General features: G+C 38.4%; 6 protein-coding genes across 7 annotated transcripts; 3 read left to right on the forward strand and 3 right to left on the reverse strand.

Moving 5' to 3' along the window:
• Positions 1 to 7,081: 7,081 nt before the first annotated feature.
• Positions 7,082 to 12,844, forward strand: LOC115924779 (GLIPR1-like protein 1). 2 transcript variants are annotated; one of them, XR_004064432.1, is made up of 4 exons: positions 7,082 to 7,239; positions 7,525 to 7,631; positions 11,108 to 11,180; positions 12,402 to 12,844. XR_004064432.1 is itself a non-coding variant. In XM_030987592.1 (3 exons), exons 1-3 carry the CDS (start codon positions 7,123 to 7,125, stop codon positions 12,499 to 12,501), a joined length of 324 nt encoding a protein of 107 aa, XP_030843452.1. In that variant the 5' UTR covers positions 7,082 to 7,122; the 3' UTR covers positions 12,502 to 12,844. The 2 variants fall into 2 exon arrangements, 1 of the variants encoding a protein (XP_030843452.1); XM_030987592.1 differs by lacking the exon at positions 11,108 to 11,180.
• A 1,639-nt stretch (positions 12,845 to 14,483) lies between these two features.
• On the forward strand, positions 14,484 to 18,473 carry LOC586940 (tubulin beta chain). The gene is made up of 3 exons (XM_786697.5): positions 14,484 to 14,692; positions 16,213 to 16,548; positions 16,849 to 18,473. Exons 1-3 carry the CDS (start codon positions 14,636 to 14,638, stop codon positions 17,797 to 17,799), a joined length of 1,344 nt encoding a protein of 447 aa, XP_791790.1. The 5' UTR covers positions 14,484 to 14,635; the 3' UTR covers positions 17,800 to 18,473.
• Positions 18,474 to 26,111: 7,638 nt separating this feature from the next.
• On the forward strand, positions 26,112 to 32,144 carry LOC115924524 (tubulin beta-4B chain-like). Its single transcript, XM_030986860.1, has 3 exons — positions 26,112 to 26,318; positions 30,392 to 30,727; positions 31,194 to 32,144. The coding sequence occupies exons 1-3, from the start codon at positions 26,262 to 26,264 to the stop codon at positions 32,136 to 32,138; spliced, it is 1,338 nt and encodes a 445-aa protein (XP_030842720.1). The 5' UTR covers positions 26,112 to 26,261; the 3' UTR covers positions 32,139 to 32,144.
• Positions 32,145 to 37,088: 4,944 nt separating this feature from the next.
• Positions 37,089 to 41,296, reverse strand: LOC115924526 (tubulin beta-4B chain-like). The gene is made up of 3 exons (XM_030986861.1): positions 41,184 to 41,296; positions 39,534 to 39,869; positions 37,089 to 38,806 (listed from the first exon to the last, which is right to left on the reverse strand). The coding sequence occupies exons 1-3, from the start codon at positions 41,238 to 41,240 to the stop codon at positions 37,823 to 37,825; spliced, it is 1,377 nt and encodes a 458-aa protein (XP_030842721.1). The 5' UTR covers positions 41,241 to 41,296; the 3' UTR covers positions 37,089 to 37,822.
• Positions 41,297 to 46,653: 5,357 nt separating this feature from the next.
• LOC594405 (tubulin beta-4B chain) lies at positions 46,654 to 49,489 on the reverse strand. The gene is made up of 3 exons (XM_793847.5): positions 49,419 to 49,489; positions 48,525 to 48,860; positions 46,654 to 48,242 (listed from the first exon to the last, which is right to left on the reverse strand). Exons 1-3 carry the CDS (start codon positions 49,473 to 49,475, stop codon positions 47,283 to 47,285), a joined length of 1,353 nt encoding a protein of 450 aa, XP_798940.3. The 5' UTR covers positions 49,476 to 49,489; the 3' UTR covers positions 46,654 to 47,282.
• A 6,883-nt stretch (positions 49,490 to 56,372) lies between these two features.
• On the reverse strand, positions 56,373 to 66,772 carry LOC115924527 (tubulin beta chain-like). Its single transcript, XM_030986862.1, has 3 exons — positions 66,716 to 66,772; positions 58,061 to 58,396; positions 56,373 to 57,389 (listed from the first exon to the last, which is right to left on the reverse strand). The coding sequence occupies exons 1-3, from the start codon at positions 66,770 to 66,772 to the stop codon at positions 56,448 to 56,450; spliced, it is 1,335 nt and encodes a 444-aa protein (XP_030842722.1). The 3' UTR covers positions 56,373 to 56,447.
• Between the last annotated feature and the right edge of the window lie 5,317 nt (positions 66,773 to 72,089).

Raw genomic sequence — 72,089 nt, forward strand, 5'->3', positions numbered from 1 at the left:
TCCGGGGGCTCTGCCCCCTGGACCCCACCTTGGGCTCTAAGGTGGCCTCTAGATGCTCATTTGACGGTATTTTAATGCCTTAAAACACTGAGCTTGCGGGGGCTCCGCCCCTGGACCCCACGCCAATTAGTGACCTACCATTAATATCAAAATATGCTCATCTGACTGTAATTAAATGTCCACACCCCCCTGAGCTTCCGGTGGCTGCGCCCCTTGATCCCCGCCGGGGCTTTGCCCCCTAAACCCCACACCAATTTATGCTACGATCTACCTGATCGTAAATACTTAAGCCTCCCCCTACCCGCTTTGGAGAAAAAAAAACGTTTAGCGGGGCCTGCATGTAAGAGTGGGGTGATGCGGATTTTTTTTTCTGTACCCCCTCCCCAAACAAATATTTGTTCTCATTACTGGTCACCGCTGGTCACCGCTGGTCATCGCTGGTCACCATTACGTACCAATATTTGGCTTGCATAATTTCAAATTTGGGCCCCACCACCCCCCCCCCCCCTAAGAAATCCTGGATCCGCGCCTGACTAACCTATACACGACTTTTTGTTAGCAATGGAATCCAATGACCGGGGTAATATGTAAGGCGCTTAGACACATAGGAGCTCTATACAAACGTGACTCTTATCATTAAACTTGAAATCCATTTTACATAAACCAAGAAAATGTCAGACAAAATCCATTAAACTATTAATCCAAAGCCTGTGCCTAAATTAAAAAAATTAAAAATCACCCACTAGTAGATATAAACGCACTCTCTTGAATGCTATCATTATTTTGTAATTAGATTATCCAAAAATATGTGGAAACAACATTTCCCATACGATGAGGTAGGCTGGGGGCGGGGGTGCACCTCTCCTGATTATTTTGAACTTAATATCGATATATTGGGCAACCGCCATATCCCGGCAGCAAGATGCTAGAATAACGCCATATTCTATTATGCGGCTATAATTGCTTGAATACTTCGTATGTGGTGTATTTTTCAAGACGAAATAACATTTTTACCAAAACCCGGTATACTTATTTTTAAACGTTAAAAACTTGAAAATCTATGTACATAATATAGGGGAAAAGGGCTCTTGTCAATTATTTTAAATCTTTAAAGGAAATATATATGCCAGTACCCTACCCTTTTTGTGTCTCTCAGAGCCCCTACACTCTGCCCATAAACTCCGAGTGACGCAAATTGAATTTGAAAAGTATTGCTTTCTGCAAACAAAAAAACCAATATACATCATCAGTGAAAATACCAGAGTCCAGTACATTGTCTTTATTAAGAGTTGCGGTTAATCGAGTTTAATCTAAATCCCTCCAATCAATCTCAGACTGACATATTCCCATTAACTTGGTACACAGTGGCATCTCTATGAGTGCAGGAGGCACTTGCATTTGAAGATTTAACAAAAGTGAGAGGGCAAAAAAAAAACGTAAAAGAGAGAAAAGGAAAGGACAGACGCATAAATCAAAGCTCATCAAAGCTCCTTATTTCTTCATGATAATTTTTATGTAGACTTTTAGGAAGTTTTCAAATAAACAGATAAACATGGAACAGCTTTCATAACGATAGATCATACATACATGTACTTTTCAAGCCGCATAAAGACTCCCCAAAGCTCCTCATTACTTCATGATATACTATGTAGACTTTTTAGGATGTTTTCAGAAAAGGGTGGATACTTTCTAGTCAAGTTTTGAATGGGGTATATATTTTATGAATTCTGTAGACATCTAGCTATATGTCAACCTGTGATTGTGTTGTTACAATTGTATGCATACATTTACAAAATGTCTAAACTGACTCAGTGAATCCATCATTTTCAAATGAAATTGAAAAAAAAGGGTTATGGAAAATTTTAAGGGACCATATGGTATTCAATGTCACAAAATGAATTTTCAGATTGGATTCCGAAGGACATATGAAAGTCTATTCTGACTCGGTGAATCAATCATTTTGAAATGAAATTGAGAAAAAAAGGGTTATGGAATATTAAAGGGACCATACGGTATTCAATGTCACAAAATGAATATTCTGATTGGATTCCGAAGGACATATGAAAGTCATTATCAAGCACTATCACGCATATTATCAATTAATCTTCCGAATTTGAAATTGCCTTTCTCCGGGACCGAGAGTAGGTAACCAGACCTAATATAAACGTAAGCATCCCAAGAGCTGTTTCATATTATCTGAGCAGTGTCTACCTATACCTACACACCACACAACACCACACCATCATCATGATCTGTGCATTGCGTCTCGTGCTTGTTTTGGCAGTCTTACAGGGTGGTAATGGACTCACCGACGATGAGAAATCACAAATCGTGGCTCAACATAACCAGTACCGTAGTGATGTACAACCACCTGCTGCAAACATGTTAGCTCTGGTAAGTTTTTATATATACGATACTTGCTGATCTTGCGACACCTGCACTTGCTCTTGCGAAACTGGCTCCATGTCAATTTCCTACACTGACCGAATTCGTAACACTGGACCAACATTATACCAAATAACTAAAACGAAGTGTTTCTAGTCTCTGCCCGCCTCCTTTTCGGCCGCTGCCTCCTTTTTTTCTTTTTTTTCTTCACTATTTACTATTTAAAGCCACACACAAAAAATCCACAAAAAAAGCCATCAAAAATATTTTTTTAAACAGCCTGTGATATACATTTTGTTTAAATAGCTTCTTAAGTGATACAAATCATTGTTTTGTCATACATTGCATCAGCATACTCACATAGCACAATATATGTGAATAAATAGGCTTGGCCAGCTATAATTAGCATGGCAGCCGTCTTGGGAAAAATTTGTTAAAATTGATAATAATGATAATAATAATAATAACAATAATAATAAATACATGTACTATTATTATTATTGTTATTGTTGTTATCATTATTACATGTATTATCATTATTATTATTATCATTATTTGTTATCATTCAGAGAGGCCTTATCAGCAAGAATGCTGTTATTCCCTATATAGGACCCTATACAGTGCGTCCCCGAAAAAACGAAACCGAGAATTATCGACGTTTGATCAGGGGCGGATCTAGCTTTTTGCTAAGGGGGGGGTTTGACCAAAATAATGACGATGCGGAGCATCGTCCACGAGCCGCGAAGCGGCGAGCCGATTTTTTTTGGGGTGTTTATTTGAACCCCGTAAGTGATGTTTTCCTGGAATCTATTAACACAATGGAGACCATAAAAAGCAGTGCATGATAACGTCTTTTTAAATCAAGTAACAGTTTAATACACAGTTATATCCAGAGTTATCATGTGTTTGGTTAAGTTACCAGATGAGTTGAATATCTTCTCAAAATATTTGCACTTGAAAGGGTTTCTCTCCAGCGTGCGTTCTTTTTTCTTCCTTTTTTTTCCCCTTTTTTTGGGGGGGGGGGGGCCGCCCAAGGGGGGGGGGGGGGTTTAAACCCCCCTAAACTCCCCCCCGTAGATCCGCGCCTGTTGATCATAACTTAATCACAATTATAATTGATAAATTACACATATTTGGAAAGCTGAGATCCTCCTCTTTTATCTGATGTAACTCATATAATGCATATTTCACGCATGAGTGATTAAGATGAATTTGAAGAGACGAAACCAAAAAGTCATTTGGCGGACGGTATCTGAATTTCAAAGAGAAAATCACTTTTCCAGAAAGTTGAGTTTCTGCCCTTTCATATAACACCATATCCATAATTTTATCAAACGAATTCATTTTCACTGGCTGCCTGCCTTAGCAACACACGGAATTAAGAAAAGACCTTACTCCGTTTCGTTGACAATCGGCCGTAGACGAAAGACTTCATGCATGGCTCATTGTCAACGAAACGGAGTTAAGTCTTTTGACCATTCTGTTTTTTGCTACGGCAGGCAGCCAGTGAAAACGAATTCGTTTGATAAAATTATGGAAATGCAAGCACTACTTTAAACATACAGAACTTTGTTATTCCTGGCTCATTTTTCGTGATTGAGGTGTCATATGAAAGGGCAGAAACTCAACTTTCTAGAAATATGATTTTCCCTTTGAAATTCAGATATCGTCCGCCAAATGACTTTTTGGTTTCCTCTCTTCAAATTCATTTAAATCACTCATGAAATATACATCAGGTGAGTTGCATCAAATAAAAGAGGAGGATCTAAGCTTTCCAAATATGTGTCATTTATTAATTATAAATGTGACTAAGTTATGATAAAACATCGATAAATCTCGGTTTCGTTTTTTCTGGGACGCACTGTATAGTTATTATAACCCCAGCACTGTTGGATAGCCCTGCTCAGCAACAACGACATGTTATCGCTGGTTTTCAGAGGGGTCCACAGCAACGCAAAGTACACAATATACGAACAGTAAAATATAATTGAACCAATTTAAACAATATCAAAGAAAAACAAAAGGAGACAGGCAATAAAGATAATCGGAGAGGGGTGGATGTCGTTTTACAAAATGACCATATGATATTAATAAGGACAGTGCTTCGTAATCTCCGACTCTATAGGGCAGAAATTTTCGATTTAAATATAGTGACACTGGTAGAAGATTTAAGATCAATAGGAAGAGCATTAAACGCCTTTGCATAAATTTATATTTGAATGACCTTTTCAAAGATTTTGTTGGTGGCTTTGGTAATCGTATATTTATTTCCGAGGCGCGAAGGGTAGGGGTGAGTTACAGGCTCAAATTTATTTTTCTAAATAGGCAGGGATTAAGTCATTCAATATTTGATATGTTATTACAAAAAAGTGATCATGTCTTCTTTTTACTAAGAATTGCCAGTCTATTAAGGCGTTTGTAACTCAAGAACCAAAACATGGGATTCAGGTTTTATTCTTAATATTTTGTGATATTTGTAGTTTATCCGTATATTTCTTGAAAGCTGTAATCAGATTGAGGAAGAATTAGTGATTATTTTGTAAATTAATTTAAAAACAAACTCACTTAACGAACGTCTTAATCTTCCAAGAAAGCTTACCATTTTCCCAATCTTTTTCAAAATAGTTTCAATATGCAACTTCCTATTTCAATTTTCATCATATATCAGACCAAGGTACTTAAAATGCCGAACTTGATTTAAAGGAGTGTTGTGTAGTTTGCTTTGACATCATTATGGCTGCTTCCTAAAAGGATACAATACAATTTTCTGACAATTGCACTTAAAGGTACTATGTCCCATTCGCAGGCCAAAAAAATGAAAAGGTCAAATTCCAACGGCATTTGAAAGATAATACTAATTTAGAACTTCCCTAAAAAAAAAAAAAGGGGGGGGGGGGGGGGCTTGAAAATGTCTTTAAATGGGAAAATAATAATAATAATAATAATAATAAACAAATGTACCATGCACTGAGAGGCTCTAGTTGAAATTATGGATCGAGGTGGCAGGAATAGCACTATTTTCTGAGGGGCGTAGCCCCGAAGAAAATAGTGCCATTTCTGTTGCCGAGGAATCCATAATTTTAACTAGTGGCTTGAAATAGTGCATGATATATTTGTTTAACATTTTTCAAACCAACCTTCATGAAAATAATAATAATAATAATAAATTATGTTAATCGCACTGAAGTAGTGTAGAGTGCAATGAGAGCAGCGCAGACGACAGTACCGCGACCGCGACCGATAGCACATTGATCTTGATCGATCGCATATATATGACGTCATCCGTGGTATAGTGCCATGGTATAGTTTGCACTATACCATGGATGACGTCACGGTTAAATCATAGCAATGTTATGTTTGGTCACATGATGCTATGTTGACCAATCGCTGAACAGGATTACATTGATCAAAAATATAATAATATTTAGCTTTTATATAGCGCTTAATACAAATGTCTATAAGCGCTTTACAAATATACTATTACCCCGGTCATTGGATTCAGTGCTTGCTGGCACACACTGTGTGCACAATCTCCACTCCCTGGGGTGCATTCCAGCCAGGCGTTACTTGACGCTCAAAAACTGTTTGACCAACAATGACGGTCGCATACATTAGTTGTCGAATCGACTTAAGAGCTATAGAGCCAGTAAGTAATAGTCTGATTTTCAGACCATTGTACCGAATGGTCATACGTTTTATGCTGCGCAAAGATTCAATCAGTTATATTTTGGCCATTACAAAAAGTGGGTTATTGATGTAGACAAATGATCATGTACCCTGTTCAGCTCATTTTATGTATGTTATTACCAAAGAAGAAAAAAGCCAGTTTCCTTTCATAATTTGAATATTAGGACACTGCTAACGTTTACATTCCACAGCTAGGACATACATGGCATATTCATGATTCCTGCAAAGTTCTACAGAAACGGCATGTAATTGTACTTGACACATTCAACTAAGTCGTTTATATAAATAATAAAAGAACAGAGGTATTAGACTATGAACCATTTTGGGACTCCACATGTTATAACAGATTCAAATGAAAGCTTGGAATTTACAAATATCTGACATATTATGCCTGTCATATAATTTTTCAAACATGCACAAGGGATACCAGTAATTCCTTTTTTTATAAGCTTCGTAATCCAAATATCGCAAGTTACCATTCAAAAGCTTTTTAAGTCAACGAAAACAGCACTCGCATACTCATTTGTATCGGTTGCCTAAAGCCAGTGCTCTCTTCATGAATGTATATACTATGAGAAAATAAAATGGCACTCTTATGATTTTCCTTTTTTTCAACAGATCCTTTCTTCTCCTTTTTGACGATCTTCCCCAGTTTCTCTCTTTCCGTTTCTCTTTTTCTGTTCTTACTTTATTATGAAATATATTTGTTTATGATTATCATCATTATGCAAGAGTTTCATCAGGATGGCTGTAATAACGATTTTAAAGTTCTTTGAACGCAGCCAAAAGGAAAATTTACCTGTAACAGTTTCGATGTCTATATAGTTTATTATCATTTTGAAGTGCAATATGTTGAACAATTTTTCTTCACTTCTTATCCCATTTTCATTCCTTAATTTGTCAGTTTGTGTGAATTTATTCTTTCATATAATTTTGAGCAATTAAGCGACATAAATGAAACAATACAAAAGTATCCTATAATTGCCTCGTTCTCTGATTACAGCGATGGAATGATGAGCTTGCAAGTGATGCGCAGTAGTGGACTAACCAATGCGACTCGCCGACACAAATTTTACTGTGTTTGTGGATTCGTGGAATAATATGGCAGATTATTATAACTTCGAAAACAACAACTGTACCCGTGATTTTTGTTATCCTTACACTCAGGTAAGTTCCAAAGCCTAAAACCTGTTCTAGCCATTGACAATACATACAATTAACAACTAAAGTTTGATCATTTTAAAGTTTGTATCTTTCCTGAAAATGTGACAAATGCAGCTTCTATCTAAAAGTATTGATCAACAACGACCCAATTTCAACAAGTCCGCCTTTCATTCTTCAGTTACGAAAAAACACACAAAAACATTAAATCAAAGTTAGTAATATTATTATTTTCATTATAATTATTATTATCATTATCTTTATATATATGTTTTATTTTGGTACAAACAGATAGTGTGGGCTGCAACTTCTCTCGTTGGATGTGGCATGACTGAATGTGAAGAAATGGGAGACACTGAATTCGTGGGAAAATTATTCGTCTGTATGTACGGACCCAGGTAATTTTATTGTCATCATGGCATGATCATTGTTCCCATTTTCTCGCGGATATTGACACACACACACACACACACGCACGCACACAAACACATACCCTTTTAAACAAGGTTCTAGTTTATAAATGTATATATATATTATATTTTGATACATGTAAGCAAATATACACTGTTGGTCATAATGGTGGAATAATTATTTTTACCCCAATTTATTGAATGATTTTGACAATGATTTATTCCTAATAGATCTATTCTAGATAATAGTATACATTCTCAGATTTTATTGAATGACAATTGAGGAGTGTTTGATTTGCTTGACTGCTAAAGCATGTGTGTGCTACTATACTAATCAACTAGGGAACCTATGTCCTTAAGTCATAACTGACAGTAATGGGGATTAATACCTCATAAAAGGGCACTAATATAGCACATCGACACGGTTTTGATCCTGGGGGCTCCTAGTAACGAGGCCATTGCTTAGCCAATGAATCATGACTGTACGCAGCAGGCGCTAGGGTACGTCGACGCCCCCACAAAAACCAAAAAACAGAGAAAATGCAATACATTTTGAATAATTCATTGCATTTTGCCCCGACCCCCAACATAAAAAAATCTTCTATGTGGGCATGCCTTGAACCATAATGCATGGCCCTACAGAGGAATTTTTCCTGTTGGGGACTGGGGGGAAATGCAATGAATTATTTAAAATTTATTGCATTTTCATCATTGCGTACTTGTATTCGTAGAAATTATTTAAAATTTATTGCATTTTCATCATTGCGTACTTGTATTCGTATATATACAGAGGCGGCCCTCCCGGGGGGCAGGAGGGGGGGGGGGGGAGGTGCAGAGTACCCCCCACTTTTTCAAGCACCCGAAAAGTGCCCCTTTTTACATAGGAAAAGTGCTCCTTTAACTTTCTAAGAAGTGCCCCATTTTTCATAGGAATAGTGCCCCTTTTACTTTGACAAGTGCTCCTATTAATTTGTAAAAGTGCCCCTTCCCATTTTCAACTCTAATAAGTGCCCCTTTGTTGGACACGTGCCCCTTTTTTCGACAAGTTCCCATTTTCCTTTGCATAAGTGTCCATTTTCCATTCTCATAAGTGCCCTTTTTAATCTGTAGTAGGTGCCCCTAATTAGGTACGAATAGTGCCTCTTTTCACTTTTGATAAGTGCCCCCTTCAGCTCTGATAGTTGTTCTATTTAAATCTGAAGGTGCCTCTTTTACTTTGACAAGTGCCCCTTTTCCTTTGAAAGAAGTGCCCCTTCCCATTTTAACTCGGATAAGCGCACCTTATAGTTGTTCTATTTAAATATGAGAGGTGCCTCTTTTACTTTGACAAGTGCCCTTTTTCCTTTCTAATAAGTGCCCCTTTTCCTAATGAAAAGTGCCCCATTAAAAAAAGAGCACATTCCCCTTCTCATAAGTGCCCCTTCTCTGATAAATGACCCTTTTCAGGTACGAGAAGTTACTCCTTTTCACTTCAGATAAGTGCCCCCTTCACCTCCGAAAAATGCCCCTTTAAAATCTGATCGGTGCCCATTTTCTTTCAACTAATTATCCTTTATTACAAGTGCCCCTTTTTCATTCACATAAGTGCCCCTTTTCATATCTGGTCATTGCCCCTTTTCAAGTGCGATAAGTGACTCTCTTCACCTCTGATAGTTTCCCTTTTAACAATGATAAATGACCCTTTTCAGGTACGAGAAGTTACTCCTTTTCACTTCAGATAAGTGCCCCCTTCACCTCCGAAAAATGCCCCTTTAAAATCTGATCGGTGTCCATTTTCTTTCAACTAATTTTCCTTTATTACAAGTGCCCCTTTTTCATTCACATAAGTGCCCCTTTTCATATCTGGTCATTGCCCCTTTTCAAGTGCGATAACTGACTCTCTTCACCTCTGATAGTTTCCCTTTTAACAATGATATGTGCCCCTTTTTCTCTCTAATAAGGGACCTATCCCTTTTTCATAAATGCCCCTTTTCACCTCTTATAAATGCCGCTATCAAGATCTGATGGAGGCCCCTTTTCCGTCGACAAATGCCCATTTCCTATGCTCATGACTGACTTTTTTCATCCCTGGTGAGTGCCACCTTTTGGGGGTTTAAGAAGTGCCCCATTTTCACCTATGATATTTACTCTTTGTACTTTGGCACATGCTCCTTTTCTTTCCTAATAAGTGTCCTCTTTTCCTCTCATCATTAAACGCGCCCTAGCTAATTTCAAGCGACTAAGAGCAATTTCCCCCAAAGCTAACTCGCTACGCTCGCTACGCTCGCACGCATCTATACTTATGTTACTTATCAAAGGTCTTTTCAGTCTTCCGTTATAAGAATGTGCTTATTAACCCATTAGGATTGGGTTTTTCCTCTTTATGTAATTTATCGCACCGTGACCTCACACATCTTAAAAATTTTCCTCGCTCACTTCGCTTGCTCGCAGACAATTTTTTTAGACAATCAAACCCAACTGTAAAGCATGATGCTTAAGCAATATCTTGTATGGTGTAGAAAGTGAAACAAATATTGAAATCATCCCTAATAATTGTAATCAAAATGTAGGGGTATATACCAATGCCAAAAAAATGGTATATTTTCGCTTTGAGATTTCCCTTCTAGGTGCCCTTTTTTCTCGGTGCCCCCCCCCCACTTTCGAAGTCGCTCCGCCGCCCCTGTATATATATGTATATGTGTGTGTGCGCGCGTGTGTGCGTGTGTGTGTGTGTGTGTTTTTCTTTTTTCTTTCTTTCTCTTTTTCTTTTTCTTAAATGTCTTTTTATGTTCATGCCTTCTTTATGCGTGCATGTTTCATGCTTTATTTGATTTAAATAGTAAAAATTCATTTGTATTATTTAGATGTGAATGTAAAATCATGTTCTATATAATAATATTAACATGCAGATTATTTTATGTATTGACTTTGTTATTGTTATTTTTGTTATTGTTTGTGAAAAGCAATGGAGAAAATAAAATATCATTGAAAAAAAAAAAAAGTAGGTCGGCTGAAATGATCCAGTGAAATATGAAAGTTTAATGATATTACTAAATAATGCTATTGTAAACGTATAGAGCCACACACCGTCCAAGGACACTCATGGTGCTAGCTCTAGTCTGCAAGCACAAACCCTGGTCAGTCGTAAAAGTGAGTCTGCACTATAAGACTACCATAGGCCATGTACTGTAGCTGCTCCTATATTGAAACAACCAGTAGGTAGCTGGGCTAGACTTCTCTCAAGGCACAATGATTTCTTGATAAAGTGTCAAATTAGGGTCTGTGCCTGCAGACTACGCTAGCTCAGCAACAGTTCTCTCAAATACAAGTACGGTAAATCTTTATTTGAGAATAGAGTTATACATTGTACCATCATAAACCCCAAAACAATTTTGCAATATTTATATCACCCATTTCAATCCTCAGAGATGCTATTATTTACAGGTGTTCTATAACCCTTCACATTCACATTATGCTTCTTTTAGCTGGCTATAATGTCACGAGAGGGTTCTGGTGGAAACTTCTGGGGTGACAGGGGGCTTAGCAGGATGCAGAAAAGTAAGGGGAAATAATTTTAAAATATGCAACATTAGGGGAATAGGGAATTAAAAAACTAGGTTAAAGTGACTCGGTAACATTGTTGAAGGTTGATGAAAAAATTGCGTAGTTTTTTAATGAAATGTTACCTATTATATTCCTTTTACTGTACTAACCCTATAACATGCAAAAAAATCCCGAAAAAATTCTCAAACCACAAAGATATTTACGGTTTTCTTTGAAGGTGTCACTGTGCGACACCCTCTAACAGTGATTAACAGTAAATTCCCCCAACCATTCTTGAATTTTCCCAACCGTTTTTCCATGAAAATAAGACATAAGACAGGCTTTTAAAAATCTGTCAACACTTAAATATCTGGAATGGAATTTAGAGCCAATTCATTGCTTTGTAAAGATTTTAATTCACTTACAATGTAATTAAATTGTAATAATATAGTTGGGAGAATTAAGGAATCGATCAGATCAGTTTTTCCCAATTTTAAATGGTCTGTTTTCACTCAAACTTTCAGAATATTTTTACTTGTATATCTAGCATTGAAGTCACTACCTTAGTACCATTTCTCCTCCTCTGAACAATGTTACAAAGTCTCTTTAACCCTGAACAAACGTAACTAATGACAACATTCTGCTGTTGTTGTTGTTGAGTACTTAACACACATGCACCTGTCACAAATAACACCTCCACAAACACTCACAGCGGGACTTCCATTAAATCAACTATAAACAAAAGTTCGACCCCCTCGACTTTTTTGATTAATTGGTTGGATGACCATAGCTCCTTGGCTGACCAACCAACCGTCTAGACATGTAAAGTTTTCATGGCAATAAACACAACAAACATTCCTTTTCCTGACAATCATTTCATGTAATGACCCATGACCAAATAATCAGAGCCAAAGGTCTCTGTCCATTGTTATTTTGGAATATTAAGGCTTACACTTTTCACAAGTTTCGTTAGAACCTGTCCTACCAAATTATTTCGTCCTACTGTATTCAAGGTATAGAACGACATGTTATATACATGTTCTTGTCTTTTGAAAAAGTGTCTTTTTATTTCTTGTTAGCAGGTTCGTAAACAAGTCAAGTGCTGTTATATTAAATATTTACTTTTATAAGTCGTTCCTTAGAAACATATTGTTTAGTATTTCGTTGAGGCACAATATCGTCATTTTTTTGTTCTCCTTTCACACATGGAAATGATACTTTCTTCATACTTTGCAGATCAAACCACTATGTGTATACTCATATGGGCCTGAACAAAGCACTAGGACAAGATCTCCCAACGGTCCTTATTTGCGGTGCGGAGGGTCACAATAAATGACCCTGTGATTAAGGCCTCGTTGGCCATTCAGTAAGGTCACTGTAGCGAGAGCCTTTGTCATTGGTCGAAGTTCATCCTGATCTAGACCAATGATATCCATGGAGATAAACCAAATAAATCTGAAAACGGTTACTTCATAAAAAAAAGGGGACAGTCTCATCAGTTTACATACTGATAGGGAACATTTATATCTCATCAGAACTTTATTGATCAATCTCTATGAATCTTTTGATCAATAAAATTCCACGGTGAAGATATTAACTTTATTCATCAAGAATTATTCATAATACTCACAATCACTTTAAGAAAAGAGGGACAAAAATTAATTCAAATTCATGTAATTTGTCCTATATACTGAAGTCCCTCGTTAGATCGTTGTATTCCTAGAGCTTTAGCATGCTACTATTGTCTAGAAAGCATGCCCAAGATTGCAGAGGAATAAAGTGTAAAAATATCAGCATACCGTCAAACCAATAATAACATTCAGGGGCAGCTAGCGCCGGGGGGGGGGGGGGGGGAAGCTACATCGCTTACTTTTGAACTTTGAATAATTGTTTTGGGAAAATGTATAATAACTAGAAGATTACAATCATTGTGCATGTGAGGAGGTATAAAACGAGGACTATGAAAGATTGCCTGATGTAAAAATTGGAGTAGATTTAAATTTCCTAATGTCACTCTTCTACCTTTATTCATGGGTAGTACTCAATTAATATTTATTAAATTTTGTTTTGAAATAGGCTAGATCAATATGTAACCAAAGTGTTTTACCAAACTGCTATGCGATTCATCGTTCCAATACAATCGGGCAAATAAATATACCTAAATAGCTCTTTCCGCATGCACAAGCTCAATTATTATAACGAATCGGAACAATTACACCTGCGATTCCGCCGTATATTATTCTACCAAAAAGCATGATGAAGAATAATTTATAAGACAGGTTAAATGGTAGCTATTTTGTGTTCCTAATAAATTACTAAAATACACAACTTCGTGATTTTGGGGCTTTGGAGCCGAACCGATTAAATGTTATCAAGATGCTTGTTATGGTTCACTTTTGAAGTAAACAGGCAATGAATTGTCTCCCGGTTGCCAGGAGATGAATAGATTCATCAAAAATTCAATGAAGAGGTTTTTCCAGTAAAAATCCGTGGTATACAAATCTAATGAATTAGGATACGCAAAATTGCTCGAGGACGAGGTCGATCGGATATAAGAGTATATCTAAAGTATAGGTCATAATACGTTCATACCACGATGTAAGAAGCTACACATTTGGTTTTCATGTCACAACTGACCTTATTCAGTTTTACTCGTCTAATATATTTCATATGGTATATTATAAGTCTGAGTCCATTTCTGGTTTATCTATAATTTCAATTAGTTTTGACGTAGTCATTATTTTGTGTAATGTCATATTCTTCTTTGCCGTTTACTGTCTTGTAATTCAATCATTTCAACATAGTTTCTTTGGTATCTCTCACTTTTCCTTCCTTTTCCTTAAGAAACATTAGGAGCGCTTTATACATCTTTTAATGTATTATTATTGTTATATTAAAATGTAAAATATACATACATGTACGTTAATGCTTTGAGATTAGTTGTTATGTGAATGAATTGCAGATAGCAACTAATCTCGAAGCATTATTTTATTCTGTGTATGATCTGCATAATTATAATGTGAAGTGAAATGTTCAGAATAAACTAAGAGCTCAGGTCAGAAACTCTAATAATAATAATAATTGAAGCAGAAACACAAAACAATGAAATAGAAAAAAGAATAGAAAATGAATAAGCAGTTTTTTTAAAACAGCACTTTTTAGTCTATCCCTGAACCATCTGCCTGATTTGAATAATGACCGTGTTTATGCATGCGGAAATGAGAAAAAAGGAGGATGGAAAAAATGCGGGCGTGTTTCGAAATCTCCATATAACGGCGGCATGGTTGCTCCGCACTGAGAAAAGACTTTCCGCGCCGCGCCATATTCCAGCATAGCATGCATCCACTATATAATTTACCGCACTCCCGGTAACGTGTCATTTCCTGCTCAAAATTCACGGTGTACAGACGAGAGCACCTCTCTTGTGCATTATTTCATATTTGTGATAATTCGACTCTACTTATATCAACATGCGTGAGATTGTACATCTACAAGCTGGCCAGTGCGGCAACCAGATCGGCGCTAAGGTTAGTATAATACTTTAGAATTATCTCCATTTTCTCTCTGTGAATATATTCTTCACTTGCGCTGCATGCTGCAACGGGGACCTATACACACAACTGCTTAGAGGCTACGGATATGTGGTTCATGTACTTAGTACATGTACACACAAATGTGCACACGTACAAGGCATGCGGTCTCAAATCAGGGCGTAGTCCATCGACCGTCCGATTCCAGTATCGCCAGCCATGCAAGCTGGAATAAGCGGGAAAAGGGAAATGGAACCTTTGTTCACAAGACTCACTCAAAGATTGTTGCATTTGTTTACTTGTTGGTTGTAAATGCTTATTTAATCTTCTGATTAGATCAAATAGATTACGCATTTCTCATGTAGAATCTTTTTTTCGCGGGTAGGGGGGTATAGAATGTAATCAAGTCGAGATACATGATTTTGACTGTTCAGTAAATGTAACCTTCTGGGATTATTTCCCGGGGTTATTTTTTAAATATTTTTTTTAGAGACATGAATTATGAAAGAAGATTGAAACCCAAGAAATATTATCTGATAATCTTTTTCAAAATCGTCAGCCAGTTAAAGTCATCATGAAGTATATGATTATTTACCAAGGAAAACGATATCCTCAAATTTGGCAGTTTCCTTGCATGCTAGCCCAATTCTCCAATGCCATGGGAATCTCCATTTTGATTAAAGTTCAATGTTCAAGATGACGACTTTGAATAAGCTCAGTGATCAGCTGTGTGTGTTGGGTTTATTTTTGTGTGCCACACAAATCTCCCTGTAATAATGTATACCACATGATGTGGAATAACTGGTGCAAGATTAATTTGTTCTATTGTTCAAAAGGTGCTTAGAGATATTTAAATCAAGCTCAACCTTTCCCTCAATTGGTCCTTATTATATTGTGCAAAGTTGCACATGTGGCAAACAAGCTACTGTGCAGAGACGTGATGAAAGCAACCAAGGTGTAAATATATATATATATATTTTTTTTTGGGGGGGGGCTCAAATTTTCCCTCAGGTTGCGCCACGCCTTTTTAATTTCTTGGCGAGAGACCTGATATTTCCTCTCAACTTAAGTAGCCTATGCCTAATTCTCTGGGCAGTCTGAAAGCCAAAATTCATGATTAGGTTCAATCCATGGAAAGCACACAGAACAAACAATGAATATGTCAAAGGTAGAATATCCCTGATTCAGTAGCAGTTTTATACTATATGTATATATCAATGTCCAAGTATTGCACATTGTGCTGAAGCGGGCCATGCTGTGATTCAGGGTGTATTAATTTTACATGTATGTATCATGGCCTGTCGGTCTTATGAGTCATCTGACATCGGGTTCATGAACCACCAGATTACTTTTCTGGAAGCTTTACATTGGCGGTCTCGTGAGCTGTAGCCGATATCTCTCATCTCAAAACTTTCCAACACTAAGCGCTAATTTGAGATTTAGTGATTGTTGATAATGCACTTGATTTTGATAAGACTTGAGATTTAATGGTGTTCATTTATTTTATTCTCTTTTAGTTCTGGGAGGTGATTTCCGATGAACACGGCATCGACCCGACCGGTACCTACCATGGCGACTCTGATCTCCAGCTGGAGCGCATCAATGTGTACTACAATGAGGCCACCGGCGGCAAGTACGTTCCACGAGCCGTGCTCGTCGATCTCGAGCCAGGCACCATGGACTCTGTCCGATCTGGACCATTCGGACAGATCTTCAGACCAGACAACTTCGTCTTCGGACAGAGTGGAGCAGGAAACAACTGGGCCAAGGGACATTACACAGAGGGAGCTGAACTTGTTGATTCTGTCCTCGATGTCGTCAGGAAAGAAGCAGAAAGCTGTGATTGCCTCCAGGTAAGCAGCTTTAATTGTAAAAATGACATATAATCCCAGATGTATATAACAATATTTTGTCTGCAGATTAAAAACAAACAGCTCTACAGACCAAAATGTAGTAGGTAAATTGTAGGCACATAGAATTCTTAGAAAATAGTCTAAAGCAGTAAATTACCCCTCATGAAACTAGTTTGTACACAAAATTCATTATACATGTGCTTATGAAGTGAGAAACATTTAGTCAATGCATCTTTTGTAGCTTTTGTGTTTACTCTGGACAATCTTTCACACTGTTTCTCAATTTGTTGGACTTTTCAGGGATTCCAGCTTACACACTCACTTGGTGGAGGCACTGGCTCCGGCATGGGAACCCTTCTGATCAGCAAGATCCGTGAGGAATACCCAGACCGCATCATGAACACATTCAGTGTCGTACCATCCCCTAAGGTTTCAGACACTGTTGTTGAACCATACAATGCCACACTTTCCGTTCATCAACTAGTAGAGAACACTGATGAATCTTTCTGTATTGACAACGAAGCCCTGTACGACATCTGCTTCCGTACCCTGAAGCTCACCACACCCACCTATGGTGACTTGAATCATCTTGTGTCTGCAACCATGAGCGGTGTCACAACCTGCCTCAGGTTTCCTGGACAGTTGAACGCAGATCTCCGTAAACTAGCGGTCAACATGGTTCCCTTCCCCCGTCTCCATTTCTTCATGCCTGGCTTTGCCCCTCTGACCAGCCGTGGTAGCCAGCAGTATCGTGCCCTCACCGTTCCTGAACTCACCCAACAGATGTTCGACGCCAAGAACATGATGGCTGCCTGTGATCCTCGTCACGGTCGCTACCTGACTGTCGCTGCAATCTTCCGTGGTCGTATGTCCATGAAGGAGGTTGACGAACAAATGCTCAATGTCCAGAACAAGAACAGCAGCTACTTCGTTGAATGGATCCCCAACAATGTCAAGACCGCTGTCTGTGACATCCCTCCTCGTGGACTTAAGATGTCCGCTACTTTCATTGGCAACAGCACCGCCATCCAAGAGCTCTTCAAGCGCATCTCTGAGCAGTTCACCGCTATGTTCAGGCGAAAGGCCTTCCTCCATTGGTACACTGGTGAGGGTATGGACGAGATGGAGTTCACAGAGGCTGAGAGCAACATGAACGACTTGGTGTCCGAGTACCAGCAGTACCAGGATGCCACCGCTGAAGAGGAGGGCGAGTTCGATGAAGAAGAAGAGGACGAACAAGAATTAGCTTAAATCCACCCTATCGATCACCAGCAATAGAGAAAAAAGGACCCCAGTATTCACCAACTCTTTAACACAGAAGAACTAACATTACCCTATACTTTCTAAGACTTTAAGGGAATTCTGTTATCGGTTATGAACAAATGTTAACAATTTTCGCCAATAGTCTTACATGCCATTGCATATACATGTACATCCATGTTTGTGATTGTCTCAATCATTCAAAAAGAGAAATGTACTCTCTAGACTTTACTTCTGCAAAAAGATCTAAGTCATTATTTTGTTCATGTGGCACAGTCATATGATTTGATTTATTTATGAAACAAAGTTGTGAATTACAACGAAGTTCAATCATGAATTTATGATTACACAATTGATACAAAACTAGCCGTTTCAAAGAAAAATCTCTGTACACTCATTAAATGAGATGCCCCAAAATGTCGCAATGCTTTTCCTATATCTTCAGGACAACTCATATGATGGCAAGTTTAGTAATACATGTGACTTTGCAATTACGAATATGCAGTAACTCAGAATAGCGAAGAAGTGCATGTAATACTTGAACGTTGCCTTCATCTAATTCGCAATATATTGATTTAAATAAGATTTGTATGAAAAGTACTAACTTATTATATTTTATAGCAATGATGTGATCAATGACTAATAAATTCCCCAAACTGCAAATATTTTGAAAGATTGCCTTTTTCGAGATGTGTCAATGTTTATTAAAGGTCCTCCTGAAATGAATGCTTCTGTAATAATCTGATACAGTGGCTTTCAGTGTGTTGAGGAAAAGAGATGCATGTTTGAAAAAGAGGAGGAGGAGAGGGGGGGGGGGGGGGGGGCAATATCTCTAGGCGTGTGTAATGTGTGTGTGTGTGTGTTTAGGGGTCAATGTGCTGAATATACCTGTCGTAAATATAATTTATAAACATTAACTATGCCTTATTAGTTATAATCCCAAATTATTGTCAAATGAATTTCAACTCTTTACATGAAACTAAAATCAATAAAAAATTTAGGATTTTTCTTTTGCTGATTAGAGTTGGGTACAATCCTAATTTTATGAATGATTTTGAGAACTTGCGTTTGATATCTAGATCAATGACAATTTGTCATAAAGACAACAGCAATAGACAGCCGCCGTCACACACGCGAATATACTCACACACATACAGACACTCATCCACAAGCAAACACGAATGCATACACCCACAAAGACCCCCCCCCCCCCGCAGTCACACAACGTTAAGGGCACAAACCCTGCATAACAGTGTCTGCAAAATGAGACAACAATAAACTCTATATTAAAGGGAACCTCACCCCAAGAAATAACTTTACTTATTCTGAGAGATTTATATATATTTTTGCCCATTAATCTACAAGATTACCAACCAAAGTATATGCAAGAGGCATGAAGCAATAAATGTACCAGGTGAATTCGTACATCGAGTAAATTTTCGGTAAAATTGCCGTTCAAGGGTTTTGGGTGCAAAATATCCATTCAATATTGTTTAAATATTGCCTTCAGAGGTTTAGATGGCAATACTTCAACCTAAAATTGCAAAAAAGCAGAAATATATGCTCTAATGTTCAATGTTGAAATGCATTCACGATACCTATTCAGGCCTGATCAATATGATAATTTACCAAATACATTTGTATCATCACGTATCAGTCAAAACATATTCTTTCACGTGATTGGCAATAAGAGCTTCCATTTCATTTTTTGAGAGGGGAGGGGGCGTTTCAAAAACGTGTCTGTACCTTTAAGCTGCTCTAGAGCAGCCATAAACCGGCATATATAGTCTCTGCCCATATAGAATTTTTGGTGGAATCATAAACTAGAGCCTACGCTTGCAGACTTGAAACCTTGGTGCCCTGACGTCTTATTATTCTCAAATTTTTATTTCCCTCTCCAACTTTCCTCCTCTCTTCAATCTCTCTTCTCTTTTCTTATTACTTTTCTGTCATGCTTTATCATTCGATTGGGGACACGCCCCAACCCTCCTCTAGTCTCGAGTTATGTCATCTTGTAGGATTGTATCATGCACAGGGTGGTATGGTGATCTTTTTAACGTGCAGACAAGGAGAAAACAAGCTCTGCTCATAAGCCAACGTGTCATCGAATACGTGGAGATTTTTTTCCTTGAAAGTCGAATAATCGAGGGGTTTCGTATTAAATAAAACCCTTTCATACCACGATCCATTAAACAGAGCTGAATAGCAGAGGATAAACAGAAACCACTGCTTAATTTCAAAAGATCTTCTTCGAGAAGAAAAGATTTCCTCGTCTGTTTTTTTACACCTGAATGCATGATTTGGCCAAGGAGATTTTACACGGCCTAGCATGCAGTTTTTTTAGTTCTAGGTTTTTTTCCTCCCTGATACTTGAACAGAAAAGGCGAGTGTTGTTGCCGTCTGCTATATGCATTATGCTTTCACGATGGAAAAGCGAGGTCAAAGGTCACTTTGATCCCTGAACGAGTGGAAAACTTATTCCATATAACATGTATAGAGTCTAGACACACAAAGTATATTATGTGGAATGAAACTTTACTTCACAAATGGATAGGCCCAATACACGAAACGTTAATTTTCATGAAAATTAAATGCATATAAGCACGTACGTTGTTATGTTTTAATATTTAAAAATGCATTTTTTTTCCAGCTTAGTTTCGGTTCTCATACTCATAGGATAATGTATACATGTACATGTACGTAGAACACTGCACTGTTATAGTTATAACTCAAGTGCTCTTCGCAGAACTCCATGTGCCTCGAATGATATAATTATGAAGTGGAATGTAGATTAAAGTATAACTCTCAATTTGATAGACAGAATAAATATATATATATATATATAATTTTTTTTTACACACTTAATTGGTAAAGGTCGGTATATATACCTGCTCGTGGTTGTATAGTCTCCCACTATACCTGCTAGGATATGAACTATTGTGAAATGGCAATCCTAAACCGTATGATTAAGCATTACAACGTGTGTCTAATATTGAATTTTGATACATGAACTCATCGAGGAAATATGATACGTGTAGTTCGAAGAGTAAGAGGAAGCATTACATATGCATACTAATAACGGCGTGTCAAGTGTATGAGACAGTCAGACAGCTAACATGATTATACAGTATACAGTACATCCTTAACGCCGGTCATTTTTTTAATTGTATTATTTTTCTAACAGATGTTTCTGCATTTATTGATAAAATATAAAACATTCAAATAGCAATAATAGTATATAATATAATTGATTTACATAAAGAGTGACAACTTAAATACACACACATAAAAATGCATAATTGAAAGCTTGAAAGTATGGAGGTATAATCAGGCCAACTATCATAAAAAAGAATGCTTCAGTCGATAACAGCCGATAGCAGCAGTCATGTAGTACTTCTTGGAGAAAGATACATATTATATTGGCTTATATAGATTAGGTTATTTTGAAAATGACATTACTGGTGAGGGTCCTGCCCATGCCCCTCCCTTTTCGGATGTACCGGGTCGCAGATGACTCTAAAAAGGAGAGAGTTCATTGTGATATGAAATCATGTTGTGCACATGGCCATGTTCTAGCTTTCATTATTACAAACATATATATATATATATATATATTATTATATGGATGTGCCAATTTGCTTTCCATATTGGTATATATGAAAATATCATACTTAGACATTCATACTATTAGAGAGTTTATGACCAGAAGTATAATCGTGAAGATATTTCATAAACAAACATGCACAAATGACTGACTTCATATGTCAATATAATTGACAAAATTTATTTTTGATCGCATGACTTGTATAGACCTGGGACCCGTTTCACAAAGCCCTTTTTCAGTGACAAATGACCAATATCAGTGACAAATCTGATGATAACCAATCAAAAGTAAGGATTTCAGTATCTTTTAACAATAACTGTCATTTGTCACTGGTGACACATTTTGTGAAACGCCCCCCAGAACAGGACCAGAAACACCAACACGGGGACGGACCTTGAGTAATAAAATAGATTTCTACTTCATTAATATGTATATAAGCCTACGATAATAATATAAAAAAGGGCTTCTTGTTCACGGTATATCCCAGACAGGGAACGCTATATTAATGAAACTCGTGAAATTATATGATATTAGCCTCATTTAGTGGCGTAGTTATATACCAAGATTTGGGGCATGTATTGCCAATTAATTTGCCCAAAATTGAAGGGGAAAAGAAAAGAGGGATGAGAGAGAGAGAAAGAGAAAGATAAAGAGAGAGAGAGAGAGAGAGAGAGAGAGAGAGAGGCTGGACAAGAAAACGATACATGTGTAAATTTGTAATGGACAATAAAATGCACGATACACACCGACTATAGGCTGTGATGATATAGTCTGCAAGCACAAACCCTGGTCAGTCGTAAAAGTGAGTCTGCACTATAAGACTACCATAGGCCATGTACTGTACTGTAGCTGCTCCTGAACAAGTAGGTAGCTGGGCTAGACTTCTCTCAAGGCACAATGATTTTTTGATAATGTGTCAAACTAGGGTCTGTGCTTGCAGAGTATGCAGACTAGATGATGTCAGCCTCCTAATAATTATTGGATCTGCTATGGATACCGTAACCGTACCACACCAAACCAGGTTTCTGATTATTGGATCTGGTGTAATTACAAACACATACTAACAAACCATAATTTCGGCCTAATAACTATTGGATCTGCCAAGGATACAAACAGAATAACAAACCATGATGCCAGCCTCATAATCATTGCATCTACTATTGGAAATTTGAAGGACACAACACAATAACGGGACCATAATTAGCAGGTGGGTTTTACGCAACCCTTGGTTACAGTATCTGTTTACCAGACCCAATATGAAAGCTTCTTTTGTAGATGGCAATGACCCTGACCTATCTAAATTTGCAAAGGGTGATTAAATGAGAAGATTGAATTCATATTGATTATAAGGGATCATCTAAAAATAGGGGAAATGAGACTTGAAGCATAGGAGAAAATGATTGGAGACAAGGGATCCCCTTGGAAGGTGCCCTTTGTAAACACTGAATTGTTATGAATTCCACTGATCAGTCGAACAAAATCTTTATGATATAATCAACAACTGGCTGTACTGGAGTTTTTTATTGGGAGTACGTAAGACTGAGGATAATAAGATCATGGGAAACTGAGCCAAAAGCATCTTCAATATCAAACCAGGTAAAATATCCTCTATCCAGTTGCTATAACTGTTATTCAAAATTACAAACTGAATATATTTTCGCGGTAGAGGTTTACGGTACACCATGTGTAAAGTCCTAGAAGGACTAAGGAAAATGGATAGAAAATAGAAGTGAAATAGAAAGGCGAGAAAGTGGAGGTTGGAAGGAAGAGTATCTTTCGGAAGTGAGTATAGTCCTGAAAAGGATTGTAAACCAGAAAGTTGTAGATAGGATGAGAGGTTTGAGTAGAAGACTGGATTGAGTTGGAGAGTTGAGTAGAGTTGCAGAGCAGGAGCAGGAGATTAGACTCGACGTTTCGGACAGGTTGACTGTCCGTCTTCACTCCTGAGAGGGATGAGAGAGAGAGAGAGGACTGTCCTGAAGACGGACAGTCAACCTGTCCGAAACGTCGAGTCTACTGCTCCTGCTCCTGCTCTGCAACTCTACTCAACTCTCCAACTCAATCCAGTCTTCTACTCAAACCTCTCATCCTATCTACAACTTTCTGGTTTACAGTCCTTTTCAGGACTATACTCACTTCCGAAAGATACTCTTCCTTCCAACCTCCACTTTCTCGCCTTTCTATTTCACTTCTATTTTCTATCCATTTTCCTTAGTCCTTCTAGGACTTTACACATGGTGTACCGTAAACCTCTACCGCGATTATTCATACCACCATGCAAACCTTCAAACATCATCTGAATATATTTTGTTTATTATTAAACCCATTAAAGTTGAGCTGTTTAGAAGAACTCCTTTCAGAAGTTCTTGGGAAGGGTGTTACCCCACACACTTGAATATTTTTGCAAGCCTGCTCACTATAAAACTACAGCTATAGTGATGAAACAGTCGCAATATTTGCTCTAATACATATCACACATAGTCAACTTTTAATCATTTTTGTCTAAAATGCTCAGAGATTCAGGAACACGAATTACAGAAGTGTAATTTTATTGTCTTGCGCAAAGAATGTGTATTCAAGACCAAAGGATCCCAATATGGCATCCGTCCATTTAGGCTTAAAAAATTTTAATCCACAAGATATGTTATAGTTTTGTGATATTATAACTAGCTAGAATAACTTTTGTCATAAATGTCAATCGTAAAGTTTAACATGTAAGACACTCTCTGACAAATAAGTTTGCAACTCTTATCCGAATTGCGACAAAACATGGAAAACTTGCTGTGCACTGAGGGGACCTGTAGTTTTAAATAAGGTAAAGAGTCACTTGCAAAATTCGAATGTCATATCGGGGCCCCTTCCTATAAAGAGTTACGATAGATCCAACTCAATCGTGAGCCCTCCAATCAATCGCAAGTTTGCAGATTCCTGTCTCTAATAAACATAGTTGCAATTGATATCAGCTCTTTATAAGAGGGGTCCAAATGCATGTCCTTAAACTGAAAATTCATAAAGGTTGTGACATGATCCGTTAAAAAATACATGTACCTGTATAGTATTCCCTTAAAATCCTCAGAAGCAATATTTGCTGATGCCCTCCCAATTACTATTCATGGGATTTTAAATCTTTATATAATTTTGGAAGACGAGTAATATGCTGTAATTGATTACTCAATTATATATTATTAGGCATCTATTTCGCTTTCTAAAACGATTCGGTACAGTTTGGAGTTGAATAATGATACATATTTAATGTGAAACCTACATGTAATTACATTCCTTTCTCTCTAGTTAGAGGTTTAAATAATTTTAAGGATGATAGAGATTTTTATCATTCATTCGACTGATATGGACACCTAAATTTGTATAAGCATTTCTTGAAGTTTTATTTTTAAAGCTCCAGGAAGCTGAAGGTACATCAGTAGCGTTATCTCTAAATGATTATGTTCTGGATTAATAACATTAGCTTGGTGATTTTACAAGCACATTCAAGCAGCAGTAAAACAAATGACTGGTATATTAAGTGGTTATTAGATATATTGTATAATGTTGATAACTGGTATGTTAAAATTCCAAAAATTTTACCACTTCATGTAATATGCAACAATACAGTGTAAGAAGACTTGTTTTAAGCTTATAGCTTAATTATATTCGACCGGAAACATCGCATCGAACCATATTTTTGTGCAAAATTATGATAATAAGGCTTTCACATCAGCAGGGAGGAGATAGTTGGCCAATCAAAACACGTTTATTTATATTCAAAGAAAATCAATGAATAGGATATATATCATTATTAATGATAATAATAATACATTTATAGAGCGCAGAAACTATCCAACATTAAGTATATATTCTACTGCGCTACAAGATTATATTAATACTTTTGATTTGTTTGAAACGAATTTGTATCTTAGAAAGCTTTATTTCATCATTTAACTCTCGGGTATTCAATAAACAACACTACCTTGGTAGCGTATTACGCTTCCCTCTCCTCGGGCAGATGTAGAGGTAGGCGGGCACACCTACAGGAAGGTGATGTTTTGAACACTTTAAACACGTATAATCCAAAGAAAATCAATGAAAAGAAGATGAATAATTTATTAGTGGAACTCATTTGTATCTTATGAAGCTTCATTTCGTCCTCTATCCATCGGATGTTTGATATACTCCACTAGTTGTATGCCTTATTACACTTCCCTTTTCTCAGGCACATTTAGAGGTAGGCAGGCACTCCTGCAGTGAGGTGGTTTGACCGGCGACCGAGCTGATCACGTGTTCTTTGGAGTACACAAATGACAATAAGAATCTCCAAAGTTGTATAAATACGTTATTAAGATTTAAAAACTCATTAAATATGCTTAACCCTTAAATACTACTGCCGCATAAACACATACACCTGTATAATTATAAGGGTGTGAGTTTGCCCCTGATTTATATGCGCCACTGTTCTGCAGGTGCCACCTTTTAGCATGGGCTCAATCTGCCTGTAGCCTTCTTACTCGCGCGAGGTACAAGATACGTTAATATTCAAGAATCTGACATGACGTCATTAACATGCATATTCAAGACCTCCTTCTAGATGTGCCTTCTAGAGGCTATACCATTGTAGAAGATCCCTAATAGTAATTTGCATGTGGCTTGTGATCTTGTGACCGTACCGATGGGGGCGCAAAAGAAACGTTGTCAAAAATAACCGATGCCTCTGTAATAATAGGGCGTATGCCTTTCTCCATCTCCTGCCGACAAATCACTGCAGTGGATACATGCACAATTTCATTGGAGAAATTAAAGTCTTTTTCAAATTCGGAGGGTAACTATTTGAATTTGTAACTTAAGCAGTTCAACCATGCGTGAAATTGTGCACATACAAGCGGGCCAATGCGGTAATCAGATCGGAGCAAAGGTAAGATGAATTTCTTTGTCTTTTCTAAATTTGATCATTTTCCCCCCTTTTTGTCTTTTCTAAATTTGGTCCTTTTTTTCCCTTTTTTCCAATTCTACCGTGGCGGTTGATTGGGTCATAAAGCTCCGAATATGGTAAACATGACCCGTATCCTCCTAAAATCCGTTTCTCAACTGTATATACACATGAGGTGTAAACCGTTTTCTATTTCTAGCTTTCTCGGCCATGAGTTCGTAGCATCTGCATCATCGGTCATCTCAGTACAATACTGTCTTGATTCTTGAACAGTAACTCTTGAATTCAAACTCTAGAGCTTTTCTCTCGCATGAGGATAATTCATCTCTTCTTCATTTCGCACTCATGATCCGATGGATTTGCATATTTTAATTATGCCTATTGTATGTCTCCTTTGTGGATTGTTGATATTATGGAGTTTAACATATTGACTATATAGAACGTCGTAAATCCTCATAATTAAATATGAGGGTTATGCATGTAATTCAACCAAATTAGTTTAGAGCCTGAACTCAAATATTACAATCAGATATGAAAACGCTTGATTATTGAATGGTGATCAATTAATTAATTAAACCTACCTTTAAAATGACCTACTACATAATTATGATGTAGGCCTGTATAGGCAATGTATGGAAGAGTAGCCAAGGGTTGCTCCCAATCGAAGGTGTACATTGTACCTCCAAAATGTTCCTCGTGCATCATTACTCATGCAAGCATAAAATATCACTGCATGTGCATCACTGCTCGGCCTCCCGTGGCGCCATTGTATAGTTTACATAATACTGCCAACTTTGATTGATTATAAAAGTTTAACATTTTAATTGGGAGCACATCTAAGGAAAAGGTAAATTTAATTAGTAGATTCATAATTGCACCATGGCATATATACTGCTCTATCTGCAACATAATGACCGGGATAATATCTGTATATAAGCGCTTAGATACATCTTACGCGCTATATAAAAGCGAAATATTACTGTTATAATTACGCACTGAAATTGACGACCACACTGGGAACATGCCCATGCACAGACAGGGACATAGTTTACAGTCCTATTTCACTAAACAGTTAGACCGCTGCCGCTTTTAAATAAATTGATACACCAGCCTACGAATCGCACATCTAATATCTGACTCATTTATGAGTATGATGTATAAATGACAAAAGCTCCACGTCACTATCTTCAGTCTGCTCGTGTCTGTATTAAACTCTCATCGCGAGCGTGTGATCTCAAATATGTGCATTTTAAATGAGGCGGGAACGTTCATTACATTACCAGTGTAGTGAGTTATGCGGTGAGTCACTATGCACCTTTGACTGGTAGACTGTATAAGGCCACGCGCCACATGTGTGTCAGCATAAGGGGTTCGCGTGACTCATTGATCGTGCGATCGAGCTACGCATGCGCCTAGTCAGTGCAATATTGAACGTAGGTCTATGGGTTACATGACACATACTCTTGCGACATAAATTTCCATTAACTCCACATGAGGCACATGTATGTAGAAAACCATATTGCAAGAACACGAAAGCTACCCATTAAAGCCCCACCCCCTCCAAAGCCATCATAACACTAATCCTTATCTTTAAGCTCGTCGCACACTGTACGACCTGACAACGATCCGATTTTTGAAAAAAAATTCCATTATAGCATTTATCAATATATAAACATTCAATTATCGACCGAGGATTTGAATAATCATATAAAAAGCTAAATGTCAAGGGATTTTGAGCTTCCGCAGAGTTGAAAAAGCTAAATAGGCTCATAATTGTTCGGTGATGTCAGACCGATTGTCTACGATTTGAAACCGATTCGGCATTTAAAAAAATTCTGACTAGAGAAGTTAAATGCACTAAATACCAGTTGTTAGTATTTTTCATCATCATTCAGAACGTCAATCGGGAAGATGATGTTTGTTTAGATTTTCGTATCTAATATAATTGTCATTTTTTTTCGAAAATCGGATCGCATTGTGTGAGCTGGGAATAACGCTAACCCTAATTTAAAAAAAATATAGAAAAAGAATTTAAACAAATTTAATTATAACTTTATTATAGCCTTTAAAGAAATCAATATAGCTGGGCTCATCATCATTTCAATTTGTATTGGGCAGGCCAACCTTTATTGCATTATTCTGATGGCAATATCAATATTATTATATTCGGCCCCTCATGCATTTGTAATTATAATAGTTCAGCGTGCTTCTACGGTAATGCACTTGGTTCATTAATGAGTGAGTCATCGATATGTGTTCATTAACAAACCATGGTCCATGATTAAACTGTAATAGATCCTGAAGGCAACTGCTCTTCCAAGCCGAGGAGCTAATAGCAGACAACACCCACTAGCCAGAGAGGGCAATTTCTTGTCATACTTGAGAGGGAGGGAGTGGGGGGGGGGGGGGGGGGGGGCGCGGTAACCAAACGGGAGAACCTTTCTAAATGTGCATGAATTTGAGACGATTGTTTCAGGTTGGTTGTTTTGTTCGACATTTTCAACAAATTGTGGACGATGCTTTAATACACCTAGTTATATAACGAATGGGAAGCTATCGGCCTACTCATATAGTTTACGTTTCTGAAAAAACAAAGAAATCTGCGCTCCCAGTAACCCTCTAACGAGAAACATAACTTAATCCCAAAAGACCTACACCCCCCCCCCCCCACTCCAAGAACGGACGGACCCCATGCGTGTTACCAAAATGTCCGGTAAAAGGGTACTTTTCGTGCGACTAAGTCCGGCCCGAGAATTGTAAAAAAAAGGGGCGTATTAACTTTTCACCCGGAGATTTCTTTAAAAAGGGGGTGTTTTTTCTTTTTTTCTCTCACCTTTTTGGACTCCTGAGAAATTATTCCGAATTTAGGGGGTACATTGATCATTTTTCATGATTTAGGGGGGTCTCCAAGGCAGGAAAAGCCCGCGAAAAGCCCGCGAAAGGGGTGTTTGGAAATGTTGGCAGTCCTCAGATAGGGGGTGCTTTCAAAAAGAGGGAACAAGCATATGCGTACCCTAAATAACACTGAGTGGGGGGGGGGGGGGCGGGCCTACATTACTTAATTATAAGGCAGTCTCTTTCTGTTTCACAATGATACCAGATTTGTGAAGATAAACCTTGCGATCATCGAAATACTACAACGCTAAGCCTCGAATATCAAAATGAATTGTACCTTTGTTAAAGTTTGCCGTGATAAATAATCCCCTACCCACTACATACTTTTAAAATACAAGGCACAGCACGAAAAGATGGACCATAAGCCTACATTTCGCGAGGCGGCACCTCATCATATCATTTAAAGAGAAGGTTGAGTTGAAGGGGTGAAAAATAATTTGTGAGCGTTATCATTGTTACTGTGCAAGTGTGGAAGAATATCATATAACAAATGTTTCTTGAAGAGCATGGCTCTTCAAATGCCTTAATATTCTAAATATGGCATGTAACAGCATAACAATTGGGACGGATTTTTTGCCACATGTTCGTGTAGTCCCATATACATATTCCTGTGTACAGGGCTTGTAACTGTACCAATACTGTGCCAAATTTCTTATCTTATACTTATATACCAGAGGATCAACCTTTTCTGATCGGTTGCAATCACATGACTAGAACTCAAATTTATCTTTAAAATTGTTATTAGCCCATGTCGAAGTAACTAATTTTTTTTTAAACGTATATTGTAATGATTAATATAACAAATTATCTTTGATAGCTGTGAAGAAGAAAGCTTTGCAAAGCGGTATTTTCAAAGCAATGATATCAGTTGCAAATTTATTTAAATATAATGATTTTCGAGTTGAATTGGGTGTGCAGTTTTTCACACCTCTCTCTGAAGCACACACAAACACACATGCACTAGACAGACGCACGCCCCCAAAAGATTCCTAATTATCCCCTATCATCTACCGACATAAACCGAAGATATTTAGACATTTTGTCATTAAAACAGGCCAGAATGATGAAAAAAAGTTTAGGTCTATAACTGATAAGTTGATCGGCCCATACCTAAACAACTCTTGATTTTTATGCACTAATTTACTCACTCATTCTCTTCATAGTTTTGGGAGGTGATCTCCGACGAACACGGCATCGACCCGACCGGTACCTACCATGGCGACTCTGATCTCCAGCTCGAGCGTATCAACGTCTACTACAATGAGGCTACCGGCGCCAAGTACGTTCCACGAGCCGTGCTCGTCGATCTCGAGCCAGGCACCATGGACTCGGTCCGTTCCGGTCCCTTTGGTCAGATCTTTAGACCAGACAACTTCGTCTTTGGCCAGAGCGGAGCAGGGAACAACTGGGCCAAGGGACACTACACAGAAGGCGCTGAACTCGTAGATTCTGTGCTCGATGTTGTCAGAAAAGAAGCAGAGAGCTGTGACTGTCTTCAGGTAAGTAGCTACATGATAACATGTTTTACTCTTCTTTTACATTATCATGACAACCAGATATAGTATTTTTAGTTCCTAGAAAAATAGGTCGAGTTTTGTCTGTTTGTCCATTTTCCCAATTGATTTGACACTAGCTGTTTAGCTAGTGAAGTGTTACGCTTAACAAAATCATTACAGTGTGATTAGAAATGGCTAGCAGGAGACTATAAATATAATAAGACTATAAATAATCGCAAAGGCAGACCCATAATGGGGATGGTAATTAAGAAACCACGAAAACAAATATGGGATATCATTAATACATGACTATTTAAATATTAAGGGTGGTGTTGGGGGTGGGCAGATTTTCCATGATGAGCAGGAAATTGTATGTGAAAAGCAGCAAAAGATGCGCATTTCCTCTCGTGCTTCTTTGTTTATTGGTTGAGACCCATAACCAACTTCAATATTCATTTTTTTCTTTCAGGGATTCCAGCTTACACACTCACTTGGTGGAGGCACTGGTTCCGGCATGGGAACCCTTCTGATCAGCAAGATCCGTGAGGAATACCCTGACCGCATCATGAACACATTCAGTGTGGTCCCATCTCCTAAGGTATCAGATACTGTTGTCGAACCATACAATGCTACACTATCCGTCCACCAGCTAGTCGAGAACACTGATGAGACATTCTGCATCGACAACGAAGCCCTGTACGACATCTGCTTCCGTACCCTGAAGCTCACCACACCCACCTATGGTGACTTGAATCATCTTGTGTCGGCAACCATGAGCGGTGTCACAACCTGCCTCAGGTTTCCTGGACAGTTGAACGCAGATCTGCGTAAACTAGCGGTCAACATGGTTCCCTTCCCCCGTCTCCATTTCTTCATGCCTGGTTTTGCACCTCTGACAAGCCGTGGCAGCCAGGAATACCGTTCCGTCACCGTACCCGAGCTAACACAGCAGATGTTCGACGCCAAGAACATGATGGCAGCCTGTGATCCTCGTCACGGTCGCTACCTCACCGTTGCCGCAATCTTCCGTGGCCGCATGTCCATGAAGGAGGTTGACGAACAGATGCTCAATGTCCAGAACAAGAACAGCAGCTACTTCGTCGAATGGATCCCAAATAATGTCAAGACTGCTGTCTGTGACATCCCTCCCCGAGGTCTCAAAATGGCAGCCACCTTCATCGGCAACAGCACCGCCATCCAGGAACTCTTCAAGCGCATATCGGAGCAGTTTACTGCTATGTTCAGACGAAAGGCCTTCCTCCATTGGTACACTGGTGAGGGCATGGACGAGATGGAGTTCACTGAGGCTGAGAGCAACATGAATGACTTGGTGTCTGAGTACCAGCAGTACCAAGACGCCACCGCCGAAGAGGAGGGCGAGTTCGAAGAGGAGGCAGAGGAGGAGGAAGCATGAGCACAAGGAGATGATTAATGTTTTAATCCTAAAGCTGGATATTGAGGATATAATATAACTCTTTGTGTAAACTATGTAATCAAATAAAAGTACTAGAATAAATGACTTTCTGCGCTTTTAAACAGCCCTTATCTTTTAACATCATCAATGAAACCATATGCATTTGCGTGAATCTTTAATATTAATCCAACAACTATAATGTCATCTGCGCTTGTAAAAAATTCTACATGTGAATGTTTTTGTTGTAACCAAGTATTGGATATCGATTTTTTTTCTTCTCTGTTTTGTCATGTTTGCCACAACAACACCGTTGATAGCATTTATGAAATAAACAGTATCCCTTTTTGAATGCCGAAGCGTGCGATTTTAACTGTAAGGTAATCGGAAAATCAAGAAAAATACAAATCGAAATCCCTGTATTGGATGCACAAAATTTAGTACTGTATGTACGGCATTGTTTTCCAAAGACTGTTTCTCACAGAAGCAGGTAGATTCACAATTATTCAGTCCAATTTCTCTTTAAAAATATTTTCAAACTATTACCCTCTTAAGACTGGCAATGTACAGTTCACACAATACATGAAGCAGTTATAAGTTTGACAGTACTTAACTATTTATTACATGTAATGCGGTAGCATGCGATTGATGTGAGATTTATTTCATATTTAGTCACGCTCCCCGGATATTGGATTTTGTAAAATAGTTTATATGATTCTGAAATATGATTTTTGTACCTTAAAGTGCTTTATTTTTTTGAACTGCCAATTATCACCGACGACATTCTTGAGATCTATCGAAGTATAAGTGGATGATGTAATCATTTGTTGTACATCATGATTATAATTATGCTTGGAGCATCAGATAGGGTTTTAATATTTACTTTCCCTCTCAAATATTATGTGCAATAAATTTTGTTTTTCTTTGTATTAAGGGGAGGTCCATGCGGAAATCAGTATGCCATTTTCATTGAAATGTAAATTGATATTGTGATAATGCCCCCACAAACGCAAAATTACAACAATATTCTGAGTATCTCATTCCAACACCCCCATGCACTTTATTTTCACACTTATAAAATATTGATAAAATATTTGCATATTGCATGTGACTCTGCCGCTGAATAAGCCTCAAACGGGTTTATTAGGCTCGTCTTATCAATACATGATATTACAAATGATGACCATAATGAACATAATTTTGCTACTTTTGATATTTTGCAATTACAGTCCGTGTTGTTCCTGTCGATCAAATTTTGTGTAACGTGTGCAAATAAAAGCGGCGAGGCTTAAAACAAATCAATGTATCTGTATTATTCTGATGATATTTTCTGTCATGACAACGGATCGTCTGTCCGCTCTTATTGCTAAGTCAAATGTGAATCAACACGGGGAAATGGTTTATTGTTAATTCGCAGGAGCTGTTCTAGAAGCATGTATACGATATACAGTATATTGTTCATATATTGTACAGTTTATATATATATATATATTTATTTATTTATATATAAATGGATATATATGTATGGGGGGGGGGCTTTAGGAGCCTTGAATTAATTTTCACTGTGCCTCGCTTACATTGGGGGAGGGGGGGGGGGGGGAGTGGGCAGGGCTTGAGAACTATAGAACCCTAAATAGTAAATTCACATCCTAAGTTCGTTGGTCATGTTGGTTGAAAGTTACAGCGGAATGAGTGTCCATGCACATTTTGCATTTTCGGTTTCGTTCATGTTATGTCATGTGTTTCATTCATGTATTGATAACTATATGACTTAGGTATAATAATCGAGTCGAAACAATTATTAGTGCCATATGTCAAAGACATGTAAATGGGAAAAGGAAGAGAAAAAATAAGAGATAGTAGAAGGTGAGAGATTGAGAGAGAGAGGATGGAGAAATGGAGAGAGATGTCGAAATAAAATGGGGAAAGGTAGATAGATAGATAGAGAGAGAGAGAGAGAGAGAGAGAGAGGATATAGAAATGGAGAGAGGTGGCGAAATAAAGTGGGGAAAGGTAGATAGAGAGAGAGAGAGAGATAGAGAAAGAGAGTAGGGATAGAGAAATGGAGAGAGTTGGCGAAAAGGGAGGTAAGGTACAAAGAGAGAGAGAGAGAGAGAGAGGGAGAGCGCGAAAGAGTAGGCATAGGCGAATGGAGAGAGGCGGTGAAAGGGGAGGAAAAGAAGTAGAGAGAGAGAGAGAGAGAGAAAGAGAGAGAGAGAGAGACAGAGAGAAGGGAGAGAGAAATGGAGAGAGGTGGTGAAAAGGGAGGAAAAGTATATATATAGAGAGAGAGAGAGAGAGAGAGAGAGAGAGAGAGAGAGAGAGAAGAGAGAGAGAGAAGGGATATAGTGACAGAAGGACAGAATCGGGGGCTAGGATACTGATAAATTTATTGTTCACCCTCACATACACGCATGCACACACACACACATACACACACATACGCACACGCATACTTGTATGAACACCCAAACACACACACAAACACACGCACACACCTACACGCACACGCATACACGCACACCACATTTTCAATTTTAATTTATTCAACCGTTTGAAAAAAAAATCGTATAATGATTTTGTTTCGTGTCATACGAATGAATAGAGGAATTTCAAGTGAACATGACTGTCATTGAACAAGGATGGCAGTAGGCCATGGTTATAGTTATATATAAACATCAGAGCACTGTGCAAAATACTGTCCGTAACGGGCAAAATATGCAGTTGACGAAATAAAGGTCCACTTGGACTTCGAAAGTTAGAGTTTGATATTAGTCTAATTACTTTCTTTTGTAATAATTTTAACCTAAGAAGATTGGTTTTATAATTATGAATAGTCCCAGACAATATTACAATACAGGAAATGAGGCAAGATAATACCATTGTAAATAGTGATGAGCAGGGGCGGCGATTTCTGTTCATGACCGGAGGATGAAATGCGAGGAATGAGGGAGCAAAGTGAACGTGCGAGGCGAAGCTAAGGTGACGGAAGTGACTTGCGAGGAAGCGTAGCGATCGACCGAGCGAGAAGATTTATGCATTTTCATTAGTCTAAACGCTGCATGCTTAGGCCCTCCAGAGCCTGAAAGTGTGCTGCAGTCTTTAAACAGTATTTGCTATACATTTTTTGTGTGCACTTTTCACATTTTCCGGGGGGGGGGGTGGACGATTTCCCTAACAAAATGGGGGAGGGGGCGTGTCCCCAATCCCCCTGATCGCCGCCCCTGGTGATGAGTGAAGTTTGAAGTAGAATATATCTCCAGCTCGATAAGACACCAATACCTCTTGAAATCTTGGAACAAATATATTATGAGGCTTCCATGAAATAAATTCCTTGATAGTGACTTCAAGAAGGGAACAATAATTGTCTGCTCTAATGATTTCATGCCCACCGATCAATAATAAATGGACATCGTTCGGGACCCGCCTACTCCTTGATCTAAAAATCACATACCTAATTTTGTCAAAGGTCAGTGACAACTTATTACTGCAAAACCAGGTATACAACGTTTGTACTTGTTTGCTAATGATATCAGTTCATTAATATTTTGACGAGACATTACAAGCTTGTATCATCAGCAAACAATGAATAATGAAATAATGCTGACGACTTTATGATGTAATTAATACAGACAAGAAACAGGAGGGGACCTAAAACAGAGCCTTGTGGTACACCACATTAAATATTTGCGATTGAGATTTGACATCATTGATCACCACATATTGTTGCCTATTTGAAAAATAATCTTGAAACCAATTCAGAGCAATTCCTTTTACACCATAGTGTGATAGTTTATTGAGGAGTATTTGGTGATCAATGGTGTCAAATGCTTGTGACAGGTCTAGAAATATATCCAGACAAAAATTTCCTTGCTCAAGATTTTTCAGAATGATATCAGTTAAATTAAAAACACCCATACCAGTAAAGGAGTTTCCGCGAAACCCTAGCTGCTGTGCCATAAACAAAATCATTTTGTTCTAAATAGTTGAACAATCGTTCATGAATCATCTTTTCCAATAATTTGGAAACAATCGGTAGCAGGGCAGTCTTTCTGTAATTTTGAATATTCCTTTTGTCATTTTTATTGAAAACTGGCACTATCTTAAAGTTATTTAGTAGAACCCCTAAGAAATGGATTTGTTAAAAGGCACTACAAAGAGGATCTGTAAATAAATGTATGCTTTCTTTTATAACTCGTGGTGTAATTTCATCAGATCACCTATTTCGAAGATTTCAAAGAAGAGCCAGCTTAACCATTTCAGACACACATGTTGGCTTTATAAAATATCAAACTGCCTGACATATTAACATCAACGGATTTTTTAAATGATGGAATGTTTTTATTATTTCTTCACCAAGTTCAACAAAATATTTATCAACCATATCAGTTTTCTGCATGTCAGTTACTAAAGGTACATGTTGAAAATACGTATTTGCAGGGAAAGAATACATTTTCTCTTCTCCTTACACATTGTTTATTTAGTCATTGTTAATTTAGAAATGTTATCTCGAAAAAAAGCTAGAAATTTGTTGGTTTACCAAAATACATTAATGATGGTTTTCAGTCATTTCGTATTTTCGAAGAGATAAACTCCGAGAGCCAACATCGCCTTGTGATATATTATCGGAAATTTGAGGAGCGTACTTACTTTCATCATATTCGTCAATTTTGTGTAAATTTGTTTCATAGGGGACCAATACTTCCAGAATCAGCTATTTCCTAATATTTTGCCAAAACACACGAATATCAGATTTACATATACAGAGTTATTAATTGTTCTAAATTCAGGTCAGATGTTATCTGCACATCTTGACTTAATTTATCAATTCCCCCCTTGATGGTCTCTAACAGGAACAATAGATTATTATTGCTACGCAATTACTTTTCATTAAAATCTAATTTATTTCAAATGATTGCAAATCCAATAAAGGCAACGTTTAAGTAATCTAAGTATTCCTACCAAACAGGGCCACACGGAAGACCACCAAATTGGTGATATGTGCCACCCTGTATAAATATCATAAATAAATAAATAAATTTAGTTCTTTACTTGTCTGTGTAATCACAGAGGTATTTTAAAAAACGTATTGCATTGAGTTGTCCTGGAGGTATAGGAAATGAATCGTTACATATGCAGGCATCTTATATAATACGTATACATACGACTATTTTTGTATTGAGGATATACAATCCTTGAAACAGTTTTGTAAGCATCAATTCATGATATATATGGTTATAATAATTTTGGGATTATCATGTGTTAATACGTTCGTTCGAAATGATTGTTAATTTGTACATTCATGGTACATAGCAAGAGCAAGGGGCATGTTTCTCGAAACCCTCACCACCTTTTTTTTTCTTCAAAAAATCAAATCAAATAACTGTCCCATTTGACTAATACCTATAAATTACCATAACGAATACTTAGTTTCCTTTGCAGATCAAAATAAGTTTTGTCTAGAGAGTATATTTTCTGTTTTCAGGATAATAACGACAAGAATCGACTTAATAGGTGTATATGCAATATTGTAATGCCATGCTAGATGAGTGGCGGAAAACGTTAGCATTAATTTGTTGATAACTGATTACTTTTGGTATTTGAAAATATATTGTCCTGTAAAAATGTGAGGTAAATACTGGTTCCGTTTTTCTCTTTCGCTGGTGGTCAAATATGCCGGAACGAAGCTAATTTTGCTCTTGTTGATATTCTTGATCTTCTTCTCCTTCTTCTTCTTCTTCTTCTTCTTCTTCTTCAAACTCGCCCTCCTCTTCGGCGGTGGCGTCCTGGTACTGCTGGTACTCGGACATCAAGTCGTTCATGTTGCTTTCAGCCTCAATGAACTCCGGCTCGTCCATACCCTCGCCAGTGTACCAATGAAGGTAGGCCTTGCGTCTGTACATAGCGGTGAACTGCTCAGTGATGCGTTTGAAGAGCTCCTGGATGGCGGTACTGTTGCCTACAAATGTAGCGGACATCTTAAGTCCGCGAGGAGGGATGTCACAAACAGCGGTCTTGATATTGTTGGGGATCCATTCAACGAAGTAGCTGCTGTTCTTGTTCTGAACGTTGAGCATCTGTTCGTCAACCTCCTTCATGGACATACGACCACGGAAGATTGCAGCAACAGTCAGGTAGCGACCGTGACGAGGATCACAGGCAGCCATCATGTTCTTGGCATCGAAAATCTGTTGAGTGAGTTCAGGAACCGTGAGGGCACGATACTGCTGACTACCACGGCTAGTCAGAGGAGCAAAGCCAGGAATGAAGAAATGGAGACGAGGAAACGGAACCATGTTTACCGCAAGCTTACGGAGATCTGCGTTCAACTGTCCAGGGAACCTCAGACAGGTCGTTATGCCACTCATGGTTGCAGATACAAGATGATTCAGGTCGCCATAGGTCGGAGTAGTGAGCTTCAGGGTACGGAAGCAGATATCGTAGAGGGCTTCGTTGTCGATGCAGAACGTCTCATCCGTGTTCTCGACCAGTTGATGGACGGAGAGGGTGGCGTTGTAGGGTTCGACAACGGTGTCTGAAACCTTCGGTGAAGGGACGACGCTAAATGTTGTCATAATTCGATCTGGATATTCTTCACGGATCTTGTTAATAAGAAGGGTACCCATTCCAGAACCGGTGCCACCACCAAGAGAGTGTGTCAGTTGAAAACCCTGTATCAAGATTAAAAATAAAATTAAAGTCGGTTACATTGATTACATTAATAATAATAATAACTTTTACTAATACTGCGCTTTTCATATGAAAATTATTTCAAAGCACTTAACAATATCAATGCAAGTAAAACTAAACAGAGTAATGACAAAAGAACAAATTTAAAGTGAAATTATCAAACATAAGATAACAAGGTAAGGTAACAATTTAAGAACTAGGTTGAATATGCCTTTTCCATTAGGTAGGTTTTTTTATTTTAATCTAAACAAAGTAATATCAGACATGTAACGAATGGAGGCTGGAAAAGAATTCCACAAACGTGGAACTATCGCCAAAGTATTTTGTTTTTGCTTTTTTTAACGGTCAAGAGAGTTTGATTTGCAGAGCGAAGGGGCCCATTGGGTGTGTATAACTCATGAATCAGTTCAGAAAGATAATTTGGGGCATGACCATGTTAAGACCTGAAAGTTAAAAGAAGAACTTTGAACTGGACGCAAAATTGAATGGGAAGCCGATGCAATTGTTTAAGGGTTGAAACAATCAAACTCAACACTATACACAAGTTGCTGTATGTTGCTTTTAATCTTAATTACAAAGAAAACAATAATTACATTCCTTGAAACAAGTTACACACTTCTTAATAGTAACTCTACAAAAAGAAATTGCACTGTAATGACATTGTTGCTGTCAATCTTGACTATATAGAAAAAAATATTCTTATCTTACTTGGAGACAATCACAGCTCTCAGCTTCCTTCCGTACTATATCCAAGACAGAGTCCACCAGTTCAGCACCCTCTGTGTAGTATCCTCTGGCCCAGTTGTTCCCTGCCCCGCTCTGGCCGAAGACAAAGTTGTCTGGTCTGAAGATCTGACCAAATGGACCAGAACGGACCGAGTCCATGGTGCCTGGCTCGAGATCGACGAGCACGGCTCGTGGAACGTACTTGCCGCCGGCAGCCTCATTGTAGTAGACGTTGATACGCTCGAGCTGGAGATCAGAGTCGCCATGGTAGGTACCGGTCGGGTCGACACCGTGTTCGTCAGAGATCACCTCCCAGAACTATTGATAAATCGTGAACAGGAATGGTGCCATCTGAGAATTTCTGCCCTCTCATAACAACATCAACAACAAAAACAACAGCAACAATAATAATGATACTTATAATTAGAAATAATAGTTATTCAGTAAGCCTAGCCGTTGAGCCTTTATTCGACAAAATACGAAACAAAGGACTTAATTGAAAACACATGAATGGCAGGAACACTATTGCATTGTAAAAGTTGGGAATATTACATCTCAGTTTCACCAATGAAATCTACCCTAGCCCGACAATTACTCCTATAACGGCCAATAATTGGTCGACCGGAGCAGGGAGCTCCCTGACCGGAGTCAGTCTGGCGGTTACACTGGGGTATTGAGCACCGTTGAAAGAGTATTTATAATATTGATAGAGTTTATGCCAGGGGGTTTATAAAGAAAGTTGCGACATAAACATTATAAGACGAAAGCTTAACTTCCAAAGTGTCTCTTTACTGTGGAATCAGGGGAATCGTTTACAAAATCTTAAAGAATTATATGCATTTTATCGAGATTACCGAGAGCATGAATACAGGGAAAGACAATAATACTCTAAATTCAGTTCCAAATTCTTTCTGCTTTTAAAGATGACCGGATCATGACAGGCAAACAAACGCTATTCAAGACAAAGGCTATAAAAATCACTTGCCTTTGCAAATTATATTTTTAATGTAGCTTAAACTAGATAAGTAGTGGGAATCCTTATCGAATTGTCAAACGCAAAGGACTTGCGCACACTCCTCAAGGTTAGTTGGTTGGTTTTACCTGACGTCTATTAAAAAGAACATGTATATGTTTGTAAGTGTCGGCTTGCATGGTGATGTATATATATATATATACAGTAGGCCTGTGGGTGCACCATGCGCTATAGTTCCTTAGAACAATATATATTCAAATACCTAAAGTAACCTCCTTAGAAGTATAAGCTAAGAAAGATAACAAACAGTCCTTTTCAGGACTACACATCCCCAAGAAAGATTACCGAGTCAGAGTCATTTTTATGACTCCTCAACCCTCTCTCTCTCTCTCTCTCTCTCACATGGTGCACCCACAGGCCTACTGTATATGTATATTTTTGTGAGTAAGCGTCCAGGACACTCCTTTATACCACAGCGCCAGATTGTCAACATTTTAGAAAACACTTTGCCATGCATTACCCTCAAGTAGAAGAGTACGGGCTGTCAACTGAGAATCTGAAACGGTTTATCGAAATATGCCATCGTCATCAAATTATTTTTAAATTAATTTTCCCAGTTACAGGGGATTAATTTCAAGAGAAACGAATCTTTTACTCACCTTTGCTCCGATCTGGTTACCACACTGACCCGCCTGAAGATGAACAATCTCTCGCATAGTGATAGATTTGGTGGGATTTTAATCCCACAAGAAAATGGAAGGACTTGATGATATATGCAAACGCCTCCAATCAGAATTTACAATGATGGTTTTCTACAGAGGACGAGGGACTAAATGTTAACGAGCCTTTGCCTAAAACAGCGAGGTGGAATGAATCAATGAAGAGCGAACCTCGTTAGTCTATGGGATTGTTTGCCACGTTACTATGGTGATGGCCTTGCTTAGTATTAAAGGGCAATCGAACCTTTGTAATTACTCCATGGAAGCGGTAATATAAGAGAAACAGAATGGCGACAGTTTGAAATAAATTGGACCAATTATAATTACGCTACGAATGTTTAAAATATGGCATCTCTTAAGCTATGCGAATCTCAAATTGGTATTTTTTTCGTCACTAGATTGTGACGTATCACGGACAATTTCTGCCGTTGTGCAAAGTATTTCAAATTTTAGTTTGCTACTAAGTGCCTTCTCCCGTGGGGCATTACACAAATTAGATTATTGATAGCTTATCATTAAAGGATCTTTTAAAGCCCCACTGCCTACTTGTAGCTACTTGCTCCCTCTATATAGAAAACTTCTCCAATCGGTGCCTGTTGGTCCCCCATGATCTTCTTTTTATTATGTTAGTTGAGAGCTGAGTTGATGAGATAGCCACATGTCAGTGACTTGGCTGGGTGGTCTTATCCCTTCTGGTCCAGTAGTATTGACGATCTTTAAAATGATGTCATTACAAAAAAGATATTTTCGTCATTTCGAACAGAAACTATGAACAGAACGGTTATGCAATATGTCATTGTTATTTCAACTATTAGCTGTTTTCCTAGTGTTTGCTGTGGAAAAATTTAATCTAAGGCAAAATCAACAGCCTCGTTCATCACCTTTTGAAACCTACTATTTAAACATTCCACAGACGTACATGTATACACAGGCTGTTCAAATTGACATTTTTCTTTGGGCTGATTTCTCGAAAGTTTTGGTGATCGTGTTATGAAGAAATTTGTTTAATAAACGCACAATCATGCCGGGGGAAACGCTTTTTGCAAGAAGATCCGCGGGGTGAGCCGGAACTCCTTGATTTGAGAAAATCACACGTTAGTTCTCTCTTTTTCACAAGCAGGTGAATACAAAATGATCGGTTTATGTACATGTATAGCCAACTAGTGCTAGTTAATATACGTGTGTACAACATGATTGTTAAATTTGACATTCATGGTACGTTAGCAAGTTCGTTTGTCTACGGTTTGAATCCGATTCGGTAGTTATTCTGACTAAAAAGTTAAATGCACAAAAATTCCGGTTATTAGTATTTCTTATCATCATTCAGAACGTAAATCGGGAAGACGATGCTTGTTTAGATTTTCGTATCTAATATGATTGTCATTTTTTCGAAAATCAGATCGCAGGAGCATCGTATAGTGTGCGTTGGGCATATTAAACGCTTACCCTAATCCCGACCCTAACCCTAACCTAAACGCAATTGTCATCCTATAACATATGATGAAGGTATCTTGGAGGACGTGTCCTCGGAGCAAATGTCGGATCACAGTCAAATCATTCCTCTTTGTGCAATATATACTGTTTAGACGTAGATCCTAATCAAAATGATTGTTCGAGAGCGTACACGTGACCAGGCATTTATTTTGCCGAACACTTAATTTTGATAATGACCAGTCATTATCAAAAGGTCATTAGTAAAATCATGTTATAAAACTTCATTTTATTAAAAAAAATAAAACATCATCTTATAAAACATCATTTTATTAAAAAAAATAAAACATCATTTTATTAAAAAAAATAAAACATCATCTTATTAAAGAAATAATACACATCATTTTGTTCGGGCATCTAGTAAAATTACCCACACTCGGTACCTTCGAAACAGTCCAGACACCCTCGGCTATCGCCTCGGGAGTGTTAGAGTGTTACTGGATCAGGCGCGTACGCAGGGGGGGGGGGGGTTAACCCCCCTTTGGTAGTTTTATGTATGTAAACCCCCCTAAAAAAACGTAAAACCCCCTCCCCCCCTTTTTTATTTTTTTTATTTATTTATTTTTATTAAAAAAAATAAAAAACAAAATTATTCCCACGGCCGACCCAAAAAAGGTGACCTTATCCCCCCCCCCCAACTGAGCAAAATGTCAAATTTCCAAATTTCGAGACCCCCCCCCCCCCAAAAAAAAATGACCTCTTACACCCCCCCCCCCCCCCCCCGATTTATAAATGTTAAAACCCCCCTTGAAAAAATCCTGCGTACGCGCCTGTACTGGATGGACATGATTTGCAGAAGCAGACGATGTCCCATGACATCTCACACCTTTTCAGTGCCTGTTTCTTCATCTTCTCTTGAGTTCTTTCTCTTACTTCATTACCGTCAGGCTAAATTTGTAATCTATTACCTCGCTCTATACCCCTCGCATGTTTTTATTTTGATGACAAATGCAGCGATACAAACTTAAACGAATCTGTTGCTTGTAAACAAAAAAAGACGCCATTGTATATTCAGCTGCACACACCGCGGTATGTTCGGCGTTTCAAGAGGGAACAAATGCCGTCCTTAATTTCATTCCGGGTGGTTTTCAATTTGAAAGTGTGGTTTCTTTGATTGATAATTAACCCCTATCCTGTGTATTTACAAACAAAATATTTTAGTTATCAGAATCGGTTTCATATCCCCTTTTGAATGGTTTGAAATACCATCACATTCTTCAGGTGCTATGCGCGGGCTGTATTTAAGCGTTTTGTAATTTATAATAATCATTACTTCGAATATCTCCAAGCATTGGATTTTGATAACCTCAGTGCAGCCTTTTCACACACACCTAAAATTCATCGTATCTAGAGATGATTAGTATAAACATGTTTAACTCAACAGTTTCAAACACGTTTAAAGAAAAATTTCCCTGTGTGAACATCGTTTATACGATGTTCGGATAGATACGAAGTCGCGATTCATACGCCCCTCAAAGCAGGCTGCAGATACGAAGTTCGTATCTAGAGAGCTTGACATTTTGTGTTTGACGGTTTAAACGTGTTTAAACTGGATGTAGCGTGTGCTTTGTTTGATATGACCTGACCTTCAATGCGCAATGGCACTACTGCGCATTTTAAGAGCAGTAGTTAATCACGAAACGATTAACGATCGCACCGAAATTTCTGTGTGTGAATGATGTTGTATGTACACATGATTAGTTTAAAGCCCTTTAAACTAATCATGTTTATAGAATTTTAGCTTTGTGTGAAAAGGCTGCTAGTCGAATCAAAGTTTCAACTTTGCAATAATGAAAATAAAGTTAGTTTTTAAAATCAATGAATATCTACTTTAAGCATTTGGGAATTAGATGATTCAGTTGTTAACGGTTTAAAATCATCATTAGCTCCCGTCAAAGTAAAAAACAAATATTAATGTATATTGCAATGATTAATATAACAAATTACCTTTGAAAGCCATAAAGACGAAAGCTTTGCAAAAGCGTTATTTTCAAAGGAATGATATCAGTTGCAAATTTATTATAAACAAAAAGATTTTCAAGTTGTCCATATTAATTTGGCGTGGAGTTTGTCACACCGCTCTCTAAAGCACAAATTAATTTATCTGAGAAAATTAATGTATCTATATTATTCTGGTATGGGTTAATTCATTATTGATAATATCTCATCTTTCTCTTTTCATGACAACGGAACGTCTGTCCGCTTTTATTGCAAAGTCAAACGTAAATCCACACGTGGAAATGATGTATGGTAAATGTGCAGGAGTGGTTCGGAAAAGCATGTGTACGATTTACCGTATAGTTTACATATATTATATTGTACAGTATATATATATATATTTGGAGGGGGCAGGGCTTGAGAACTACAAAACCCCTACTAGTAAATCCACATCCTAAATTCGGTGGTCATGTTGGTTGAAAGTTACAGTGGAATGAGCGTCCATGCAAATTTTGCATTATTGGTTCCCTGCATGTAATGTCATGTATTTCCCTCTTGTATTATACAACGATATGACTTTGGTATAATAATCGAGTTAAAACAACTTTTGGTGCAATATGTCAAAGACATGTGAATAGTAAAAGGAAGAACAAATAAGAGATGTAAGGAGAGTATGAGAGAGAGAGAGAGAGAGAGAGAGGATAGAGAAATGGAGAGAGAGGTGGTGAAAAGGGAGGAAAAGAAGATATATATATAGAGAGAGAGAGAGAGAGAGAGAGAGAGGGAGAGAGAGAGAGAGAGAGAGAGAAGGGGTAGAGAAAAGGCGAGGGCTGGTGAAAAAGGAGAAGAATATATGATATGTATATATATGTATATATATACATAGAGAAAGAGAGAGAGAGAGAGAGTAGGGATAGATAAATGGAGAGAGGTGGTGAAAATGGAGGAAAGGAAGACAGTATAGAGAGAGAAAGTAGTGATAGAGTGACAGAAAGAAAGAGTCGGGGGCTAAGATAATGGTAAACTTATTTTACACCCACCCTGACACACACACAAACACTCATATTTTTATATGGGGATCTTCAAAAATAAACTTGTATTGTAATACAAACTCACCATCTTCTTTCAGTAGACAAAGATCAATGCAATGAAACACACGAATCCTTTATATGAATTAATTTATGTTAATTTGTGCAAATAACGATTATTTGAAACAATTTCCCATTCATATAGAAAAGAACAATAATGCATCTACTGATAGGGATAATGTGATTTATACAATAATAATTACTAATATTCATCTCGCCACTGAATTCAAGTCACTCCATGACTTGTAACATTGCTTTATTACCAGCAAATATCGTTTGTTTGGTGTTGTTGTTGTTGTTCTTCTGCTGAGATTAAACACGTTTAATGAGTGTATAAAGGATGCGTTCAAATTATTTCCCCGTCGTTTATAAAGTACATCGTACTTTTACCTAAACTCCTATGGTGCCATGAAACGTGATTCTTTTTTTAAATTAAGGGATGTTTTGTTTATTTTAGTCTCCTGTTGAGGGTGGTTTGAGGAATTTGCTCATCTCGATTTGAGATAATAAATATAAAAATAATGAAATAAGTCTACGCATGAATAACATACATTCAGACGAAGACCACATAGATCCTATAATGAGGGAGCTCAATGACAGGGACGCACACACACGCACATGCACGCACGCACACTCACGCACACGCACGCACGCACACGCCGGATCAGAGATCAGACACGACTGGGCATCTTTTCACGTAACCGTCATAAGTACAAGTTTACCGACATCTCATTGAAATGCATGTCAATTATACAGCACAGACGTTTTAATGTTATGCCGGAGGTCGGTAAACTTGTTCTAATGACGGTTCCGTGAAAGGCTGCCAGGAGAACCAATTGTAGAATCGCGTAAAAGATCAAACAGAAAGACGAGTTTTAGAGCCGATAGATTTATTTCGTTCAATAAATAGTTTATAACATGGTTAGTGTAAAATAAGAATGATAGGCATTTGTTTAAAAATGCACACATTGATGAAATGATCTTGAATTTCCCTTCATCGGTAAGCATGATTAGTATTTCACTGTGAAAAAAGTGTAAATCATACAGTAACGTATTTTCTTATTTAATTAGAAATTTTAAAAATGACGAAAAAAGGGCATTATTCTCAGATGTATGAAACTAGATTAATTACCAGGTAAACTTGGTTTTTTTCAAAATCGATAAAGGCAACGTACACAGTAGTATATGTAGCTATTTGCTTTTCTGAGTTACTGTTTTAGCCATAATCACAAGACATTAATAAACATGCTGTCATTGAGTTGTCCAGGAGGTTTAGGGAATGCATTGGTACATATTTAGGTATCTTATTTAATATGTTTATATACGTTTTTGGGGAAATGAGGATAAATAAGACTTGAAACAATTTAGTTATCATAAATTCATCATACATGGTTATAACGATTCACACCTTCATTAAATCAAGTCACACGACTATACCACAAGAAAAATAAAGACTAATATGTTTCGGGTCTTTTGGGTCCTATTTTACTCTATCGTTGGTGATCGATATGACGGAATGAAGCTAACTCTCTTCTTGATAGTCTTGGTCGTCTGCTTCTTCTTCTTCAAACTCGCCCTCCTCTTCGGCGGTGGCGTCCTGGTACTGCTGGTACTCGGACACCAAGTCGTTCATGTTGCTCTCAGCCTCAGTGAACTCCATCTCGTCCATACCCTCACCAGTGTACCAATGGAGGAAGGCTTTTCGTCTGAACATAGCGGTGAACTGCTCAGAGATGCGCTTGAAGAGTTCCTGGATGGCGGTGCTGTTGCCTACAAAGGTAGCGGACATCTTAAGTCCGCGAGGAGGGATGTCACAAACAGCGGTCTTGACATTATTCGGGATCCATTCGACGAAGTAGCTGCTGTTCTTGTTTTGTACGTTGAGCATTTGTTCGTCGACCTCCTTCATGGACATGCGGCCACGGAAAACGGCGGCAACGGTCAGGTAGCGGCCGTGGCGAGGATCGCATGCGGCCATCATGTTCTTGGCATCGAAAATCTGTTGAGTGAGTTCAGGAACAGTGAGGGCACGATACTGCTGACTACCACGGCTAGTAAGAGGAGCAAAGCCAGGAATGAAGAAATGAAGACGAGGAAAGGGAACCATGTTTACAGCCAGCTTACGGAGATCTGCGTTCAACTGTCCAGGGAATCTCAGACAGGTCGTTATGCCACTCATGGTTGCACAAACGAGATGATTCAAGTCACCATAGGTCGGAGTAGTGAGCTTCAGGGTACGGAAGCAGATATCGTAGAGGGCTTCGTTGTCGATGCAGAAAGTCTCATCGGTGTTCTCGACCAGTTGATGGACGGAGAGGGTGGCGTTGTAGGGTTCGACAACGGTGTCTGAAACCTTCGGCGAAGGGACGACGCTAAATGTTGTCATAATTCGATCGGGATACTCTTCACGGATCTTGCTGATAAGAAGGGTACCCATTCCAGAACCCGTGCCACCACCAAGAGAGTGTGTCAATTGAAAACCCTGTATCATGATACAAAAATGATATCAAAGTCGGTTTAATACATTTATAACATTGAAACAAACTAAATCAACACTTTACACAGGTTGCTCTACAGGGCAAAATACGCTACTGCTATTATTACTGTCAATCTTAACTATACAAAGAAAGCAATGATTACATTTCTGAAACAAACAAATACATTCTAAGTTACACACTTTCTATTTAATACCCTACAAAAAAGTGCACTTCTGCTATTGTTGTTGTTAATCTTGACTATATAGAAAACAATATTCTTATCTTACTTGGAGACAATCACAGCTCTCAGCTTCTTTCCGCACGATATCCAAGACAGAGTCCACCAGTTCAGCGCCCTCTGTGTAGTGTCCCTTGGCCCAGTTGTTCCCTGCCCCGCTCTGGCCGAAGACGAAGTTGTCTGGTCTGAAGATCTGACCAAATGGACCAGAACGGACAGAGTCCATGGTGCCTGGCTCGAGATCGACGAGCACGGCTCGTGGAACGTACTTGCCGCCGGTAGCCTCATTGTAATAGACGTTGATACGCTCGAGCTGGAGATCAGAGTCGCCATGGTAGGTACCAGTCGGGTCGATGCCATGTTCATCAGAGATCACCTCCCAGAACTATTACGATAAATCGTGAAAAGGAATGGTTCTATCTTAGATATTTTGTTGTCTCATAACCACATCAACAACCAAAAGAACAGCCACAATAATAACGATACTAATAATTAGAAATGATAATAATTCAGTACGCCTATGCCGCTGAGTCTTTAATCTACACAAATACGAAACAAAGAACTCGTATACACGATAATATTGTATGCTTGTGAGTATAGGCGACCAGGTATTCGACACCTTTTAATTCTCTCCGAGGGACTTGAGGATTTATAATGCCTTAACAAAGGGCACCAGCGCGTCGACATGGATTTGGACTCAGGACCTTTACTTAGGAGTCCACTTCTCTATACCACAGAACCATCACGCTTCCTTTGTTTAAATGGATTGTCAACATTTTAGAAAACCCTTTGCAGTGCATTTCCCTAACTAAAAGCGGAACAGTACGGGCTGTCGATTGGTGATCTGAAACGGTTTATCGAAATGCGCTATCATCAAAAAAGTGTTTTTTTTCCCTCCAAGTTACAAGGAATTAATTTCAAGAGAAACGAATCTTTGACTCACCTTTGCTCCGATCTGGTTACCACACTGACCTGCCTGAAGGTGAACAATCTCTCGCATAGTGATAGATTTGGTGGGATTTTAATCCCACAAGAAAATGAAATGACTTGATGATGTGCAAACACCTCCAATCGGAATATACAATGATGGTTGTCTATAGAGCATGAGGGAGCGAATGTTAACGAGCCGTTGCCTGCATATAGTTATATGGACTGTTCCCTTCCATTCGCTTTACCCACCAACAAAGGAAAGCATCCGTACCTAGTATGCAAATTTGCTGGGATCAACTCAAATTTCTCATTTGTAGATAATAGCAGCAACGGAAATCTATTTACAACCGGCGTGCAATTTGAGACGATCCCAGAGGGCCTTGGCATGGAATCGACCAATAGCAACTGAAATCTTGAAGTTCTTGGCCAATATTAATCTGCTTTTGTTGTCGCGACAGTCGCATTGGGGTAGCATCGCCGTTGCTATGGGGACAGCGATGTGGAATGAGTTAATGAAGCGCAAACCTCGTTAGTCTATGGGATTGTTTGCAACGTTGCTATGGTGATGAAACGATCGTATATAGCTCAAGGACCTTGATTAGTTGGAGAGTATTAAAGGACAATCCAACCTTTATAATTATTCCATTTGTATGGAAGCGGTAATGTAAGAGAAACAGAATGGCGAAAATTTGAAATATATCGGACTAATTATAATTACGCTATGAATTGTTCAAAATATGACATCCCTAAAGCTATGCGAATCTCAAATTGGCATTTTTTTTTCGTCACTGGATTGTGATGCAGTCACGGACAACTCTCCCTTGTGTCGTGTTGTACAAAAGTATTACAATTTGTTGTTTTGCTACTAAGCGCCTTCTTCCTTGGGGCGTTTAATACACAAAGTATATAATGGAAAGCTTATCATTAAAGATTCTCTTAAATAAGGAATCACTCCCTAGTCATACAAAAAATACATTTTAGTCATTTTAAACAGAAACTACGAATAAAAAAAGGTTATGCAATATGTCATTGTAATTTCTACTGTACTTATTCACCCCCTAGTGTTTGCTTTAAAGAATACGAGTCTAATAATCATTCGTTCGTAGCCCATGGTTACCGGAGATAGAAGAGGTCGCCGTTTATTTTGAACTAGAAGTTTGAGACCATCCCTGGCATGCTGGCATCCGTTTGACCAATAGCGTTTGGTCGATTCTAAGTTCGTGGTCACTTTTACCTTGGAATTATTCCTCCATAATGGACAGAGGGTGATATCGTTGCCGTAACCATGGAGACATCAAGCTAGCATGACCATCGGAAAACGAAGCCTGTACCTCGTTTAGTTTACGAAGTAGAAGCCATGTTGTCATGGTGATAGAATGTAAACAAAAACTGGACGTTGTCTTGAGTGCAAATCTTATATCATAAATGACCAGCTCCTTTACTTCTTCTAGACTTGTAAAAACTGCTCGCAAACGACATTCCAAATAAAGGGAAAAACGGCACACTGCTTTTTTTCCCGTTACTAACATGTCCGTTACGGACATTCATAATTATTATTAAATGGCTTTGTTAATCCTAGAGGTCTAAAAAAGAAAAGAAAGAGAACGTAAGAATTAACATACATGAATAAAAAACAAAATGTGAAATGAACGTCGTATACAAAAAAAAAACAATCACAAAATAGTACATTATATTGTAAGATCCTGTACAATAATATAACAAAAAATAAAAAAATCCACCCCTCCGTAACCCTTCCTACCCAATTATACTCATGGCACCGCTGCACTGTACTGAGAATCTGTTATATAATTATGCTGCTACACTGTTTAAAATGAAAAGGGAAAAAAGGGAATTTGAAGAAGAAAAATATGCTGGGTATGGTCTCGTGGTTATCCACTTGAATCGAAAGTAAAAAGAGTCGGATAGTCTGCTTTTCGTTCATAACAGATTCAATGAATTTTAGCAGGGATTTTTTGTTGTTGAAATTCACGCCTTCACCGCTTCACTGTGGCAATGAGTTAAAACTTTACACAGTGCAATTGCATAGATGTTCGTACGTACCTACCTGGGAGATCATTATCTTGGGCAGAATCTAAGCTTTTTTAAAAAAACCTCTCGTTTGTTGAGCATTCCATTTGAGGAGAGGAAAAAATTAAACAGTAGTTAGTACAAAATGAGTACATCAACATCTTAAAATTCATGACATAAGAAGGGGCTATAGTCCTACCACCAGACCGCAGTTTTTTGTTTGGAGGTTATCAAAATCAGACATCAGTCCTATTCAATATACATAAAAGGTCAAGCATTATCATATAGTATAACGGTTTTCCTTTCTGTCGTACAGGCTATAGATATAGTCCTAACTCAATTTTATCATAGAAGGGTGCAGAGGACCTTTCCTTATTATTTACATTTCATGGAGCAATTTGGGCTGGTTTTTATATCTGAAATGGAGCTTTTATTCTATAGGCATTGTATTATGTTACGCATCACAAGCTCCAAGAGAGATGCCCATTGTCTGACTAAGGGTGGTATCTTCGAAAGCGGACTAACTTTAGTCCATGGTTTAATCCACCTACTAATTATGGAATGCCAAGTGTCCATATGAATATGTTTTTGAATAATTTAATCTGTCACTAAATTAAAATAAAATGTAATAACGTAACTATTTAACAACAATGCAACTATGGTATAATTATGTTATCATGGTAATTTAGGAATATATCAAACTATTCAAAAATATATTCATATGGACACTTGGCATTCCATATTTGTTCGGTGGATTAAGCCATGGACTAAAGTTAGTCCGTTTTTGAGAATACCACCCTTAGAGTTTACCCTCCGTGTCCATGGAAACGAGAATTCGCTTGATATCCGTTCTTTATTGATTCCTGTAAAACGGCCTTGATTTCCTTTCGGCAATCAAATAATCAATTAACGGCATGACAACCACGAGCTGATGATCAAGTAGTTAATGCAACACAGCCAATATTAATTCCTCTGCTTTGAAAACTAGACATACGTTATACTGCCAACGGCTTCTATAACGCTATAATTGTACTATTCTTTTTCTTCTTCAGATGACATTGAGAAATGAAATATAGGTTCACAAGATTTGAAAATAAGTATAAAATGGCCTCAATGGCCTCATACAGCAAATATGTAAAGCAAATAACACAAGTGAAATGAATCAAAAAGGTCCCATCTGGACTCTTTACTTTGTTAGCATATCTAATATTGTATCACACACACACGCACACACACACACACACACACGTACACACACGCACACACACACATGCACATTTTTTTTTTTTTTTTTTAACAATTTTGTTTTATTTCTCCAGATGTGTAATACAAACCATGACATACAATTGAATAAAATAAACGTGTTCAATATTGATGCTTTTACATAAACATAATTAAACACAAACTTATTTGCAGTATAATATAACTTAGCAACAAAGTAAACGTATAAGTACCTAAACATAATATGTCAATTGTTAATGTTATTTACTTATATATTACAAAAAAAAAAAAAATCTGGAGATAATTTTACTGAAACAATCCTGCCCCCTCCCTGCCCCCTACATCACACAGACATACTCACCCTCTATCACACAAACATACTCACCTACTCACACACATACTCACCCACCCACCCACCCACCCCCCCCCCCCCACACACACACAGTACTCACTCAGTGGATGTCTGCCAACATTCTCAACTTAAGAAAAATATACTAAATAAGTTATCCAGGCCGCAAAATCGAGTTACGCTTTTAACAAGCTCACGGTGGAGAAGAAAGCAAATCTTAATTAATCTTAAGCTGCTCCCACTTTAAAAAATGTGATCCTAGCTTTCCCATTTTAATTGCTATTTTCTTTTCCTCATCCCTATACTTAAAAATGCTTTTTTTCATCTTTTCTAAAGTTAGTACTCGCCCCCCCGATCTCGACATAAATGTAACATACTTCACCATGAAAATGATAGTATTACACATTTTTATTCTATATGAACTACCTACCAACCCAACAAATATATCTCGCCATTCTAAATCTTTAATTTCATCTAACTCAAAAAGTTGTATTAAAGCCTGCCATAACCTTTGAACGCTCCCACAAGATAAAAATAAATGTTTGTATGTTTCTATTTCCTGCTTACAAAACGAACATAAATTATCACCAACAAAACCAAATCTATGAAGATGCTCATTAGTGTATATGGCTCCATGCAATAATTTAAATTGAAATTCACGTTGTTTTCTAATGAGTATAGTAATTCTTGGTCTAACAAATATTTCTTTTAATTCTTTATCTATAAAATCATAATCATTTTGCCCATCCCTTACCTGCAAATCATACGTTCGTTGCAGTGCTTTGATGAAATAATCATAGATTGTTCTTGAACCCGCATCCACAAACTGTATTTTTTTACTAGAAATATGGAAATAAGTATTAAAGCTTATCAAATCAACCTCGAGGAATTCTATTAACCCTGAATCATCCTTCCATAACCTGGGTATCGCATCATAAATATCAATAATCATAAGCAAATTATTACCTTTCATACCGAGGTTCATAAAATATTTAACAGGCTTAACATGACCTTTCTCAACCAAATGATTCAGTTGAACAATCCCTCTTTCAAACAAGTATCTATCAAATATACTTTTTCCATTTATACATATATTCTGATTATTAAAAATAATTGGATTAATATAACCCTCCAAATATCTTAAATTACTTGTCTCTTGCCATGCTTGCAACATTTCCATATAGTATGGTGGAATATCTAAAACGAGTTTAATCTTGTTTAAATCATAATCACATAAAAAAAAAAAATCTACCACCCACAAACTGTAAGCAATGATCAAAAAACAATTTCCATCCCAAACTTTTCTCTCCATATAAAAGACGTTTTATCCACATTATGCGCTGTATTTTAACGGACATTTCAAAATTAATCATTCTTAATCCTCCAAAGTCATAATCCTGATACATTATTGCCCGTTTAATTCTATCTTTCCCCCTCCATATGAATTCAAATGAAATTTTTGCAACTTCTTTATATACCCAATGAGGGACAATAACGAGAGATGAAATATAATTTAATTTTGAAAGCGCATAAGTTTTTAGCAAATGTATTTTACCCATAATAGTTAAATCTCTTTGTTTCCACCATACAAGCAATTTTTTTATTTTACTTAGAATTTCTTTATAATTCAAATCATCTTTTAAACTTCGATCTAATGAATAACTAACCCCTAAAATATGTATTTCCTTAACCAAATTTCCAAATAAAGGCCCATCAGGTTTGTTCTCATCCTCACACATACACACGCACACACACACACACACACACACGCACACATGCCACAACACGTACACACAGTCTCTCTCTCTCTCTCCCCCTCTCTCTCTCTTTCTCTCTTCCCTAGACATTCCCATCTTTCTCCCTTATCTCCGCCCTTCCACCTCCCCCTCTCTCTCTGTCTTTTATTTTTCTGTCCCATTTCCACTCTTTTATACTGTCACAGTGTAATTTATTCTTATTCGCAGTCTTAAAAAGCAAGCATGCATATTAATTAAAATTTCTTCCATCTCTGATTTATTCATTGTTCATCGATTTTCTTTATCATGTTTATTATGCCAAATATATATGTTCATTGATTGTCCACGATTTCATTGATTGATTAATAAAGGTAATGTCATTGATTGATCATTTGTCTTCATTTCTTTAATAAATTGAATAACTGAAATCACTCAGCTGTAATAATTATAATATAGAGTATAAATAATGCGCCAACTCCACATAACTAATGTGTTCGAGGCGCATGGAGAAAAAAAGCTAAAAGTACACAAAAATACACACAAAAATGAACAAAAACAATGTGAAAGTAAATCTAAATCTACCGGAAAGCCGCTTTGAACAAATGAGTTTTGAGGTCATGTTTAAAGCAATCTACACTTGAAATATAACGAATATGTTGTGGCAATTTTTGTAACCGTGAAAGTTAAGATTGTGGCAGCTGAAACAAAAATGCATTACCAAATTCAAGTCGAGACGATATGAGGGCACGAACTATTTTTGTTGTGGCCGAGCGGGTTAAAGACTTGCGGATAATGCCTAAATTACGTAGTTGATACCTGACAGATTTACAAACACCTGGAATGGAAATTGTAGAATCAAATAAAGCTCCAAGATTTCTACATGATTTAGAGGGAGTAATAACATCATCATCAACCTTAATAAATGGAAGGCTGACCCTGCCTAATAGAGTTTTAGAACCGATAAACAACAGCTCCGGTTTCTCTTGATTTAATTTCAAGGAATTAGAGCTCATCCATTCTTGATATCATGAACACAAGCCTCAATGTTTTAATGGAATCAATGACATTGGTTTGGTTAGGTAGGAATGATGTATACAGTTGGATACCGTCTGCATAACAATGGCAATTAAAAGAGTGTTGTTGTATAATGACATTGCAAATGTTGCATATTGCCATAGTTTTAAATTCTAGCTCTTAAACCCTGACCTCAAAGAACAAAAAGAAACTGCAGATTTCTGCTAACAGATACCTTGAGAAACAGGAAACAGTCCAGTCAGAGAAAAATAAGAAGAATCAAGGATGAGAAGGAGGGGAGCAGAAAAAGAACAGAGGAGAGCAGAAAAAGAACAGAGGGCAGATTTTAAAAGATTAGTGGAACCACTTTGGGTGGCTCAAAAGAAAACTAACATCGTTCGTAGAATAAGGAAGGAAGGTGAAAAAAGAGAATAGGGGAGAGAAAGAAAGATCTGTCTGAGAGGGAGGGTGAGAAAGAGAGGGACACACACAGAGACACACATAGAGAGATATACATTGAGAGAGAAAGAGAGAGAGAGAGAGAGAGGGGGAGAGAGAGAGGGAGGGGGGAGAGAACAGAAAAGAGGGATTTTTTATCAACATATCCTGTTACATAACTGACAAGATCTACAATCAAGATGTTCCTATCAATCATTCCCAGTTATAAATCGAGTTAAGCGACTTCACGGATATCTTACTGTTGTTCTTCTTCCTCTTCTTCATCGAAATCCTCCTCATCGACAGTTGCGTCCTGGTACTGCTGGTACTCAGACACCAAGTCGTTCATGTTGCTCTCAGCTTCAGTGAACTCCATCTGGTCCATACCCTCGCCAGTGTACCAATGAAGGAAGGCCTTTCGTCTAAACATGGCGGAGAACTGCTCAGAGATGCGTTTAAAGAGTTCCTGGATGGCGGTGCTGTTGCCGATGAAGGTGGCAGCCATTTTGAGACCTCGGGGAGGGATGTCACAGACAGCAGTCTTGACATTGTTGGGGATCCATTCGACGAAGTAGCTGCTGTTCTTGTTCTGTACGTTGAGCATCTGTTCGTCAACCTCCTTCATGGACATACGGCCACGGAAGATTGCGGCGACGGTGAGGTAGCGGCCGTGGCGAGGATCGCAGGCTGCCATCATGTTCTTAGAATCAAACATCTGCTGTGTTAGCTCGGCAACAGATGTGGCCCTGTATTGTTGACTACCACGGCTTGTAAGAGGAGCAAATCCAGGCATGAAGAAATGGAGACGTGGAAATGGAACCATGTTGACTGCTAGCTTACGAAGATCTGCGTTTAGCTGGCCAGGAAACCTGAGACAAGTTGTGACACCACTCATGGTTGCAGACACAAGATGGTTCAGGTCGCCATAGGTCGGAGTTGTAAGCTTCAGGGTTCGGAAGCAGATGTCGTAGAGTGCTTCATTGTCGATGCAGAACGCCTCATCGGTATTCTCGACCAGTTGGTGGACGGACAGGGTGGCATTGTAAGGTTCGACGACGGTGTCTGAAACCTTTGGCGAAGGAACAACGCTGAAGGATGTCATGATCCGATCAGGGTATTCCTCACGGATCTTGGTGATCAGGAGGGTTCCCATACCAGAGCCAGTTCCACCTCCCAAAGAATGCGTAAGCTGGAACCCCTGTGGACATAGACACATGAAATAAATGGTCACGCATGTTTAAGCCAGACTCTTAGGTATTCGGTTCCGAGTGACCTATTCTTGAAATGATAATTGAATAGGAAATGGAAACGATAACGTGAATGCAACAATTTCAATATCTTTCCTAATCAAAGAAATTACAATATTGAATTCATTTCGTGGCTTCTTTCTGTTAATATTTTTAAATGACTAATAATTTCAAATGAAACAATATTTATCAAAAAGCTTTGGAGCATATTGTAGGTACAATAACACATATGCGGTCTGAATAAGAATTACAAAAGCCAGGGAGGATCTAACCCTGATGATATGGCCAGTATTAGATATTAAATGAATAATTTGAAAATGAAATAATGAGAAAACATAAGCCAGACAAAATGATTCGAATCAAGAGATCAATTAAGGGATTCTGGTATTTGTAACGAACAGATGAACTGAAGTTAATTCAGTCGCCAGACAACAAAGTCATAATAGCAATTTGGAATATACGGACACAAAATTACAAGCGTTGTTCCAAAACACTTTCAAAGTCCACTGCACAACTCAGGCATCAGAATTGTAATGTTTTGTATAGTGAAGGTTGTTTTGTAATGCTTCGTGAAGGATATATTACTATGATCGAAACAATGAAACAAGTTTTTTAAACCAACCTGAATACAGTCACATCCCTCGGCCTCCTTTCGTACAACGTCCATCACAGAATGGATGAGTTCAGCGCCTTCTGTGTAGTGTCCTTTGGCCCAGTTGTTCCCTGCTCCGCTCTGGCCAAATATGAAGTTGTCAGGTCTGAAAAGCTGACCAAATGGCCCAGAACGGACCGAGTCCATAGTGCCTGGCTCGAGGTCGAGAAGAACCGCTCTTGGGACGTATTGTCCCCCTGCCGCCTCATTGTAGTAGACGTTGATACGCTCGAGCTGGAGATCAGAGTCACCGTGATAAGTACCGGTCGTGTCGATGCCGTGTTCATCAGAGATCACCTCCCAGAACTAGACAATAGTCAACAAGAGGAATGATTAGAGAATCATGCTAATTTAAATTGGGATCATATTTTCAATTGAATTCAAATATTAAACTGTTAGAAATATGTTTCATAAAATTATATACTAGGCTTCAACTGCAAAGACAGGTGAGTTACGTGATTGACGAGGACGCGATGTGATTTTATCATTTTCACACAGGTACTTGGTAAAGGTAGATTTATCTACTCTTTGTATTATGACCGTGTTCATGTTCTTTGTCATGTTATATAAAACTATTTCTGTCTCTGATGGCATCCCCCTTTCCCCTTTTTTGTATTTTCTTTGTTTAGTTACGGACTTGTTAATTCAATTACTCATTATTCCTATAAGTATCATCTGAGAAGTCCACAATTGTACAAACAATGCTTTTTAATGGACCCCGCTGTTTCCAATATGTATTCCTCAATTTGTTGTAAATGTTTATTATTGATTTGTAATGTTTTGTTGGAAATATACATTTATTGAAATTGAATTGAAAATTTAAATCATACAGTTTGCCACATAAAGAACATAAATATTCAACTGATCACGTGCAAAATCATAGTGCACTTGTTTATAGAAAAACCCTGAGATAGTTGGTAGTTTATCAGACGCTTATTACAGGATTAAGGGGCCTTTGTGAAAATAAATTCATCGGATATCAACAATTTAATTGAGCACCGGAAGCCCGTATCAATGTTTTCTCCTCTAACAATCATACTAAGATTTCGTGTTTTTTTATTTGGTAAGAACTAGAGAGCGGATAATTCCACGAATATCCGAAAGTTATAAATTCACATTATTTATGGTAAAGCAAGGATTTTGCTGCAGAGAACCTAATAGCACAGTAGTAGAACACAATATATTGATCGAAATAACAGACTCGTTCTAGAACGCTGTATCATGTTAAAGAGCGCCCCCTTGTGCTGTCCTGATCAGCGTCACTTGCAACTATTTTTGTGCAATTTACAGCAATAATGACCAAACTAGCAATAGAGCAATAGAAATGATATTCGCATGGACTAAGATATACTTAAGGGTATGTTTATGCTCAACTTTTTCTGGCCAGAATCAGGCATCTGTTACGCGTTTAATTAAAAACACGGTTGCGTCCTTTCTCATTTGTGTAGAATCACCGAAAAAACGGCGATCACGATTGCCGATCGTAAACTCACAAAAAGGTGCATTTACGATCGGCAATGCTGCAAAATCGGCGATTCTGGGAAGTATAAACGCACAATCATTTGTAAACGCGTTTAAATGGGATCAACGCACTGACCTAGTGGGTCTACGTAGCATGCGCAGTGCAGGTTTGCGAATCCAGCTGCAAGGCCACCCAGCCAGATTTGCCTGGAGGAGCCAGAGAAGTGAGCATAAACAGTACACCGTGGAACTGCGATTACGATGAGCGTTTCAGATCGCTTATTCTACCTTCAAAATCAAGCATAAACGCATTCTAATATACATCGACACACACACACACACACACACACACTCTCTCTCTCTCCCTCTACCTCCCCTCTTTCTCTCTCTTTCCCTCTCTCCCTCTGTCTCTTTCTCTCTCTTCCTCTCGCCCTCTCCCTATCTCGCTATCTCTCTCTTTCTTCAAAGCACATGTAAATATTTGTGTTCCCATCTAGTACTACGATCGGTACAAGGACTTATTTAAGAGCGTTAATTATTTGCCATCATCCGAGGGCGTCCTTGTAAACTCAGAATCATCGATATTTAGTTCGGCCAAGTCGAGCACAAATCATAGAGCTCAAGTTGTTATGTTAGGCAAGGACACAACAAAAATAATGACGGACAGGGTAAACTGTCAGCTGAAATACCCTAAATACTTTTAAATACACGTACAAAAGTTATTCTTCAAATGATTTTCTTCTTTCTCCTCACTCTTCTTCTTCATCTTCTTCCTCCTTCTCCTTCGTCTTCTCTTCATCTTCTTCTTCTTCCTCTTCTTCTTTTTCTTCTTCTTCTCCTTCTTCTTCTTCTTCTTCTTCTTCTTCTTCTTCCTCCTCCTCTTCTTCTTTTACTCCTGGTTCCTTAAATTATTATTTTTTTTATACCTTATTTGTGACACAGGGGTCACGAATTGGCGTGGGGTCAAGGGGGTGGAGCCCCCGGAAGCTCAGGGGTTTTGGGCAATAAATAACGGTCAGATGAGCCCTTCGCCCCCGTTTCCCTCTTTTCTTCTTATTCTTTTCCCTCTTCTTTCTTTCCTTTTAGATTTTCTTTCCCTCTCCCTTCTCTATCTTATTTATTTTTTTGGCGGGAGGGGGGGGGGGGTAGGTAAGAGCCTTTCGCCCTTCCCCCGTTTCCCTCTTTCCTTCTTCCTCTACTTTCTTCCCTTTTATATTTACTTTCCCTTTCCCTTTCCCATCTCTCTCTCTCTTATTTATTTTTTGGCGGGGGGGGGGTATGAGGAGGAGGCAAGAAGAGCCCTTCGCCCCCCCCCCCGTTTCCCTCTTTTCTTCTTATTCTTCTTTCTTTTCTTCTTATTCTTCTTTCTTTCCTTTTATCTTCCCTTTCCCTTTCCTTTTTTTCCTTCTCTCTGTCTCCCCCATCAACATAGTAATAACGAAAGAGACCACTCTGTTATCAAGACGGCGTAAATATTCATAATTGAATGACACACGCCCTTAAAACTAAAACAACAACAACAACAACCATTCCATTTTATCTAATACATTTTCGATATACTTAAATTGGCAACTATTACCGTCTGTCCCAGATCCTCATTTTAAACGACTGATGCGAAAGACTAGTCGACGCACCCTTTCGAGAAAAGCCCCTCCCCCCGCTTTTATCGAAAGGGTGTGTTAAAACGGTAATCCGCTCTCAACGCACCCTTTCGAGAAAAGCCCCCCCCCCCCTCTTTTATCGAATGGGTGCGTTGAGCACACCACACCGCGCCGCACCGCACCGCACCCTTTCGATGAAAGCCCATGGAGTGCACTGAATGTGCATGAATGAATAATGTTACATAACATTCATTAGCACGTACCCAGTATTTCGTCTCCGTGTATTTCAAAAATTGTTCTGCAATGACCTTTATCTGCTCATGCTCAGACTGCAACCGTGAACTGGCTTATAGTCTCGTATTGACCGCACCGTACTTTTTGTCATTTTCATTGCGCATCTATTAAACCCGCGCACTTTACAAATAGTTTGTAAACTTCTCCAATACCCCAATGTGGGTGACATGAGAATAAATTGTCATTGTCATTGTCATTGTCATTGCGCACACGTAATAATCACACCAAAGGCACAATGTTTGCAGTGTATCGCAAATTTCGTCAAGCACTGCTGGTTGACAAAGTTTGTTTAGTTCTTTGAGATTGTCATGGTTGATTTATGTATTTGCTCTAGACGTCTGATTTGGATAACAATATACATATTGACTGGCTTAACTTTCGGTAGATACCACATATACTGCCCTCACAAGACCCATATTGCCCTCGTCTTTGACTTGGGGCAATATGAGTCTAGTTTGGGAAATATAATGTGGTATCTCCCTCAAGGCCAGTCGATATTATATAAATATTACATACGACATGACAATATGATTAGAGTTTCGTTTGCATTGGAACCCTATAAAATTGTCAAACTTTGGCTCACTCGCTCGCTTCGTTCACTGACAAAGAAAACCTGTGGCCATTACATGCAACTAGGAAATATCGGGGTTGTGTTGTTGCCCCCACCCCCATCCACACTTTTACAAATAGCGCTGGGCTCTAAGAAAAAGGAGAAAGACAGCGGGACGTAGAAAGGAAGATCTAGAAGGAGGGAGGGAGGGAGGGAGGGAGGGAGGGAGAGGGATACGAATATAAGGGATGGTAAAATAACTCGAATCATGATACATTCATAAAATGAAACTCATAATTAAAAAAACACACAGGATGATTGCTATCATAAAACTAAAGCAAATACATCAACCTATTCTTACGGTTAAACTCTAAATTGCGCAGTTTAACACATTGGCGAGAAAACCACATTATTGTTACCAATGCGGTCGTTATTGTAACGATCATGGTGTCTTTTCAAATCACATTTCAAGGCCATGTACTATTGATAATAATGTTATTCAAACTGGCCTCGATACGCACGCGGTATGTAACCATAGTATGTCTACAAGGAGAAATATCACCCCGCCCCCAAACACACACACACATGGTGGAGGGCGCGTTTTTACCTGAAATATAGACAACTATATATTCAGGAATATATTTCTGGATTGGAGAACCGTTGAAGTACTTATAGTCAATAGAGTTCTCTCTGCTCAGTGCAGTAAAGAGTGATAGGGATTATGTAGTGTTACTATACAGTGTGAGTAAAAAAAAAAGTTTACACCTAGAAAATTGCTAATTATTTTTAAGATCATCTATGAACAGTAAATTATTATGCATCTTATGAAAGAGTGTTTTATCCCAAATCATTTGGTATCATTTTTGTGTGGTATGTGTTCACGCTTAGATGAACAGGAGGCATTGTTTGCGAGAGTGCAAAAATCGACTTGCGCCAAAGTTGCTCGTGTGATGTTTGAATAAAACAATTGGGATTGGGGAATTAAATCGGTTTTTGCAGATCCAAATAACATCCCTAACAACATTAATCATGCCACACGTATCAAATATCGAATATCAAATGTCAAAGAACATTTGTGCGCGTGATTGTGTGCGTGTGTGACTTTGCTTCTGCAAAAAGCATATACAATGCATTTCATTTGATACATTCAATTTATCCTCTCACTCCGCTTATCCCAACATAATACATGCTGTAGGCATCACTTTGGCGCAAGTCGATTTTTGCACTCTCGCAAACAATGAGAAAATCCAAACGTGAGAATATACCACACAAAAATGATACCAAATGATTAGGGGTCAAAAACTTTTTCATAAGATGTATAATAATTTACTGTTCATAGATGAGTTTTAAAATAATTAGCAATTTTCTAGGTGTAAACTTTTTTTTGACTCACACGGTAGTGTATTTCAAAATAGTAGTACATGTATGAGGCCTGCAGTGTCACCAATTGGTACAAAGTCATAGTTTTATATCATATATGAATATTTGAAAGTTCGTGCGTGATACAAGTTTCAACCCAATGTCTATTTTTCATTGATCACTCTGATTCTAAAGCCCCCCCCCCCACTTGAGGCCTCTACGCGTGGATGCATCCACAGGGGAAAGTGGACATTCTTCATGACACACAATAGCAGTTTCTCTGGGGTTTTTTGCCTTATGGGGCTTTAACATATACACTCCGGGGCCCGTACGGCGAGTAAAAACAGACATTTTGGGAATTTTCGGCCGGTGCCCAGCCAGCTGCCGTAAAGTTCCTACGTGTGCTGGGACGGTTTTTTAAGCCGTACGGGCGTCGTGGTGCTGAGTTATGCCTGGATTACATTTGCCCCGTGCGCCGTGCGATAAATTAGTCTACGATTTTTCGTAGACATCGTAGGAGGCTACGGGTTACGATGTTTGTGTTTACATTATCTACGAGCATCGTGCCATTTATTGTATTGGCCCTCGGGGGCAGGCCGAGGCAAATCCGTACAGAGGCTGCTCGGAGATTGTACGGAAATCGTGCAATTTGTATGCAGTAGCCGTGCAGTCTCCGCAGCCTCCGCACGGAAATCGTACGGAGCCCGGGCAGCTTCCGTGCAAAGGTTGCGCGGAGAAGGCGCGGTGACTGTACAGCCGTGTCCACCGAAAAATCGTACGTTTGCCGCACAATCAGTGCGAGGCCTCCGGGCGATGCCCGCGTGGGGATTGTGCAATGCAACCTATGACATATATACGGGCTACGGGCTTACGATTTTTTAAAAATTTGTTTAACTTCGCGCGAAACAAAATCGTAAAGGCTGCGGAGCCCGTGAATCCGTACGAAAATCTCACGGCCGCCCTCTGCCTCCGCACAGAGGATACGGGCAGAATACGGGCTCCGTAGACTAATCGCAGGCCAAATGTAATCCAGGCATTGGCTGCTCCCAATTCTCCCGGCGTTTTTATCTGACCGTTAGGCCGTAGGAGGCCCTAAAGGGCCCGTAGGGCACCCTACAGGTTCCATGCGAGCTCCGGACGCTGCCCGGCCGGGCCCCTAACGATTTTGTTACATTTACATTTTGGTACATTTTCATTAAAAATCTTTACGGGCGCCTTGCAGTGCTCAAAGGTGCCATACGTGTACCCTACGGCTCCCTCACGGGCCCCTCAAGAGCCCCGGTGATATGCACAACAATGGGCGTCTGCCGTTCGGGGGCCATTTAAAATGAATATTGCCCTTGCGGGCCCGTCACGGCGGCATCTCAAAATGTACAACGCAGCTTTAAATGCAGGAGTTGCGGATGTCAGAGGACACCTAGTTCAGTGCACCGCACGGCACCCACCCGGGCCCCGGCAGGTCACCTTCCGGGAGCCACGGGTGCATCTGCTCATCGGACGGAGCCCGTCACCTTACCGGCAGGCACCTGCCGGCACCCTTACGGGCGCCTTGCATTTCACTCGGCCAATTTTCACCGGGCAACTAACTCCCGGGCACCGCAGAATATGTGACCGCACATGCCGTAGAAATGAAATTCGGAAGGTTCCCGTACGGTCTCTAAATCCACGGCAAGCCGTCGGGTAGGGAAAATCGTACGGGGCCCGGTTTATAGGTGACCTAGGCATTAAGGTGAACAACTAAACATCCCCGGCGAGAAGCAAGAGAGATATTCTCAATGTCACACATGAGTTACTATAATACAAATTGCATTTTCCATGTCCTCCTGACAACCAGACATTTTTCTTACAAAATGAGGTGAACCAAATCCCTTTAGAATCAGGATCAGACAATGATTGTCAATATATAGCAAACACTAGAAGAATGTGCAGCTTCGTTGTATGATCATTGAACTGCTGCAACATGCCATTCAATCTGGTCTAGACTAGCATACTCACATGCTTGAATGACTACCTACCTTTAATGAAGTACATTGTGTCTACCATATGTATAGTCAGGCGCGTACGCAGGATTTTTTCAAGGGGGGGGGGGGGTTAACAATTTCAAATTGGGCGGAAAATTTCGCAACGCCTCAGCCAGCCGCTGAATAATCGGGGGGGGGGGGGTAAGAGGAGATATATATTTTTTTTTGGTCCCAAAAATTTCGCAACGACTCAGCCAGCATAAGCACATACATTAAAACAAATGAAGGGGGGGGGGGGTAACCCCCCCCCCTGCGTACGCGCCTGCCCAAAACAAGATTGAAAAAAGATCATCCAAACAGCAACAGAATTGCTCAACCTCAGTCTAGTTGAATCTGTGGCACACACAATAGCTAGACACTTGAAAAACAACACTCATCCAATAACAAGAAATAGACTAAATTCAGATGAATTCAGAGAAGGTTGTGCAAGCTGCCTCTCAACGCTAAGCCCATTCTCCATTCTTATAAGTGGCAGAAACATTAACATTAAAAATAGTGCTCGAAGATGATTTCACTCTATATTTCACAAGCTTGTTGAAAAAAGACAACGGAAGATCTTTTTCATCTTTACATTAAAAGAAAAAAAATAAATCGAATTATCCTCTTTAAAAACACATATTTCAAACCTTTATTGGTAAACACTTTTCATTCAATATGGTTAGGAAGAAATGTATCTGTTTTAATATCCTTTGCTTCTGGTCTTGTAATCACATTTTGGCTGAAGTCAAATTATTTTGAGATTTAATTTCCTATGACAATAATTTTACTTGATACTTTGAATTGCTTTCTTGATGCTCTGTCCTAAAAATAAAAAAAATAAAAAAAAATAGTCCAAAACATATTTTTTCACGACTCCAAGAATGTTATAAAATACTTTGGGTTATATCGATTAAGACTTAAACGTAAAAGTTGCGATAAAGACGTTTCTGTAAAACACTTCTCAAATGTCTCGAATTTAGTTATGAAAATGTGAATCAGCTTCAGAAAAAATAAAATTGGTCTTTGAGCATGCATAGTGTGCTATCCCGTAACAACGAAACCATATCCAAAACAGTTTAAGACATAGCCATTCTGTCGAGTACTCCACAACCTCACTACAATCGGACATATAACTGATTAAAAATAATATTTACCGATGCTTTCTCGCCGATTTTCACCTTTTAATATCCCTTTTTACCTTTCGCTAAGCTAACTTTTGCTAAAGGTAAGCCTAAAATAAGATTTACATCGAAAACTACAAAGAGTAAATGGGGCGTGGTACCCGGGAAGGGAATTATAACCTTCTCCGTTGCATTTACAAGAATGAATTCACATCAATTGAAGAAATTCGGCTTCTTACCTTAGCACCAATCTGGTTGCCACATTGGCCAGCTTGGACATGGACTATCTCACGCATGTTGTCTTGAAAATTCTGTTTCCCGGTAGATCAAAAGTCTGGATAAGCCTTAATATTGCTGTGCTTGTCTAGCCACATACACAGACGAAAAGTTTTATGATGTTACACTTCCCGGTTATTAATATATGTATTCCATACTTCTGTTGTATTTCGTTTAATTAAGTGTGAAAAGCATATTGTACACACAGTCTAGCCTGTCTAGGGTAGGCTATGCGTGGGAGAAGAGGAATCTGGGGAGAGAAAGGGAGAGAGAGAGAGAGAGAGAGAGAGAGGGAGAGAGAGGTAGAAAAAATGTATTATTGGGGGCGTGACTAGTTTTGTTCCAACACCACGAGAGTAGTCTATTGTAAAGGGGAAAAATCAATTTATGGCTACACTATCACATTTTTATGATTCATGTTAATAATAATAATAGCTAGTCCTTATATAGCGCTTTTCAGGACCGAACGCCCTCTCAAAGCGCTTTACAGATAATTATATGCATTGTTACCCATGGACTCCATGGAAGAACAGAGCCATTAGGTTAATGGCTCTGAAATGAAATATCCAACCGTTTTATCATTATATTATTGTTATATAAGTCTTTGATTTTGTTATATCGTGTTACTGTTTTTCGATAATTTTCGGAAATAAAACAAACAAACAAACCCCGTCATTGAATTCAGGCTTACCCGCACACAATGTATGCACGTTCTCCATTCCCTGGGGAGCACTCCAACCAGGCGTCATTTTTACTAGCGCACACTTGCTAATCTAAACACATTAGCTTTCGCATTCTACCGGGTACACATTTAACACCTGGGTGGAGAGTGGCAAATGTAGATGTCTTGCCAAAGGACATTAGTGCCGCTGTGAGACTTGAACCGCGGAACTTGTGATCCACACTCCGATGACATATCCACTCGTCCACGACACCTTAGTAAGAAATAACCTCCAGACTTCATGTAGCACTTATCGTTAAATCATTATTTTCATAAGGGACGATCCAAATTTTATATCAAACTACTTTAAAGGGAAACAGAAAATCGGAGGAATAGATTGGTCAATATTTGCAAGACGTCTGTTGGATATTAGGAAACTTATTATATGGAAAGTTCAGTTCAGTTTAGTTCAGTTTAATAATTTATCAATTCTTCTCAAGCATTAAAACAATATTATAATATATACAAAAATGGGAAATAAACATAGTAAGAGAAAAACGGAAACTATAAAAAAGTTTATAAAAACTTTAGAAAAACCCATGTCGAAGTGTTTCCGTGATGCAGCGACAAATACACCTCCCCCCCCCTCCCCTGCAAAAAAAAAAACAAACAAAAACGAAAACGACGGAATCAAAGAATTGGAGAGGGAAAATGGAAGGGGAAAAGGTGAAAATACCACGAAAGGACCTTTTTAATATATTGATATACATGTAGGAATAAATACGAATTATGCAATTTCTTTTATATTATGAAAAACTTTACGTAATAGTTAGTTCTTTATGATCTAAATCATGAGGTACAGTTATTTATTGTAAATTTGATAATTTGTTTATGATTATCAACCATGCCCTCTACGTGTCATTATGTTATATTGTTTTATTTTACGTTTGGAAATGAAAATGAAAATTGGCATTGCATACACCCGTTGTCATTATGGACCCCCCATAATGACGTCTGCGCTTCCTCACAGCCTGTATCAACGCTACGCCACTGATTACCCGTACAATTTAAAGGCCATACGTACTAGTTCGGCCAGGGGGATAAGACCACCCAGAGAGGTCACTGACAGGTGGCTATCTCATCAACTCGGCTCTCAATTAACATTTAAAGAGGGCCATGGGTGATCAATAGGCACTCATTGGGAAAGTTTTCTATATGCTACAAGTAGGACAGTGAGGCTTTAATGGTTACTAACTCAACTAAAATTCCTGGATATTCCTGGATTTTTTCATGTCACTTAATAATGTTAACAGTTCTTGCAGGGAAGCGCTTACTACAGCCCCATTACGACATCAAATAACAAATACAAGAATATTGGGCTACCTCGAAAGAGAATACATTATCGGACGTGTTCAATAAATTCCTCATTCGGGTCTAGATCCATGAGGTGTCTTTACAAAAAGGATATTTTAATTTACTGCAAAATATCTAAATATTTGATATCAGTAATAAATCTCTATCATAGCTGCTCACAGCCTCCATTACTTGTATATGTACGTTCTTCCCAGATAACAAGTAGGACTATCATGTTCCACAGTCAGATTAATGATATTTTAGTTCGGAGCTATTATAATCAGAGAGTAATAACGAAATATAGCAGTCATATACTAAAAATGTGCATTGTTCTAATTATGAGTTGATTGCATTTGCAGTGAATGTTTATTTTCAGCATGCTCAGTTTATATGTCAATCACAGACCGGAACAGAGGTTGAATTTCACCACACGATTATCATAGTACTGCAAACAAGCTGTTGATATCTACCGATTTTAAGCTCTACTGGATAGTTGAATAATACTTTAAAGAGTTATCAATCTATAAAAAAAGGATATCCAATCTTGATAGCAAACTAATAAAAAGGGAAGCAGAACATCAGAGAAGCATACTTATAAAAGTTTGAATGAAACTGGGCACAGAGTGAGAAAGTTATGAATTTTTGAAAGTTGTTATCTCTATAAGTATAGGCTCTTCAGATTGACTGAATCGATAACGTCTCAGTGATGTAGCGGCGGACAACTTTCCGACCTGCTCCCACAACTAAAATGACTAAAATTTAAATTTTCAAAATTTACGACTCACGAGGGTCTTTTCTGTATAGAGGACTTATAATGATATGCATAATATATTTTAAGTAGTACACCCAAGGGAGCAGGCGCATAGGAGAAAGACAATTTTTTTGTTCACGACAAGCAGGAGAGCTATCCACGACTACGTCACAATCCACTGACCAAACTACCAATTTGAAATCCGCACATAGGTAGTGATTTAACCGGGCATGGTGGCTCAGTCGTTAGAGCGCCCGCCTCATGAACGGGAGGTCGTGGGTTCGAACCCCGGCCGAGTCATACCAAAGACTTATAACAATGGGACCTTCTGCCTTCTAGCTAGGCGCTCAGCATATTAGATTGGAGAAGGGTAGTAATAACATATTATGTTATGCAGGGCCCGCTGGAAGAACAGTTTCATAACTGAAGTGGCTACCCTGGGTAAATAAAAGTTATTATTATTATTATTATTATTATTATTATTATCTCGTATTTCAAACATATAACTTTCTTATTATTGCTCCGATTTATTTCAACTCTAGCCATTATTTTACCTCATTTTCATGCGTTCCTTTAAATGAACATGTTACAAGGGTTGGATTGCCCTTTAATAGATTTAGAACAAACACCCCTCACTGGTAAACACAAGTTTTACATCGATTCCTGCGACACCATTTATTTTAAACTTTGTTTCTCCTTCTCCCCGTCTGTTATGGTACATGTAAGTGACTATACAGCCAATATAGGTGTGTTTTGGTGCGTAAAGCAGGGCTCCCACTTAGCCGAGTTGGAGCCTCGAGTTGTGGTGAGCTGGCGCGATCTTATGGCAAGCAGTTTTATCATTAACACATATTTCTTGATATCAAGAATTCAATTCTTGATATCACGAAATCGAATTCCTGATATCACGAAATCGAATTCTTGATATCAAGAATTACCATTGCTTTACAACGTAAAATTATTTCTTGACATCAAGAATGGATTTCTTGATATCAATTAATAATAAAACGGCTTGCCATAAGATCGCGTCAGCTCGCCACCACTCGAGGTTCCAACTCGGCTAAGTGGGAGCCCTGCTTAAGGGAGGCGTTCCATAGAGCAATGTTATTTTAGTTGTCTTTTATTGACATTTATGTGTAATGTTTTATTATTGAGGATGTTATTAATATGGGTGTTTTTAAAATACCATTTTATACATTCATATCACATATCACACACCCACACACACACACACCCAATTATAATGTGTGTCCGTGTGCGTGTGCGTGTGTGCGCGCGTGTGTGAGTGTGTGTGTGTGTTTGTAAGACGTGTAAAACGGGGATAATCATAATCATGCGAACATTACTTCCTAATGGGGATACACTGGCAACTGTGGATATCCCCAGTTGATAACTTTCTAATTTTTTGTTAATTTTGGTAAAAGGAGCACTACTCCTCCCGATTCGTAAGAAAATATTTAGCAGCAAATAAGCGGGGAGGGGGCATATGGAAACGTTTGCTTGTATTTGTCTCATAAAAGAATATGAGCACGAACTGACTCCCACACGGTGTTGAGTGCTCAGGGGTCACAGGCCAATGGCTTCATCGGGCAGGTAGTTCCATTATGTGAATGGGTAAATTAACTATTACAAAATGAGGGGACACATCACATTGTACAATAGGGACACACATTGTTTTTATTGTGCAGAACATACTCTTTTATTGACTTACTTATTGCATGAAACTATATAACCAAAATGCATTTTGTATTCTAACAATTGGAGTACAAAGAATAATAACAGGTGAATGAAATGCATAAACACCACAAACACCTGGGGAGGAAGCATTCATAACTTTGAATACATATATATGATAAACGACTCCGATGAAACTATAAAACCAAAATGAAATTTGCGTTCTGGCAATTGGAGTACAAAGAATGATAGCAGGTGAATGAAATGCTTCAACAGCAACACAAACACCTGGGAAGCTAGGAAGCATCCATAAATTTGAATAATTTAGTTGATAAACGACTCCGCATGTGGACGTTTGTTGGAGCAGAAAGCAGTGGATTCTTAACAACACGAACCCATTTAACATAATGTCGGAACGTAAATTAAATTTGGCGCGGTTGGAAAATGCATCTTTCTACCCTGCAACTTTAATGGTACGATCCAGTAAATTAAAACAATAACATGGCTCTTATTTTAAAATTACTCATTAAATGAAACCCAAAACTTCAGTGATATCAGAAAAAATATGTTATATCTTACTAATAATTAAAAAAAAAGATGTATAAACATTGTGAAAGTGTCGCATTTTACGATAAAAGACACCGATTTAGCAAAGATCACGTCATTAGTGCGCTTCCATCAGGGAATTCAAGGTCAAAAGGTCAATTCAGACGCTGATGGGTTGTTGGTCGAGCATTTTTGTTTCCTTTATTCCAACAAAATTATACAATCAATCAAAATAAGTTTGATACCAGAAGAAAGCTAACGATTAGTATTTTCATTAACCGCTTGCCCCAAAGTCTCTTGACCACAGTGAAACAAGTGAGAGCTTGCGAGATCGGCCAAAGTGTGATTGAAA

The sequence above is a fragment of the Strongylocentrotus purpuratus genome, unplaced genomic scaffold (assembly GCF_000002235.5).
Source record: "Strongylocentrotus purpuratus isolate Spur 01 unplaced genomic scaffold, Spur_5.0 spur5_scaffold_16, whole genome shotgun sequence".
Classification (NCBI taxonomy): Eukaryota; Metazoa; Echinodermata; class Echinoidea; order Camarodonta; family Strongylocentrotidae; genus Strongylocentrotus; species Strongylocentrotus purpuratus.

Bases quoted from the DNA above. Each gene is read 5' to 3' on its own strand.
- LOC115924779 (XM_030987592.1), top strand. From the start codon at position 7,123: ATGCGACTCGCCGACACAAATTTTACTGTGTTTGTGGATTCGTGGAAT. The intron at 7,240-7,524 runs GTAAGTTCCAAA...TGGTACAAACAG, and splicing joins TTTGTTATCCTTACACTCAG to ATAGTGTGGGCTGCAACTTC. The intron at 7,632-12,401 runs GTAATTTTATTG...CATACTTTGCAG, and splicing joins GTCTGTATGTACGGACCCAG to ATCAAACCACTATGTGTATA.
- LOC586940 (XM_786697.5), top strand. From the start codon at position 14,636: ATGCGTGAGATTGTACATCTACAAGCTGGCCAGTGCGGCAACCAGATC. The intron at 14,693-16,212 runs GTTAGTATAATA...ATTCTCTTTTAG, and splicing joins GCAACCAGATCGGCGCTAAG to TTCTGGGAGGTGATTTCCGA. The intron at 16,549-16,848 runs GTAAGCAGCTTT...TGGACTTTTCAG, and splicing joins AAAGCTGTGATTGCCTCCAG to GGATTCCAGCTTACACACTC.
- LOC115924524 (XM_030986860.1), top strand. From the start codon at position 26,262: ATGCGTGAAATTGTGCACATACAAGCGGGCCAATGCGGTAATCAGATC. The intron at 26,319-30,391 runs GTAAGATGAATT...TTCTCTTCATAG, and splicing joins GTAATCAGATCGGAGCAAAG to TTTTGGGAGGTGATCTCCGA. The intron at 30,728-31,193 runs GTAAGTAGCTAC...TTTTTCTTTCAG, and splicing joins AGAGCTGTGACTGTCTTCAG to GGATTCCAGCTTACACACTC.
- LOC115924526 (XM_030986861.1), bottom strand. From the start codon at position 41,240: ATGCGAGAGATTGTTCATCTTCAGGCGGGTCAGTGTGGTAACCAGATC. The intron at 39,870-41,183 runs GTGAGTAAAAGA...ATTTATCAATAG, and splicing joins GTAACCAGATCGGAGCAAAG to TTCTGGGAGGTGATCTCTGA. The intron at 38,807-39,533 runs GTAAGATAAGAA...ATCTTGATACAG, and splicing joins AGAGCTGTGATTGTCTCCAA to GGTTTTCAACTGACACACTC.
- LOC594405 (XM_793847.5), bottom strand. From the start codon at position 49,475: ATGCGAGAGATTGTTCACCTTCAGGCAGGTCAGTGTGGTAACCAGATC. The intron at 48,861-49,418 runs GTGAGTCAAAGA...TTATCGTAATAG, and splicing joins GTAACCAGATCGGAGCAAAG to TTCTGGGAGGTGATCTCTGA. The intron at 48,243-48,524 runs GTAAGATAAGAA...ATCATGATACAG, and splicing joins AGAGCTGTGATTGTCTCCAA to GGTTTTCAATTGACACACTC.
- LOC115924527 (XM_030986862.1), bottom strand. From the start codon at position 66,772: ATGCGTGAGATAGTCCATGTCCAAGCTGGCCAATGTGGCAACCAGATT. The intron at 58,397-66,715 runs GTAAGAAGCCGA...ACTATTGTCTAG, and splicing joins GCAACCAGATTGGTGCTAAG to TTCTGGGAGGTGATCTCTGA. The intron at 57,390-58,060 runs GTTGGTTTAAAA...CTATGTCCACAG, and splicing joins AGGGATGTGACTGTATTCAG to GGGTTCCAGCTTACGCATTC.